Raw genomic sequence first — 72,089 nt, 5'->3', positions numbered from 1 at the left:
TGGAATAATTCTGCAATGCCAATGGCTCCCAAGAATCTGGCAGAAGCAAACTTAAATCCTTTCTGAAGAAAGACATTTTAGGCCTCAAATTGTTGCTATAAACAATTTTTTGTCTTATGTTTTGCAAAGACAATGGCTCATATACTCTCAATAGAGCATAAATTAAAACCAGCAAAAACAACAGACAATAGAAACAAATCCACAGGGACTCCAAATATTGGAATTATAAGACACAGACTTTAAAGTAACTATGTTTGCCATGTTGAAAGACAAGATTGAGAATTGCAGCAGAGGACTGGGAACAACAACAAAAACTAAATAGAAATTCAAGCACTAAAAATATAATAATCAATGAAAAGAAATCAGGGATAGGTTTACCAGACCATTTGACAAGGTAAAGAAAGAATTCATGAATTGGAAAATGTCATTAAAAAATAACCAGAAGTAAGTGCAGAGAGACAAAAGTATGGAAAATACAGAAAAGAGAAACAATTCACAAAGAGTGTGATGAAAAAATCTGACACGTGGGTAATTAAAATTCCAGAGAGACAGAAGAGACAGAGAAAAGGATAAAAGCAAATCTTGCAGGGTTAATGGCTGAAAACTTTTCAAAGTGGAAAAAAGACATCAAGCCAGAGATTCACGAAGTCCTGGAAATCTAAGTAGGATAAATAAAAGAAATTCACACCTAACCACATCATAGCAAAGCTGCTCAAAACCAGTGACAAAGAGAAAATCTTAAAAGCATCCAGAGGAAAAAAAGACATTATCTTAAAAAAAAAAAAAAACAACAATTAAACTGTAATAATACATGACTTCCTATGAGCAACAATGGAAGGCAGTAGACAATGGAATTTTTTTTTTAAATCCAGAAGATAATTTTTATTGATAGATTGATTGATTGGCTGGGTCTTCATTGCTGTGCATGGGCTTTCTCTAGTTGCAGAGAGCAGGGGCTGCTCTTCATTGTGGTGTGCAAGCTTCTCATTGCTGTGGCTTCTTTCGTTGTGGAGTGTGGGCTCTAGGTGCTCAGGCTTCAGTAGTTGCAGCACGAGGGCTCAGTAGTTGTGGCTCAAGGGCTATAGAGCACAGGCTCAGCAGTTGTGGCACACAGGCTTAGTTGCTCTGAGACATGTAGGATCTTCCCAGACCAGGAATTGAACCCATGTCCCCTGCACTGGCAGGCATATTCCTAACCACTGAGCCACCAGGGAAGTCCCTTGACAATGGAATTTTATTTTAAAAGCTGAAAGGGACTTCCCTGGTGGTCCAGTTGTTAAGAATCTGCCTTCCAATGCAGGGGACGCAAGTTCAATCCCTGGTGGGGGAACTAAGATCCCACATGCTGTGGGGTAACTAAACCCATGCACTGCAGCTACAGAGCCCTTGCACACTAGAGGCCAGACACCACAGCAAGAGAGCCCATGCGACACAACTAGACAGCCCATGTGCCACAACTACTGAGCCCACATGCCGCAATGAAAGATCCCACATCTCACGTGTGGCAACTAAAACCCGCAGCCCAAAAATAAACACCCTTCAGTAAGAAAGGTACGATTCTGATTCAAAAAAATTGTAAATAAGAACATACTAAACAATTGAAGGAATTTGAACACTGACAGAACATTTGATATTAAGGAATTATTAATTATATTTGGGTTTTTAAAAAATATCTTTTAGTGATAGACAATGAAATATTTACAGGTGAAATAATGTCACGTATTTTATTTAAAATAATCTCAGACTGGGTGGGGGTAGGTAGAGTGAAACAAGTTAAATAGGTGCTGATAATTGTTCAAGTTAAATGATGGGTACAGAGGTTCATTATATCAGTCTCTCTACTTTTACATTTGTTTAAAATTTTCCATTCTAAAAATTTTATCAAAAAAGAATGAAGGTGAAATAAAGACAAACAGAAAATGAGAAAAGTCTGTCACCAGTTGATCCGCACTAAAAGTGTTCAGACAAAAGGAAAATAATTCCAGATGGAAGCTTGAAAATGCAGAAAAGAATGAAGAGCAATGAAAATGGTAAATGTGTGGATAAACTCAAATTGATACAGACTGTGTAAAACAACAACAATAATAATAATGTCTTCTGAGGTTCCAAATTTTTGTGAAATTAAAATGCATGACAACAATAACAGAAGTCAAGGAGTAAATGAAATGAAACTGTTCCAAGGTTCTTGCATTGTCCTGGAAGAAGGTAGATTCCAATTAGACTTTAACATATCAAGGATAAACATGGTAATCCCTGCAATGACCACTCAAAGAATAGTAAAAGAATGCGTAATTTCTAAGCCAATTAAAAAATACATAATTCAAAAATAAGGCAAGGAGAAAAAAAAGGAATATAAAGCATATAAGACAAATAGAAACCACTTAATAAAATATAGATTTAGACTGAAATATGTCAATAATTATTTTCAGGCTTTCTAGGTGGTGCAGTGGTTAAGAATCTGCCTGCCAATGCAGAGGACATGGGTTCAATCCCTGCTCCAGGAAGATCCCACATGCCGCAGAGCAACTAAGCCCATGCGCCAGGTATATACGAGAATATCAACCTAAAATGACCAACTCCAAGACATGGTCTAGTAAAATTACTAGGATTTTAAGAAAAAGAAAAAAAAATCCTGTAAAAAAAATAATTATTTTGAATGTAACTGGAAAAAAATACTCCAATTAAAATACAAAGATCATTAGACTGGACTTAAAAAATAAACAACTGTATGTTGTTTACAAGAGACACAGGTAAAACATAAGGATACAGAAAAATTAAAAGGATGAAAACATGCAGAATGGGAAGACTCTAACCAAAAGAAAGCTGATGTAGCAAAAACTTTAAGTCAAGAAGGATTAACAATTCTAAATTTGTAAGCCCCTAATAACATATCCTCAAAACAAAAAAGGTAAGAATCAAAAGAACTACAAGAATAACCAGAAAAATGTACAATCATAATGCAAGATTTTTCACAAGTAAAGGGTTTAGAAGATTTTATTTAAGAATTCATTAAGGTTATAAAAGATTTGAATAATACAGTTAGCAAATTTGACCTAGTGGGCATACACAGAATGCTGTCCCCAAAACTCTTACTACATGGTCTTTTCATGCACATAAGGACACTTGCAAAAGTTGACCATGTGGTGGGCCGCAAAGCAAATCTCAACAAATTTCAAAGGATTGATATCCATACTGAGGATCCTTTCTGCTTACAGTGCAATTGAGCTTGAAAGCCAAAAACAATGATCAAAAACAACAATAATCTGAAAACCCACATATGATAGGACATTTTTAAAATATATTTCTATGTTATCCTTCAATGAAAGAAAAAAAATCAATTGAAATCAGAAAAAATTTCAAACTGGATTCTAGATAGTAATAAACATGACATAAAATTCTAGAATGCAGTTAAATAGGTGCTTAGAGGGAAATTTATAGCTTTAAATGAATATATTTAAATGTCTCAATAGTTCATCTTTAGTCTCAAAGCATTAGGAAAAAAGCAAACTAAAGTGAAATAAAGTAGAAGGAAGGAAATCTTTAAAATTTGATCATAAATTAATGAAATGGAAATAAAATACAATAGAAAAGGTCAAAACCGAAATGTTTTTCTTTGAATAGGCTTTTAAGATTGGGGAAAAAAAAGGAAAAATAACTCCTTCAAAGATACGAAAACCAGGTATATGGATATTACCTGCCAATTTCATTCATGAACATTAAGTGCAAAAATCCTAAACAACAAATTAGCCTACAAAATTTTACAGTACATAAAAAAGTTAATGACTAAATTTGTTCAATTCTAGGAATACAAGGTTGATTTAATATTTGAAAACCAATCCAAGCAATTTACCTCATTAAAAGAATAAAAAAAAAAATCACATGATCATTTTAATAGATGCCAAAAAAGCATTTAATAAAGTTTAACATCCATTCATGATTAAACAAAGAAAACAAAAACAAACAACATCACCTTTTAGCAAACAAGGGACAGAGGGAATTTTCTTAATATGACAAAGAATAGCTACATAAAACTACATCAAATATCATTGTTAATGGTGAAATAGTAAAGATTTTCCTTTACATATCTAGATTTAGAATAAATAAAAATGCCTGGACAGCATCTTAAGGCAAGAAATAAAAGCTAAGAGGACTGGAAAGGAAGAAACATCATCTGCAGGTGATAGGATAGTATACATAGAAAATCCAAAAGAATGTAGAAAAATTATTAGAATTAATTAGCAAGGTTACGGAAGACAAGGTCAATACACAAAAATCAATTGTGTTTCCATATACCAGCAACAACAGAAAAACAAATTTTAAAAGGCTGTTATTTATTACCATATAAATACATCAAATGCCTAGGGGGAGAAATGTGTAAGACCCCTAAGGATAAAAAAGACCTAAACCAGCCGTCCCTGGCAGTCCAGTGGTTAGGACTTGGCAAGTTCACTGCCTTGGCCCTGGGTTCAATCCCTGGTCAGGGAACTAAGATTCCACAAGCTGCATGGTGTGGCCAAAAAAAAAAAAGAAAAGAAAAAAGAAAAGGAAAAAAAGAAGACCTAAACCAAAAGAGGATTATAGCATGTGTATAGACTGAAGGCTCAGTGTTTAAAAGATATCAAGTCTCCTTATAGTGATCCACAAACTTATCATCATCTCAATCAGAATCTCAGCAAGTGGGATGATGGTGGTGGTTGTTTTCTGGCGGAACTTTTGGGAGAAAGCAGGAGCTAGGCCACCAGGGACCCTGGGGACAAGTTTTGGGTTTTACTTTGTAAGCTGAACTTTGTGTTCTTGCAGCTTCAGTCCCGGTAAGGCAAACGGAAGAAGGAAAAGCAATAGGGCCCTCCAGGAAGGCTTGCAGCAAAGGCTAGTTCCCTTTGGACTCTGGACCATGCCCCCAGGGGTGCCTCGGGACTTCCAGGAGCTGCCCTTCCTTCCTTCTGCCCTCCCCTTCCCTGGTTTCCTGGATTGACAAAGAGGACTTTTGTTTCTGGCCTTGAGTCCTGGCTTAAGTGTCCCAGCAGCAACCTCAAACAGACAGAGGGGGCTGGAGGAATAAAACACCCCAAAGAGTTTTCCTAGAACCAAAAGCTGGCAGCCCTAACAGGCTCTTACAGCCTCCCCACCCTGTTTCTGGATGGGGACCAGAGATGATCTGGCTTTGGTCTCCCAGTAAGTCAACCCTGGTCTTCCAGTCCAGGGCTTCCTCAGTTTCCTCTCCTATCTGCATCCTCCCAAAGCCAGGCACCCCCAGCAGTGTCCTAGGATATGTACCCACCTCAGGGTTGGTGGAGGGCCAGGGAAAGGCCTAGCAGGTCTTGTTTCCCATGAAGAAAAGCCCTGGAAAAGTCTTCTGGAGGGTGTGGGCAGTGAGCCTGCAAGACAGGGGAGGCCCAAAGTGGGGAGAGTGCCCACAGGCCCTGCGGAGCCACCAGGGCCAAGCCCACCAGCCACCAAGCCCAGGGCCCGCGAGAGACCCAGCACCCAAGTCAGAGACAGAGCGTTCCGAGCTGGCAGGCAGGGCCCAGGTTGGCAGTTGAGAGACATTGCCCAACAAACTGGTCATGGTGGAGATTTCTTCCGTCCTCAGCAGCAGGTCAGCTCTCCTCATTCCATGTCTCATTGCGGCCAGGTCAGCTTCCATCCAGAGCAAACCGCATGAAACATAAATCACTGAGGTCTGGAGTCTGATGAAGTTAAACCCAGCAGAGCTTTTTAGAACTCTTGATTCAGCCTGTTTAAAAACCATGAATCATCAGACACTGTCCCTGGCTTCATTTAAGAAAAGGCCATTGGCTAGAAAGGTCTGGGAGGATTGGGAATGGTGTGGCAGCAGCCCTCCACAGAGGAGGGAGAGGGTGTACAGCCGGGAGAAGAGGGGCCAAGAAGGAAGAGGCAGAAATGAGCAGGAGTCCAGACCTCAGCAGAACCACCCATCTCCCTGCCCTCCCCATGTCCCCGGCAGCCTTGGGACAACACTGTGCCAAACCCCCCAGACACCAAGTGTCAGCCCAGGGAAGGGACAAGGCTGAGCACTGGGATGAAGGAGCTGCACTGTCTGTGAAACAGGGCCTGCTTCTTGTCACCCAGGGCGATGCTTCCAGAGGCAAAAAGCAGCCCCACTTCTTCTTCAGGTCCACATGGGTCCTCAGCTCTCAGGGGTCTCCATTCCTTCCTGTACCCACGACCCAGGCCCCTGCATCCTCGTGGATGATTTCAGTGTTAGCCACTGCTGTGTGTCTCCGCAATGGAGGCTGCACTAATGTCCCTGGTACAGGGAGCTGTTGCCACAAAGTACACCAGATTCCCAAGTCCTCTAAAACTGTAAAAGGAAAACAACACCAAATCCAAATCACACAAAACAGAAACCAGGTCTTGGGTCCAGTTCCCTGTCTGCACTGCACTTCTCTTGGCAATGCTGCTGAGGCTGGGCTCGAAGCGAGGGCCGTGTCTTCTGGCTGAGGCCGGGCACCACTCAGCCTCTGGCCTGCAGCTCCCACGCTGGAGGCTGGAGGCAGAGCAGCTGAGCCGGGACGCGTAGCTGGGTCATGGTCCAGTGGCCAGAGCCCCGGGCTGGGATTCCTGGATCAGCCACTAACTCTGTGTGACCTTGTGCAAGTCACATGACCTCCTTGAGCCTGCATTTCTCATGGTGGGGATTATTGTAATGAGCAGCTCAGCGCAGGTGGGAGAGGGCCAGGTGTGCTCATAAGGGGAGAAGCCAGGTGAGTGTCCAGCAGTCCGCCAAGTCCTCCTGTTCCCCCCCCCCACTACAGATGTGCCTTTGGTGAAGTGGGGAACCAGAGAGGTGGGGCCTGGGAGCTGGCCTGTCTCCTATGCTGCTGTCATCAGGGGAAAAGCAAAGTCACCAAAGCCACAGCAACAGGACATTTCACAGGAAGGGAGCACTCTGAAGGCCCCACCAGTGGCCCAAGTCCCCGGCTAGGAAACCGCTGGCGGCCCACCCTGACCAAGGCTCTCAGTGTAGGAGGCTCCAGCTGCCTGGGCCCCCAAGGAGCTGAGCGGGGTGGGGTGGGGGGAGGACTGGGCACACAGCTCTTGTCACTCCACCAGATAGAGATTCCAAGACAGTGACATGCACTCTTACTGGTCACGACCTGGTCCCCATCCTCCCCTGGCACACCCCTCCCACGCAGGGACAAGGTCCAGGGGGACATGCCAATTGTCTGGCACTCGCATCTGGTCCGGAAATGAATCTACGATAACTCCGGGCGTGGGTCTGTGTCGGAATCCAGATGTCAGGGCCTCCCTCAGCAAAAGGACTCCTGGATTCTGGGGCCAGAGATCCACGGGCAGTGGGATCTCCCCGCCCCGTCCCTTGCCGGGTTCATGCTCCTCCCAGGGCCCTGGTCAGGTACCCCAGGCCAATCTTGCCCCTCCGGAGCCAGGGCACAGTGCCCCCTACGCCCACCATTTTTTCTGTTTGACATTTTTATTATCCAAGTAAAACAGGCATGAGTGTTTAATGGAGGTCAGGAAAGCATGACAAAACCGTCCAAACTTTATTTTTCTAAATCTGAGAGAATCGCTAGAAGCTCCCAAGGCCAAGCTCATCCTGTCCAGCCTCCATGGACATCCCCAGAGCGTGCCACGTCCCCCTCACGTGAACAGAGCTCGGCCTCCATCATTCCCCCCACAGGAGAAAGGCCCCATCTCCCTTCCACGTCTGGGCACTTTCTGGGAATGCAGCTCCCTGGGAGACAACCCAGCTCATTCTCTCAATGGGGCTTGTACTGTTAAAGGCCTCTGCCCTCAGGCGGCCCCCAAAACACTACAGGCTGTTACCCCAGGATGGAAGCCTGGCTACACGGTCTGTGCAGAGAAGGGAGATCATCTCTTCATTTTATCGCTCGTGCATCTGCTCCCACAAACAACTACAGAATAATTTCTGCACTAAATTATTCAGACATTTTCATGCCATATATGGAAATACCATTCTGTAGTTTACTTTTTTCCCTTAGACCTCTTTCTAGTAGGTAAGTATAGACCCACTTCATCATTCTCACTGGTCACCTAGTACTTATTTGGACGCACCTCATTTTACTTAGCACAGTCCCCCGCTGACAGCGGCTTCTAGGTTTTCAGCGTTATGAGCGATGGCAGGGTACACACTGCTGCACCTAACACACACGCCTGTGCTTCTCCCTTAGGGCCAATGGAGAATCAGGAAGCCTGAATTTGGAAAACCGAAGGGGGACCAGGTGAGAGGAGTCAGCCTGAGATTGGAGGGGCCTCAGGCAGAAGAGGGAGATGGCAACAGCCACAGCATCCCAGCCCGCTCCACCAGGTAGAGCTTTAGCAGTTTATCCTGTGATGCTCAAGGCCTTCCTGGGAGAGGAGGAGGAAGGCAGGGGATGATCCTGCTATTTTTACAAATGAAGACTCAGATAAAATGACTTCCTTCAAGGCAGTATGAAGGGTGAGTCTCAGGGACAAGGGGAAACCCAAGGCCACAGCACTTCCTACCAGGGGAGGCCAAAACTGGGGGGAGAGACCAGGGGTGAATCCACATTCATAAAACAGAAGAGGAAACTGAGGGTCAGAGAGGAGAATGGACTTGCCCAGAGTGACGCGGTGAGTGGAAAAGAAGGCCAGACATAATACCATTTTTTGTATGGCTTCTTCCTGGCCCTCTTCCCGGTGACCTGGCACACAACGTGCTCAAGTGCAGGTATCTTGGGGCTGCCACAGTCCTCTGATTTCTGGTCCACTGACCCTATCTATCACTTCGCATGACATCCATACGCTGCCAGTTCCTCTGCCTCCCGGCCCGGGTACAGGTCCTGGAGCCCAGATGAGGGCAGCAGCCACGTTCCCTGCCCGGGGACTGTGCCAGAGAAGGAAATGAGGCTTGTCGGGCACAACCGGCTCAGCCAGGCAACCTCATTTCCTTTCTGATAGGGTAAGAAGTTCCAGGTCTAAGAAGAAATAGGCCCCTAAGAATGTCCGAATTCCCACCTCCTGGAAGAAACAAGAAGAGGGGAGCCCAGGAGAAGGGGTGGAGACTTGGCAACACCAAGAACTTGGTCATCTTCTCATTTCCTCAACCTCTCCCCCATCCTCCTAACACACAGCTTCCCTCTGTCACCAACAGCCAACACTCCTGCCTGGGGAGGTTTTACTCATATACCTCCATGGGCACCCACCCACCTGGGCACCACAGCCCTGCCTCCAAAGGACATCTTTGGGTCCGTGATTAGGCATCCAGGTCACATTCTCCCATGGAAAAGAGGTCCTATGTTGGGGGAAAGGAGGAGAGGCGTGGGGCTGGTGCTCACCAAACCCACACCCATGGCTACTGACTGGGCTCTGCCTGGCTCAGACCAGGTTAAGCGGAAGATTAAGGGCACCTCTCAAGGAAATGGCAACCCCAAGAGCCTGGCCCTGGCCTTCCTCCCACCTTCCTGGGACCTTGGAGCCCACCAGGCAGAGTTCAACCCTCTTTCCTCACCAAGGTTGCCATCCCAAACACCTTCACGCAGGTGAGCCAGGAAGGTGGGGAAACAGCACGGGTGAGGTCCTGGGTGTCTCCAAAAGAGGAATGGTTAATTACCCTGAGATCCACTCACCCAAATGCCACACAGTTAAGCCCCAGACATGTGCCCTAGAAGAGGAAAAAAGGAAGATCCCCAGCGCACCTGGTGTGTGTGTGTGTGTGTGTGTGTGTGTGTGTGTGTGTGTGTGTGTGTGTATGTGGATAATGTGTGCACAGCAGTCTCTATGTACATGTCAGCTCGTGTGTCCACCTGCACTTTAAAAAATTTAACAGATATTTGTAACATGTGTAATGCTTATTATGAGCCAGATATGGTCTGAGTGCTTTATAAGATCAATTCACTTGATCTTCCTGACAATCTTCAGAGATTGAAGAGATGAACAAACTGAGGCACAGAGAGGCTAAGACATTCACTCAAGGTCATAGAACTAGGAAGAAGCAGCAACAGGATTTGAACCCAGGCATTCTGGCCTCTTCTAGGCGCATGTCAGTATATATGCATCTGGGTGGATATGCGCACCTTTGGGGATGGAAGGTGCTCCACTTAGCCCGGACCTTACAGCTCGCAGAGCCCTGTAAGGCAGCACTTTGTTCGAAGGTCAGAAAGTCAGATTTGAGTACCAGCCACCTCTGCTCAAACCTGAGGCCACTAGGGCTCCTTCCAGCAGTCACAGGGATGGGCAGAGACAGCCAGATGGCCCTGGTGGGGCTACCAGAGGCTGCCCTTACTGCTCTGTTTCCCAACTGGTCCCACAATCACAGCTCCATCCCAGCAGGGCCTGCAGCCCCCTCAGTCTGGACAGCGGGAGTGACCTCTCCTGCACACTGTTTCCTCTGGCCCGTTTCTTCCAGATGCCAATCCAATTGAAGCAGCATGTCAGAGGCTGCTGGTGCCTGACCCCAGGAGGAGGAAGAGGCGGCACCCAGGGTACTTATTGTCTCAAAATCCTTGGGTCACAGCTAAGACCCTTTTAGAGAGTCTGGTTAAATTTCCTGGGGCTGACAAGAAAGCTTATTTATCTAAGCTACACTGTGAACACCTTGCGTAAATGGCTCTGAGAACTATCTCAGAACCATGCTGGCATTTGTGGAAAACAGCCAAATGTGGCCAGAGAACTGCTGGGGAAACTTCTACTCTGAAGAGGTACCAGCTACTAGGTAGAGAGTACCTGTGAGGTGTCAGTCATGGCGTTTCAGACACATCATCTCTTTTAAGCCTCAAAAAGTCTCTACATGTTATTATTCCCATCTTACAGATATGAATATGAGGCTTAGACGGGGCCATGGCTGCTTCCAGTGCGGTGTGTGTACTCTGTGTGATCCCAGGCAGGTGTGTGGAGCGTAGCCAGGTGAGAGTACCACCTCCTCCCCCACCCAACCCCCCAGCCCCCCAAGTGAGGCAGGCACAGGAGGCAGACCTCTGCTTTCCTCGATCCTCCCAGCAAGCAGCCCCAGTCACTGCCCTCCAGATTTGGCAGAACCCAAACCCCTTACATTAGAAGAGAAACCACCTGCTGTTACAAAGATAGGGTCATTTATTAATGTTATATTACTGGATTTTAAAGGCAAAAATACAGTTCTGTTTTCAATACCAACGTCAGACATTCCCCCACTTACAATGGTAAATACATACATTTGCATATACAGGAAATCAAAATACACAGCACAACAGGTCTCTAGGACAAGGAAACTCCCCTCCCAGACGTGCAGGGCGCCCCCCACCCAGCCCTCAGGTCAGCAGAGACCCTGCCTGGGCTAAGAGTCAGCACCAGCATTTCCTTTACCCTCTTACACCACCTCTGCCCTCTGATCTTTCCCAAAGGCCACTTTACAGGGTCACCAAGCAACAGAAGGGACAGAAGCAGAGAAAGGCACAACACATGACAACTTCATGGTGACAACGTCCAGGTGAAGGAGATGCTCCCTGAACCCTCAGCCCTGAACTCCCCAGTAAGGGAACAGGACCTGCAGCATCTCATGAACCAGGCGAGGTCCAGGCCTAACCTCAGGACCAGGTGGACCCCATGAGCGCACCAGAAGATCAGCAAATGGGGAAGAGGTGAAGCAGGATTTCCCTCGGTCCTGAGAAAGAACCACTTGACTACTACAATGGAACATGAAAGAAAATGTAACAGGAAAACAAAGAAGAAGAAGAAAAAGGCAGAATTTTGTTTTAAGAGTAAAGTAAGTAACAAAGAGGTCATCAACCAGGATATTCGTCTCCTTCCTTTTAAGGCACTTTGGAAAAGTCAGGATCTGGGGACAAAAAGAGGCCTTCATTCTTTGCATTTCCGAAAACTCCCCTGTCAGTGCATTCCTGGCTTTATCAACATCACTATGAAGGACTGGGAACCAACAGAAGGAATACTCTTTGCATAGCCCAGGGGCTTTTGCAGTGGAAAATAATTTGTAACCAATACAAAGGCTTCTGGAAAAAGAACCAAGTTAGCATCTGAGATGCCCAAAGCGATAAAGGCACAGGTAAGATTGGGGCCAGGCACCAGCTCAGCCTCCACACTGAGAGCTGGTTTCCAGGCTGCCACCAGCTGAAAGGTCAACCTTGGGATTAGAAAGCTGAATTTTAAGCCCTCAGCCCAGGCTGGACCCAGCAAGGGCGCCCAGTGGCAGGAACTGCCTTGTGCATCTCACCCCAGGCAGGCTAAAACCTCCGACAGCAGAGGTGGGCTTGGGGGAGACACCTGCTGTGGGTCAGCCTTCCTGGAGTGGGAGCACCTGCTAAAAACCTGAGGCGGAATGGGAGGCTTTAGGCACCAGAGTGATCGTGGGGGAGTAAGGGTGGGTTCAGCTGAACTTCTTTCTAGATCTCTAATTAAAAGGCACATTCATGCTGGAGAATGAACAGTCTGTTTGCCCCTGAGTGCCACAGGCCAGTTTTAGGGAACAGGCAAGAGGCAAAGGAACAAAAAGGGGGAGGGAGGAAAGAGCAAGACTGCAGAAGGGAGGAAGGAGGAGGAGGAGGAGGAAGAAGAAACCGGTCCTGCAAGGTGGGCCAGGCAGCGTGGCCCTCAGACCCTGGAAGGCAGCCCCCCTAAGGGGCAAATGGAGGTTTCCTCCTCCTGGCCTGGCTAAGGGCCAGTAAACAACCTGATGGCTGTCATTTACAGCTCCACAGCCTAGGGCCCTAATGGGAGGTCCTGGGGTCAGTCTGAGGAGGTGGGGTATCCCTCAGCCCTGCCCACCCGGGGAGGGGAGGGAGGTGGCAAGGTGGGGAGCTCTGCCAGGCAGGCTGAGGCTTCTGCCTCCCCGCAGAGTCCAGCTCAATCGTGCTGATGGGGAGGCCTAGCTCTCATCAAAGGGCCCAAAGGGGATTTTGCCCTTCAGAAAATCTGGCCTGCCAGCTACATCAGAGGCCCGTGTGTGGCCACTGCAGCATACACTATTTTTTCCCCTAAAAAATGCTCCATCCCCTCCCCACATTTAAAACACAATAAAAATACATAGGAAATTCAAGTTTATATAGCATGCTCAGAAAAATCAATGGCCATGACTGAACACTATGCACTTCTGGATCAACACAAAATCAAGCTAGATCATAATTAGAACCTGATTTGTTCTTTCTTTAAAATACTATAAACTGCTATTTAAAAACAGGATTTACATTCAGAAATCAGACAACCTGGAGAAAGGCCACTGAATGTGAGAACACCCAAGGCTTTTGCTCTGGTGGCTAAAGTCACCTTGGAATTCACCCGTTAGCAGGGTGAAAGGCCCAAGGCTCAAGTTTTAAAATTCTTTTGCTAAGAAAAGACACACACGCAGTGATTGTAACAGTTGCATACCACGGAAAGAAGGTGGGGGGGGGGTAAAATGAGAATGGTTGAAATCGTGTGTATTTCTCTTAAGACAAAAAACATCACACCAACCCAATTTCAGCAGCACTTACCAATTTTTCACAAAGAAATAATACCACAATTTAAAGCAAAATTCTTACCTATATCACAACAAATTAACAGTTTTTCGCAGGGAGTGAGTCTTCGTCACCAGATTTAGGGCTGTGTATAGCTCTGATTCTTTGGGGTGACACTGTGAACATGCCAAGAACCCCCTCAAAGTCTGACAGTCTTTATGCTTACATACACCTCGTAGGGCTAAGAAGTCACACGCCGAGCCAAGTTGGGGGCAGACATCCCACTCGTCCTAGTCATCTGGAAAGGCGTCTGAATGATGAGCCGACAGGGCCTATCACTCTGATTGGTAAGAAGGAGAGGGACCAGCCCAGCAGATTGGCAGAGACACACAGCAGAGGTCCCTGGCCATTTTCAGGTCTCTCATCAGTGCACCAAAATGCTAGCTCGGTGTCCCGATGTCCACTGTGATTTTGGTATACAACGGGTATCTCTGCACGTCCAACACTTGGTAGGTGAGTGTGTTCAAACCATCAGAGAGCATCGTCTCCTTTGTGTGTGCAATTCGGTCAAACCTACAAGGAAACAACGGGCAAAGGGTTGAAGCCAAAACAAAAATCTTTAAAAAAACAAACAACACTGAAAACTTTAAACATGTGTACTTTTTGGCCCCTCCTCCCCCCTACTCCAACCCTGTCCAGTGGATTGAACCCTCGAAGCATGGAGCCCACTCCAGAGCCTAATCCCTGCAGCCTGCCCCACCTGAAAGGAAGCAGAAGGAAACACACACAAGGGAGAGAATAAAATACAGAACACACCTCTGAGGATTAGGTTCATTTTTCTTGTCTCTTGAGTGACGGATCATCCGACACTTCCCGATCACAGCATTTGGGCGAGATACAGACATGCCTTTAAAAGCTAATCTGTAAGGCGTAACGAGACAAGTCATCATTACAGAGATACCATAAGGCTCAGGTCCCACAGCCCCAGCTGCAAGACTCTTGTCCTGTCCACCATCCTGCCAGCTGTTCTCACCCAGCCCAGTGTACAGACATTGGCTAAAGCTCACACCCCTTCCCCATAACCTTTAACCACTGGTTCCAGATCTTGTTGGTGATATCCTGTGCCAGGCACTAGGCATGTCTGCCCTCATGGAATTTATAACGTGGATGCTCAGAACATAGGGCCGTCGGTGCCTGGATGGGGGGTGGGGCGGAGGAGAGACGGCTGGGGATGCAAGGCACAGAGGGAGAAGCAACTAACTCTACCTGAGCAAGACTAGGCAGAGCCAAGTCTTGAAGATGAATGGGTGTTTGCCAGAGCATTTCGGGCAGTCAGGACAGCACAGGCACAGGCAGGGAAGCCAGAGCAAGCACAGTGCCCTCAGGGAGTACCACGAGCTTCTGGGGACTGGTGAACAGGGTCTGGGGTGGGACGTGCCCCAAGGTGAAGCTGGAAGGAAGGGCAAAGTCTACATCATGGGGCCCTTCTCAGAGCATCCCCAAAAGCAGTGCCAGCATCTGAAAGGGATACAACACAGTCATCCCTCGGTATCTGCGGGGGACTGGTCCCAGGACAACCCCCCTGTTCCCGGTGGATGCTCAAGTCCCTTACATAAAGCAGTGTAGCATTTATATATAACCTATGCGCATGCTCATCCTCATTGTTCCATAGACTTTTTTTGAGCCTTATGTATTTATTTTTAAATTTATATTGGGATATAGCTCCCATATACTTTAAATCACCTCTAGGTTACTTACAATACCTAATACAAGGTAAATGATATGTAGATAGTTTTAAATACAATGTAAATGTTATGCGAATAGTCGCCTGTGCACAGCAAATTCAAGTTTTGCCTTTAGGAACTTTCTGGAATCTTTTTTCCCGAACATTTTCGATTGAAGTTTGGCTGAATCTGTGGATGTGAATCTGCAGGTACAGACAGCTGACTGTATACAGTATTTCCCAAAGGTTTTTGGCCAAAGGGAAGTCTCTCTGATGAGCAGTATAAGAATGGAGAGCCGAGGGACTTCCTAGGTGGTGCAGTGGTTAAGAATCCGCCTGCCAATGCAGGGAACCCAGGTTCAAGCCCTGCCCCAGGAAGATCCCACATGCCGCAGAGCAACTAAGCCCGTGCGCCACGACTATTGAGTCTGCGCTCTAGAGCCTGTGAGCCACAACTACTGAGCCCATGTGCTGCAACTACTGAAGCCCACTTGCCTAGAGCCTGTGCTCCACAACAAGAGAAGCCACGGCAATGAGGAGCCCGGCACACCACAATGAAGAGTAGCCCCCGCTCGCTGCAACTAGAGAAAGCCTGTGTGCAGCAACAAAGACCCAATGCAGCCAATAAACAAATAAAATAAATAAATTAATTAAAAAAAAAAAGAATGGAGAGCCAGGAACCAGACTAGGGACAGTCAGAACAGGGCGCAAGATTCTGTGTAGGTTCTGGGGGAGTAAGGGATGAGGACCACAGCCAAAGCTTTGACAGCAGGGATACACAAATAAGCTAAGAGGCGGGAATGGCCAGTCCTAGGTGACTTAAAGGTTCCCAGCCTGGCTTCGCCCAGTGCCAAACTAGTGCCTGGCACACAGCAAGTTGGCAGAATAAGAGTTAGGTTCCTTATTTCTCAGGAAAGCTGCTCCAGGAGGAGGAGCAAGATAGACAGGGGATTAAGAGGTACAAACTGCTATTATAAGATAAACTACAATAATGTATCATACAGCACAGGGACTGTAGCCAATATTTTATAACAACTATAAATGCAGTATAACCTTTACAAATTGTGCATCACTATGTTGTGCATCTGAAACATATACACTGTACATCAACTAACCTTAATTTAAAAAAAATTTTTTTTAATTTATAAAGAAAGAAAAGAAAGCTCCTCCACAAACCACTCATCCTTCTATTCCTCCACCCTTGGGAGCCCGTCCTCGGAGCTCCCTCCCGCCAACCTTTCTGATCACTCAGGTCTGTGCGTCATGTCAGCCCTGTACACCATCATACGGGCCCAGCTGCCCAGGTGTGGTGCTGTGGAAACACGGTTGTTTCTGCCTGGACTCCCTGTTCAATGTCCTCCTCCCCATTAGGCCTGCCTGGCCCAGTTGCTCTATACATACATATACATACATACATATAATTAATTAATTAATTAGGCTGTGTCGGGTCTTAGTTGTGGCATGTGGGATCTTTCGTTGCGGCGCATGGGCTTCTCTCTAGTTGTGGCGCGCAGGCTCCAGAGCAAAGGGGCTCAGTAGTTGCGGTACGCGAGCTTAGTTGTCCCCTGGCATGTGGGATTTTAGTTCCCTGACCAGGGATCGAACCCAAATCCCCTGCACTGGAAGGCAGATTTTCAACCACTGGACCACCTGGGAAGTCCCCAGTGCTATGCATATTGATAAACCAATTTGCACACTCTAAAACTCGAGTTTTCTTCAAGGCCTGTATTAAAGACTTGGGTCTACGCCAAATTATCACACAAAGCTAACTTTAAATGACTTTAGTCTGACTCTGACAGACATCTTTTGTTAATTATCAAATTAATGTACTCCAATTCAGGAAGGCACTAGAGTGTATTTTGATATCAAACTCTGTGACAGGTTCAGACTGGCTCCCAGAGGGAGAAGGTGCTTGTTGCCTACAGCCAGCAGGGTGGAGATTCTATTGCCAGGAAGAACTGAGTGGAATGTGGTTTCAAATGCCACTGACAGATGGTTTTTTACCATATGCAATGACAACTCACATGATAAAGGTTTACCAGCTTACAAAGAGCCCTGGGTGTGGATGGCCACATAGCATGAATCAAAGTAAACTCACCCCTTCACATGGTTCTCATTTTACATTTTCGAAAAGGCTAATGCAAAAATCACAGAAGCTACTCTTCCTAAAGACATTCTTTATCGCCTATAGCTCTTAAGCAGGGCACACTTAAGAATCTGGGCTTGGTGGGGACTGCATCCCTCCTGAGGGTCAATCCTTGCAGAATTACCAAGCACTGGCAGAAAAACCAGAAGTGAAGGGAGACAGGGAAGAAAGAGATCTACATTGTGACCATTACCTGTTAAAAATGTCATCATCTTCACCTCCCCAGCCCCAGTAGTTGTTAGGAAATCCATTGATGGTGAGAAACTGTTGTTTACTTAGAGCAGAGACACCTCCAAAATACTGCACATAAGGTAGGCTGGGGGAAAACACACATACACACACACACACACACAGAGGACCACTGGTTAGTAAGTTTTTACTTTTTTAAAATAAAGCTTGCTCAAAATATAAACACTTCTAAAGTTATGTTTATTCTCTGGAATTTTTAAATTAGGGATTTGTGAGGGTTTTGTTTTGTTTTCATATCAGACTCAGATTATCTTAGAGAAGACATAGATATCAAAAAATAGAATCTTGCTTTCTAAGAACACTGTGTTGCCTCTGTGGTTATCTAGAAAATCAGTCCGTGACAAGAACACAAGCCCAGTTCTTCTGCACTGCTCGGGAACCTACTTCCCGTGTATCTTGCTCCTGCACAGGAAATCCTTATCCAGAAGGTCCTAGAAACTGAGATTGCTTTAGAGTCTCTTGTGCCCACACCGTCATGCCCCCCATTTCTACCCCCAGCCTATCTGCAGTCTAGCTTTCATTTCTCCAGAGAATGAACTGGCTTGAACACTGACCCCAACAGTCAAGACAACATTTCTGAAAATTTGCTAAAATAAAATTTTCTTGGAAAATTCTACCACATCCTGACTAAGCAAAATGTATAATGGTGAATCTATTTTGACACATTTTCAAGCAGTAGGGCATCTGGGTTCTCATCCTTCCAAACCTTTCTGAATTTCAATATTTTAGTGGTTATGAATCATAGACTCCTGAGGGATACAGAGGAAGAGCTGACGAGAAATGTTAAGAATCTGGAGGTGCCCAGAGGCCAAGCAAAGGCTTTCCTGCGGGTCCTTTAAAGGTTGCGGCTTTGTGACGACCCTGTGTGCAGCTCCAAACCACACGCAGGCTTTTACTGGAATCCAAAGAGACCAAAACCCATCACACAAATTAAGGAAAACGCTTAACTCAGACTTTGAGGGGCAAGTCAGCCAAACCATATAGCACATATGAAAAAAAGATGCAATTATTATTTTCAAATACATTCCGGAATTCTGACTGCAAGCATCCACAAGCAAAGATCCCTGGGGGCCTGCTTTAATGAACCAAAGATAATCTACTTGTAATTAGGTGTCATCATTTAAGTGCCAAGTCATCCCCCTCTGGCATACCGCACACTACAGTCTGCATTTGTAATGTGAGGCTGTGAACCAGAGGGGGCCAGGCCGTTAAGGCTTTTCCTTAATCCGTGTTTTTATAGAAACAGACCCTTAGTCACTTCGGGTAGGATATGCTATCTTGACAAGATTTGGTTTTGTTGTCTCTGCTCCTATCTCTTACCTACCTACCCCGTCTCCCAAGACTAACTAGTTCTGGGTAAAAGAACGGTGGTGCTGTGGGAAAGAATTAGGTAAGCACCACCTAAAGCCTCAAGGCAGGAACTCAGAGGACACGGTGTACCTCAAAGAGAAGAAGATACACAAACAGGGAGGGAGAGGGGGAAGATGGGAGGGTACAGAGTGCCGCTTATAGTCAAATCTCCCCCCTTCAAGACAATAAGCTTATGGTCTGAATGCCTTTAATTTGGGAGAAGGACTTCAGAGCATCCCTACATTCATCTCACAGCCCTCATGCCCCCAGCAAGGGAGGACAGAAAGAAATGATGAGAATAAAATGAGCCTGAAAGAAAGCTGTTGCATCTAAACCAAGGGATTGCTGGTTGGCACAGGCCTGCCGTACTGTGGTAGTCAGCCTAGGCCAGGGCCGTCTAGCACTCAGGGTACCCACAGCACGGCTTCCCGGAGCTTCCGTGTTAACTGAGAACATGGAGGGACAGGTAAGGCTACTCAACTGATAGATGACTTACAACAATTTTATGTTGATACAAACGTGGATAAATTATAAAACAAAACACCAAGTTCTTTTTTCAGATTAAAAAAATGGACTACAAGGCTATTTTCCACCTACGACAATGTGCGTTCGATTACACTGCTGCACCCGGGGTCAGGCATCAGCCGGCTTCCTCACAAAAGGCAGTTTGGCGGAAAAGTTTGAGCTCCAGTGTTTAAGCAGAAGCCTGTGCTTTGCAGGGAAACAGAACCACGTTCCTTCTTAAAGTGCCAAGCAACATCTACTGAAGCATCCAAGCCTAAGAATTTACTGGGGGCAGGTGATTCCAATTTGTTTCCCAAACTGTGTGGGGAAGGGGAGAGAAGAAAGCGAGGTGATGCAGCTGCCGTTTGCAGCCTAAAGACGAGCACCGTTCCAAATATAAAAGCTCTCCTCGCCTAGGTGTGCAGAGGGAGAGGTGTTTCTGGACTCCACTTTACTCCTGAAATAATAACTGACTATGGGCTTAAGAGCACCCAGTTCTCAGAGGAGACATTCTCCTCCAGAGCCTGAGAGGCACTACTGGGCTGGAGGAATTACATTCCCTAGTTGTCATGTAAGAGACAAATATGTTGCCTGCAGATTCCGGGGAACAGCTCTTACCTAAATCCAAATTTGTCCATTGCTACAGAAATGTGCCGTGGCTGTGAAAAACACCTGTAGGTGTTATGGTCGTTCATTGGAATGAGGTCCACGTCACTAAACACAAAGCAGTTGTAGTCATAGTCCTTCAAGGCCTCTTTAAAGCCAACGTTGAGGAGCTTCGCGCGGTTGAACGTGGTTTCTCCGGCCTGGTGCAGAAACAAAAAAAAGGGATGTCAGATGCCGTACGGCCTCTGAGAAGAACACTCACGGGGACTGGTGACTTGCCCACTCCACGTGGTCATTAGACCACTCTTGCACCTCATTTTCTGCCCTCACTATATAACTCAATACCGAATGGCATGCCCTGAATCAGCAATCCTACTTCTAGGGTTATCTGTAGGACTTGCAAGTGTGCAAATGACACGTAAGCGTGTGTTCACTCTCCTCAGGACATGTTTACCAAAGCGAAAGATTGCAAAGAATGATGTAAGCATGACCAGGAAATTGCTTAAATAAACAATGTTACATTCATTTAATGGAATAGAGTTGTTTAAAAAAAACAAGGAAGCTCTAAAAGGAAATGATCACCAAGAGAGTATTGTTAGGTGAAAGGCATTTAAACGTATGTGTCATTTATTCTTATAGTGTATATAGGCTAATTGCAGGGAAGATACACAGGAAACTGGTGACCATGGGACTTTTTCACCTACTTTGTGTGGTTGACTATGGTTTGATTGCCGCATTGTGTGCCTTCCAGGTGTTGGTCACTAAACTAGGTACCAGAGAAATACGGCAAACCCAAGTCAGTCTCTGCCCTCACAGTGCTCACAGTGTAGGGTGGGGAGCAGTGTGACACACGGCACGACAGACACAGTGTGTATGAGAGAGGAGGACACCTGCTTTAGGATGCCATACACTGGGCCCCCAAGAATCAAGTGTGCTGGTGCAAAGGTATGTCACATGTTATTCACTTCTCTTGTTTATTTTCAGTCTCCCCCACTAGAACATAAGCTCAATGAAGGCTGGAATTTTTTACTCTTTCTTCACCCACTGCATAGAACACTGATTGGCATACATTAAGAGCTCAGTAAATAACCACTGGATGGATGGACGGATGGACAGATGGATGGGTGGATGAACAGACCGACGGATGGGCTTCAACATACAATGGCAGACGGCAATCCCTGCAATCCTTTCGGGAGACTCCAGCCTAAGGGGCCCCTCAGGGTCATCATCATGGGCCTCTGCTCTTACCAATCCCCAATTCCCATGACCCCAGGTCAGCAAGAACAGGAGCAGCAGTGATGGAGCCCCCTTTACACTTAGTTCACAAGCTCTTCCACACCCACATGCTCATCCTGGCCAGAATTCTCCCAACATCGCCATGAAGAAACCAAGGCCACGTAAATGACACAGCTGGTTCTGGAGCCCAACACTCTGGAATCCTCACTGAGTACTCGTTCCCAGTATCTCTTGGGATCCAAAAGATCACGGCCCTCTACTTCGGGGAAAAAATGTGCCCCATAAGGGCCTGCAGTAGCTATACAGTCTCGAAGGTAGAATGCCAAACACCCTCTCTCCAGGACTCTGGTGGATAGGACTTGGGAACTGGCACTCCACCAGGCTGCCTGTGTGAGTACGGACAGCACGGGTGGTGCCACAGCCCCCAGTCTCAGGAGGCTGACTCAGGGAAACAAACCACTTGAGAAAGGCAAGTACCAGGAAGTCTGAAAAAGCAGCCCAGAATAATAAATGAAACATCTTACACAAGAGCTCCTTTCTTCAGCCCGTGACAAAGCTTTCTAACCATGTGTGGTGAAGGGAGAAGGCGGTGCCCTATGGCACTCGGGGTGTTCTTTTCGGCTGCCCTACCAGTTAAGAATCATTTAGACTTTGCCTTCAGCTAATTCTGGGTAAGTCATGAGGCCAAACAAAACAAAACAAAATAAAAACCAAAAACCGGCCAAAGTTTAGGAAGCACATATGAAGAATATGAAGTTGTTGGAATTACTATGATTACAATAACACATTGCTAATATTCTCTGGAGGATATGACACACCAGGCGGCACAGGTAAGTATTTTACAAGCATGGTGTGACATTTAATTATCTCAACAATCTTGTAACAACCTCCAACCCAAATCAGATTTACGTCATTCCTCCCACACCCGTCTACCTTCTGGTGATGGGAGAGAGGCCTGCCGCTCCCTCCTCAGGCCCCATAAAGACCCAAAAAGAGTTAGCTTCCTCTGAACGTTGTGAGATAAAATTCAGCCCCATTGAACATTTTTCCAAGTGAAAAAGGCAATGTTCCAACCAAGCCTTTTCCCAGCTGTGTAGCAGACCCCCGAGGGTGGCTGCCCAATGTTCCCTTCTCCTGGTCCGCTCCCCAAGAACAGGAGCAGGATGCTGGTGGTCATGTCTGAACCACAGGACCTGGCCTGCTGGCCACGACTGTTTGATCTAAGCAGATGCCTGACTCAGACGACACTAAGCATTTTCCTCTCTCAAAACTGCAAATATGGAACCACGAGTGGGCACCTCTGGGGCCAAGCCCCAAGACCAATGGCAGCCTTGAGGAGAAACCCAAGGAGCAGACCTATTCTACCCCTTTCCCCATGTGTGGCATAACAACTCCCTCAACTCAATAAGGTGCTGCAGTATCTGGCTCACACTTACAACTAGCAAGGCAGTTTTCCAAAATAACCCCAATTAAACATCATTCCTCCCATGTTGCCTGTCAGCCTGGCCTCACCTCACCTGTGTGATCCTGGGAGCTAGAAAGGGCAGAGTGCAGTTTTGCAGGTGTACCTACCAGGGCCTCTAGGAACACCAGAGCAGCAGGATGGTAGATAAAGAAAGTGTGTGTGTGTGTGTGTGTGTGTGTGTGTGTGTGTGTGCATGTGTGTGTGTGTGTGTGTGTGTGTGTGTGTGTGTGTGTTGCTCTTCCTCCCCTGGGATTATAGAGAAGTCAGTTCTAGGCTTCTTTGGATGAAATAGTATAACACCTTGGGTAACTTTCTGGATGAGAAAGGCCCTGGCCAGTCTGCCAACCACTACCATTAACAGGAGGTGCTTCTTCCTCTTCAGGGAATGGGAAGACACCCAGGCCTCACTCCTACCCCTCTTCATCAGGCGCATTCATCCAGTGCATCTGCTACTCTATTCACTCAGGTAAACACTGATCAAGCACCTACTATCTGGCAAAGCCAAATACACAATTGAGACAGGCACATGAATTTTTATCCCAGGAATGCCAGCTTTTTCACTTATTAGCTATGTGACTTTGGGCAAACCACACTACTAGGCTTCAGTTTCCTCATCTGGTCACAGGGATGACAACAGACGGGTTGTGTTCAACAAGATAATGCATGAAAAGGCTTTGGCGCACTGCCTGGCAACCAATGAATGGCAGCTACTCTCATTATCACAGGAGTAGCTTTTCCCATCCATCTTAAACAGTCAGACCTTTCAAAACGTCTCCCAGAGATCCGACCTGGAGACTCCTTCTCTCATGTTTGTGTGTGTCCTTCCCAATCAGCTTCAAGATTCCTCCCAAATCCCGTTTCTCTGATGGAGGCGGGGACTTTTAAAAAGGATTAAGGCTCAAATGAGTTAGCGTGTGGTTCATACGATCAGGATCTCTATAGCCGCAGAAAAAAGTCAGAGAGACCTTGAGAGATGTGTGATAAGCTTGGGAAGCCACACTCGGCATAGAGAAGGTGGCGCACCAGGAGCAGATGTCCCTCTCAAGGCCGAGCATTTTAAGTGCAGGCTTCATCTCACATTGACAGACAAGAGTTATACTTATCCCTTCCTTCCAGGGCAACTGGCTCCTCTTAACAGAGGGAGAGGACAGGGAGAAAGAAGAAAGGCCAAAAAACAATATGAAATTCCCGCAGCTGGACAGGGCAGCTGTCTCACTGACCAAAGCTCACAGAAAAGGCTGTCAACCGTTTATGACGGGGCATACTATCTTGACAGTAGGTGTATCAGTCAAGCGAAGCCAGCAACGATCAATCCAGAGAGGACAGGAGCCTGGGCTGACCTGGGGTAGGGGGAGGACACGTCGGACACTTCACACAGCAAACCCAGTGCCCCTCTGGCAGGTCTGGGTGGCAGGGACAAATGTCTTCAAAAGCATCAGATGGCTCTCGAGGTTATTAAAACCTTCTTCTAGGGCCTCATTGACACTAAACATAAGGGAAGGCAAGTAGTATGTCCACTGAAAACACAATCCTCACCCACTGCTGCTGGGAAACAGTCTGGAGAACAGTCTGCAGTTCCTCAGATGGATACACCAAGAGTCACCCTATGACCCAGCAAGTCTACAGGTACATACCCAAGAGAAATGAAAACACGTCCACACAAAGACGTTCACACAAAGTCTACAGCAGCGTTATTCAAGATAGCTAAAGAGTGGAAACAACCCAAATGTCCTTTTAACTGATGAATGGATAATAAGATATAGTATATCCCGACAAGTCAATGTTATTCAGCAATAAAAGGAATGAAGTACTGATACATGCTATAAAGTAGGTGAACCTTGAAAACACCACGCTAAGTGGAAGAAATCAGTCACAAAGGATCACATATAAGAGTCTATTTATATGAAATGTCCAGAATAGGCAAATCCACAGAGACAAAATGTAGATTAGTGGCTACTAGGGCTGGAGGGAATGGAGGAATTGATAGCTAAGAAGTACAGGGTTTTGTTTTGGGTTTTTTTTTTTTTTTTTTGGCTTAATGAAAATGTTCTAAAATTGATTGTGGTGATAGATGCACAACTCCGAATATACTAAAAGCCACTGAATTATATACTTTAAATAGGTTAATTGTATGGTATGTGATTATATCTCAGTTAAGTGATTATCAAAAAAAGAAAAGAAAACCCAGCTCCAGAGATGGGATAGGAACAGTGGGTCCTATTTCTCCCTCTTTCTCATATTTAATTCTTGTCATTTATCGGGTGTTTACTCCATGCTTCGCAGTAGGGATACAGAAACAGAAAAGACACAAGCCCTGCCATTGATGAGTTCCAAGTTAAACAGGCAATTGTTGTGGGGCGATGAGCTCTTTAGGGTGGACAGTTACCCAGGAGGGAGGAGAAGGGAGCTCCGGAGCCCGGCACATATGGGGAAGTGGAGGTGGAAACACAAACCCGATCCTAGAAAATCAGAGAAGGCCTTGGCCAAGTTCAGTTGGGAGGCACGAGAAGAATATTCCTAGAAGAGTGAGCGGCATTTGTAAAAGCTGTGAGGAAAAGAGAGCATTCACGGAACTACAAGAAATACAGACTGGGGAAGCCAGAATAAGACAGGAAGGTGGATGTGAACCAGAACATGGAGGGAGAGGGAAGCTGGGAAATCTGCTAAAGTACCCAAGGCTTCAACTTTTACGCAGGAGCCCTTGAGGTTTTAAATAAGAATTACGTTTTGCATATCAAGAAGGGATGTGTGCCCTACTCCCCAACTGAGGGCAGCAAGACCAGTTTAGAAGCTGTTGGAGGATTCGAGTGAGAGACATTGGAGCCTAGACAATGATACTGGGCAAGTGGAGAATGCATCCCCGGCAGGTCTAAGGGAAGGATTCCACTTCCCCATTTCCTGCCCCACCTGCTCCCTGGGCCTGTGCACTGCACCTGCAGGCAGCCTTCGTGGGGCTTTCAGGATAGGTACCAGAATCTGGTCTAATCCTCAGGCAAATCCTTTGGTTAAGGCAAGTGCAGCCTTTCCCTGATTGCAACAGGAGACAGATAACCAACTACAGAAAGCCACAGCCCCAACTGCCCAAGTTCCAGCAGTCTCCAGAAGATCCGCCAAACCACCCTGGCTTCCCTGGATGTCAGGCCCAAGTGTGTACACCAGCACACACATATTCCCCGACCATGAAGGACTGGCGGCTGACTATACCTCGCCCCTCCCTCCACCAAAAGACACAGCAGCAATGAGGTTGGAAACATCAACCCGAAGCCCAGAGTTTCAAAGAATTGGAATTTCTATGTGATGGGAGACACAATTTTGCTCCTGTACACATGCCCTGCCCAACAGAAAGCCACCCACCTCTCCCCCCAGTACCTACAGTAACCCACAGGCTCTCAAGCCCACAGATCCAGAGGCAGGTCTGCAGGCAGTGCAAATGTTTGCAGAAATACCCTCGTGCATGTTTTTCTCTGCCCACCCAGACACCAAAAGGAAAGACCTAGGCCAAATCCGTGGTAGGAAAGCAGAGGAAGCTCTGGCTGGGCAGCCCTGCAGCAGGACTGACCTGCAGGCCTTGGGATGGCAGACAGGCTGGCTGAGAGATGATCTCCAGAGAGTTACTGGGATTATACAAATGCTGAGTTTGTGGAGGGCTAATATCCACTTACATATGATTTCAAAGAGGTTGGGTCTCTGGCTTTGAACAATAATAATATGCTAGCCCTGAGCTTGGACAGGGACCTCAGTAAAACCTGGATCTGAGACTTTAGCTCTTCTCCCAGCAAGTGAAGGAAACAGGCCCTTCAGGTTTGGGGTGCTGAGGGGGTGGTTCTCTGTTTGCCAAAGTAATTACTCATAAGAGTGAGCCATCCTCTTGGCCTCTACTGGGCTAGAACACAAGTCAGAGCCATACGGTGCCTTCAGAGAGAACTGCTCTAACAGAACAGCCTAGCAGGGATTCTGGGCAAGGTAAACTCAGAGAACAGTTTTAATACCCCAGGCCTACAGCAGCCACAGAAGGATGTCTGCCTCTCTCCCACGGCCTAAGGCACTGAGACAGTATTTTCCACAGAAAAACACTTAGAAAATAAAGGCTTCTTTTTCAAAAAGCAATTTGGCCACCTATATTACGAACCATAAAAATGTTTAAACCATTTCTGAACCCCAAATTTCGTATCTGAAAATCTAGCTTGGGGAAATGAATCTAAATGTGGAAGAAGCAAACACAGAATAAGCTGCAGACTCAAAGATGTTCATTACAGTATTATTTACACTAGTGAGAAAGTGGAAATTATCTAAATATCTTCTAATATAGGAATGTCTACATTAATTATGGTAGAACTACATGCTCAACTACTATGAAGGCATGGAAAGCGATGATTATGAAGACTATGAAATAACATGGGACAATGCTGATGATATACAATTTAAGAAAAAAGAGCAAGATAAAAAAGTATATACACATACAGTGTGAGCTCAACTGTGGCTTGATTTTAAGGCAAAGTCTCTTCAACCTCTGCACAACAGGCTGGCTCCCACCAACCTTGGCCTTTCCCGGTGAGCCCACAGAGGCCGTGGCCTTGCCTCGGAGACCGCAGGGCCCAGGACGGCACACTCTCAGGATTATTTGCACATCTTCCCCTTGACCAGCAGAGCCTGGGCTCTGTGTTGGATCTGGGGGCACGTGGACATTACCGGGGTGGCAGCAGTGGTGGCAGCAGCGGCAGCAGTGAAGCAGTAGTTAGGTCGGCATTCCTCTCTTTCTCTCTCTCTCTAGGAGGTGAAGGGCACAGAAGAGGAGGTAGGCGGAGAGCAAGAAGCAGATCACAGAGAGGAGGTCCTCCTTCAGCTTGCTTTGCTACAAACAGGATTAGCAAGTAAAAGCAAAAGGCCCCCACTAGAAGGAAAAAAAGAAAAAGAAAAAGAAAAAAGAGACAAGGATGGCTGCAAGGGAGAGACGTAAGGAAGAGAGGCAAATGTCTAGGCTGTGACCACCCTTGTTCCAGGGCAAAGGTAAATTCCTAATAAGCTGTCATTCCCTGTCACGACATCAATGGTGGACAGAGAAAATGACATTTCCCAGAACAATGCCCAGGGAGGCAATTCACCAGCTCTGCGGGTACCCGTAAGTGCTTTGACACATTCCCCAGGAGACTGGAGCGAGCCACAGACACAGAGAGGCAAAAACACACAGCAAAGGAAACGACCAATCACGGGGGCAGCACGTGAGCAGCGGTGGAGTACAGATACCCGCAGCCCTCCCACAAAAGGTCCCAGCGCCCAGAGGAAGGGGGTGCTGCAGAACAGGACTGGCCTCACCCCTCCTGAGCCCCATTCCTGCACACACCAATCTGGGCACTGACAGCTCCGGCAGCAAATGGAAGGCAGGGAGGAGGGACGGTAAACAGACACAATCAGAGGGAAACCAAACCAGGGGGACCTCAGGCCCAGGCAGCTGTCCTCAGCAGTGGGGAAGACTCACGAGCCTGCTTCACTCTAGCTCGTCTTGGCCTCATTTAGGAACCAGCTGCCTGGCCCAGTGAGAGAGGTAAGCTGCTAAGGGGTGGTGACAGATGATCTCACTCACTAAGGGTGCAAAGGGCTGTCTCCAAACCTGCCCACACGTGGTCTCAGACAAGCAGCCTAGAACCACCTCATGACTGTGCACAGATGAAAAGGAAAAGGGAAAGAACTCCAAAGCTAGACGAGGACTCCTCAGACAGGACCCGGGGCCACATTTCAGGCCAGGTTTCACCTATATAACCACGGCAACTGGGCAAGCCTCCGAGGGGGTTCTGAGGCTGTTACTCCAAAGCTGCTGCCCCCTTCTCGTGAGCCAGTGGGACTCATGGGAGACGCTGCCAAGTGAATATGGAGCTGTTCCCCAGTGAGGGGAGCACACACAGCAAGGCAGGCATTCCTTAGGCCTCGGGTGATTTCCGCCCAAATCTCAGCTCTGCCACCCAGCCATCGTGGAACCGCCAGCAAGCTGCTCACCCCCGGGAGCCTTCCTTCAGCAGGAACAATGGGAGTACCCTTTGGCCCACTGTGGGGCTGTTAGGGTCAAAATTCCAAGTGAGACCATGAGAGAGGTTCAGTCCCAAAGACTGTAAAGTTTTATGACCATCAACAACCACAGGGCTTAAAGGTTCTCTGCATTTTTCCTGGAAAGGGAGGTCCTCCCGGTCCACCAGGGGCAGGAAACGTTGGGGGCGGGGGAAGCTGTGCAGGTTCCCAAGGGTCATGACCTGGCCTGGAGGGGAAAGGAGGCTCCACTTCGAAGAGACACAGACCTCGCCAGAGCACCGAGAGCACGCACGCAGGGAATCATCCCTCTGCCCACTAGAAAGCACCGTGTGGCATGGGACAGCTTGGATGGAGAAGTCAGCTCCATTCCAGGCCTTCACAGAGCTAATGAGGCTGGGGAGGCCCTTCCATGGTGGCCAGAAAGAGAGCAACCAGGGAAAGCAGGGGAGGCATGAGGCGGGGAGGTGGACGGTGCAGGGGAAGCAAAGGTGCAGGAGGGCAGTTGAGCGTGTCTCGGGGATGGTGGCGAGTCCAGGGTGGCTGAGAGGAAGTGGCGGGAGGTCAGGCAGGGTGGGCTGCAGAGCGCCTCCCTCAGCGGCCAAGCTCAGGCCTTCAGGCCCTTTAGACCCTCACCTGCGGGCAGCAGGGTCATACTGAAGAGTTTAGAGAGGGCACGACATGGTCAGAACTAGAAAAACTGCAGCAGCTGCGTGAGAGCAGAGGCATCAGAGGACACACAAACAGGATCGGAGAGACGGATCCTGGGCACTGGTTCTGGGCAAAGGGCTGCCGTGGTTATTACAAACCCACCTGGCCAGCTGAGCCTGCATTCCTCACCCATTTGGTAATTCTTATGGTGGCTAATCCCACAAATATCCTGTTTCTTACTTCGGGCTAGTGCTGCCAGGTGACAACCTGCCTTCTCTTTACCTCTGGTGGTTTTATGGTTTCCTTTCCCAATCAGAGCATGAGAAAGCGTAGTGTGCAGCCCACCTCCCGTCTGTTAGGACATCTTGACGTTCTCCTCCACACCAAGGTCCCAGGGCTGGACCTCGGGCAGGACACCTGTGCCTCGGAGCAGCACCCTTGGCTCCAAGAGGCTGGATCTACAAGAATACCCTAATAGGGTATTCAGATGCAGGTGGGCTAGGGCAGGAGAAGGGTTGGACACTCACTGAGAACCAACAGCAACGCTGCAGTTTCCAGGTTCACTCAACTAGTAAAGCACACCCCCCCAGACTCCACTCTGCTTATCGTGAGATGTAAGTGAGTACGGCGACTGGAGGAGACTACACCAAAAGTGCTTAATAGCTTCGTATGGACAGGATAGGAGCCACAAAAGCCCATGAAAGCTCAGCCCTGTGTGTGGCGCTTGAGACATAACCCTTCTCTGAAGAAGCTGGGGGGCTTGCCATTGGTCCCTCAGTCCACTATCTGACACCACGGAGGCCACACAGATGGGGGGGAGGGTGTCAATGCTGGTACTGAGTGAGGGTGAAGCAGGAGGCAGGGAGACGGCAGTAAAGAGTTTATCACCACGATCCTGGGCGGAGAAAACGGGCAGGAAGAAGGGGACAGCAGGGGCAGCGGTGGGGAGCAGGAACTCAGATCAGCTAATGTTTACTGAGGGTTCACCCTGTGCCAGGTGCGCCCCGGCCCCGTGCGCTGAGGACTAAAACCTCCCCCTCCCACTACTGGGGAAACCACGGTGTGAAGGACTCAAGCCCAAGGTCACTGAGCTGGCAAGTGGCAGAGCCGGAACCCAGGCAGTCTGAGGCCCGGAGCTCACTCCCAGCCCTGGACAGCCAGCTTGGAGAAGGAGGGGCTAAATGACCCTCAGAAGGGAGTGAGTGAGGATGCACTGAGAGGGCACTGGGGACGGGGACTGCCCTCTGAGCTGCAGCCCTACTGTGGCTTATGTGGCTTCCTCCCAGTCACTTCCCCTCTCTGAGCCTCAGTTTCCTCACTTGCAAAAGAGAACAGTTTCCACTCTCTCCGGCCTCAGGTGTACATGTGAACCCCAGCAAAGACTGAAGGGGAGGCCAGGGGATAGAGGGGGTGACACGGCCCCCACTTCAAGTAGAATAGCATAACCGTGACCCACTGTGGATCGGGGGCTGTGTAGCATTTTGATATGGCAGGAGGAGGTTTTGTTCTTAAAAACCTGCCTTAGAACCCTTGGACTAGATGTCTCAGGGGCCTCTCCTACTTTAAGCACTATCTCATCTTAAATGGGTTGTGTGTGTGGAGGGAGTGGTGGTGAATGAAGCATCAAAATGACAGCACAGTGTCTGAGACAGAGAGACGCTGAGAGGCCCATTTGCTCAACAAATGGTACACAAAGCCCAAGCCGGATGCCATGACCTCGCTCTCCCCTACTATGACAGTAAAACAGAGCACACAGGAAGATCCTAATTTGCAGACGGGGCAAGCTCCAAATGTTTCCCCTCCCACCTCTTTCTTTTCAAGGCTTAGTTTTCCTATCATCACTTTATTATGGGTTCTTTATAGATAGCATACAGGATATTATTCCCTGGAAAGGTAGGGCAGACTTCAAGTTTCTTCATGACGTGGTTACCTGGAAGTCAGATTATATCTTTCCAATGAAATAATAAGGGTGGAGCTGGAGCAGAAGAAATAAGAGTAGCTGGGGGAGAGGGAGCTAAAGAGGAAATAATTCTGCTAAGGTGGAAAGTTAACCCTTGGGAGAGAAGGAAAAGATGGAGGAGCAAAAAGACACGGATTGGGAAGAGAGGGGCTGTACGTATATGAATAGCTGATTCACTTTGCTGTACAACAGAATCTAACACAACATTGTAAAGCAATTATACTCCAATAAAAATTAAAAAAAAAAAAGACATGGATTGGGGCAGGGGGTGGGGGATGGAGAGAGACGATGATACTGACAAGACTAGAGAAAAAAAAACGTAAATGTTTGTAAAACGAAAAATAAAATATTTCTGATGCTGAGATACAGGTGGCAAAAGACAGGAGCTGGGGGTATTTCTCACTATCCTAGGGAAAGTAAGGAGGGGCGAGGGGAGGAAGTGTTAATGTAGGCCTGCTTTCCCCGACATTCCCTTCACGGAATACGCATCGCTTGAGATGGTTCTTGGAACACAGTTCTCCAGTCAGATGAGCTCAGGAAACACTACGTGCTGAGTCCTCCTGGAGGCTGCAAGGTACACGAGTACACTGAAGGCTCTGCAGGAATGAAACCTGCTTTGTGTTGTTCTATCCAGCATTCCTCAAATGCATTTGGCCTCTGATCTCCACTTCGGAAAGCACCCTTTGGGAGAAGCCCCGTCTTAGGCAGTGTCCAGTGTTGGCCAGCATGGTGGGGCCACTGGTCCAAGCTGGATTGCTTAGTTGTTCTGCCAGCTTGGACTGGGGCGGGCAGGAGGAAATAGCTGGTATAGGACATTTGGAAATCTGTTGTTTGAAACTTGGAGAATATCTATATAAATCATGTCACAGGAATTTAAGATAGTGGCTAAATTTCATTGGTTCAATACTTGTTTTGACTTTATAATTGAACAGGGAAATCTCACATTCACCTAAAATACAAGCTTCCTATACATTAGCATTCTCCCCACCCCAACCCCGGCCCCCAAAAGTCTCCCTTGACCACAGTCACCTAAATTTAAAAACTTGGCATCATCGCTAACTATCTCTTACACTCTTTACCCAAGTATATATTTTAATCTAGCTAACATGCCATCCAGACCACAGCTGTCTATCTTCTGCTCAGGCAGATCTGTGGGAGGCCACCAGATGCCTTGATGAATAAGATCTGACATGGTGTCTACAGTGCATCACTCATCTGCGGGTATAATAACTGTCAAGAGGGAAAGGAGATGCAGCTGGCGTCGCTTGTCCCCAGGAATCCCTGCTGGCTCCTGGGGATGGCGGCTTCCTCTTCCAGGCGCTCACTGCCATTGCTTTAATAACGGGCTCCTGAATTTTGCCATGATCAGCATGTGCTCACTGGCATCAGACAAGTGTTCCTTGATGGCAGGCTTTCCTTAAACACATATTTGTTGGATTTGTAGTTTGGAATTTGCAGGGCATATATCTGTTCTCTCTTACATAATCCAAATATTCTTCTAAGATGACCTACAACTGTCTGGCTATCCTGCTAGCAGATTTTCTCGGGACCCTGGTCCATGCCTCCCTTGGCGCAGGCACTCAAACAGCCTTGAGGGGTTTTGCCTGCCACGTGCTCTCCCACCTTGAGCTTTGGTTCTTGAGATTATCAGCAAACTGTTCCTGGGAAGGGTCCCGCTTGTCATAAGTGAGGAAGGAAGCTTCAGGACATGTAGAACTGGGACCTCAACGTTTCTTTAGTATCTCTCTGCAGCACGTTGCCCTGGCAGTGCTCAGAAATGCTTGGTGGACACACTGCTGTTTCCAGCTTCTCTCCTGGTCCACGGAAGGCCCACAAAGTCCCTCGACTTTGATGGAAGCTGTCGAAGTGCCAACAATCTTACTAGTCAAACTAACTTACTACCAGCAGATTCAGAGTTTATCTTGAAATGAAATGGACACTGGGCCTTTTAGAAATGGAAATACATACTCTGTCTCTTCAGATGAATTTCAATGAAATTTGGTACATAGATAAGTTAGATGTGTTATTCCACTTGGGAGGTTATCGTCTAAAGATAGGAATTTAGGATTCAGGATAAACTTGAAATACCAAAGTTATACTCTTGGGGGCAAAAAACCAAACTGTGTGGCATTTAGCTCATTTGCACCAAGATGATGGGGGGTGGGGGTGGGGGTGGTGGAGTTGCAAAATGTCAGATGTCTAAAAAATTACTTCCATTCCTTTACTCCTCATGACTCACATATTTGAGTACACAAGCACACACACACACAAGAACACACACACACGCGTGCACACACAAGCGCGCACACACATGCACACACATACACTCCTTCCCTCCCTCCCTCCATCTTCCCAGACCTCACCTGGTTGATAACATAGATGCCATAATCCAACTGCTGACGCTGTAGGATTGGGTGCAAGTAATACAGCCAGTACTTGAGGTGTTCCTGCCGGTTGCGGAATGGAATGATGATGGCCACCTTGTGAGGAGAGATGCAGTCGTTGGGGGCGTAGCGACCACCCACCTTCACGTTTGGGTTCTGTTTCTCCACAAGCTTCAGGTCCACAGGTATGTTAAACTCAATCAGCATGGGCCCGACTAGAGAGGTGGAGGGAAGAAGATATTAGGCCACAGGACTCTGCAGGTGGCCAGGCCTACGCTGCAGGAAGCATCTCCTCCTGGGAGGCAGTGTGGCTGTGGAAAAGGCACTCAGGCTCAGCACTGAGGACCATATCCAGCACTAACATGACTGACCATCCCAGGAAACCCTTCACTACCAGGCAAGTCCAGACAGCTGGTCACCCTCTGAAGCACTCACCTTCCTAGGACCCACTCCCTTCAGACTCTGTGGTGCTCAAGTGAAAAATGGAAATGGAGTAATTCCTGCTCAGACTTCCTGACAAGCTGTTGTAACGATCAGAGAGCATGGTTGAGAAAGCACTTTCTCAAAAATCCTGAAGTTGAAACTCTGCCACCTCCTAGCTGTGTGGCCTGGGACAAACGACTTACATCATCTCTCTGAACCTAACCTAGCTGGGGGAAAGTGTGCATGTGTGCCGGGAAGGCCAGTGTCGAGGAAATCAGCCTGAAATCAGAAGGCAGCGGGAAGTGGCATGAGTAACCCATGTCTCAGGAAGGGATGCAATGCACAGATGAAACAAACTCGACGGGGAGGGACTAGAGGACCCGAAGGGAAGCAGAGGGAAGAAACAGCCGGAAAGAACGTCCAAGAAGAACACTTAGAATAAGTAGGGGATGAAGAAGGGAGGAAGATTTAGGGGCAACTCCAGAGTTTCTGGCCTGGAATAACATGGCTTCAAACGAGAGAGCTAAGTTAGTAAGAGAGCTCTGGGCTTAGAAGAAAAGTTGGTGAGACGTGGAGGGTGGATTTTGAGGTAGTGGCAGTTAGGAGCAGAGGGAAAGGCAAAGATCCAGACACAGGCATGAAATTCCCTCTCTCCTAAGTAGAAACAGGTGGAGCTGAGAGAGGACCTCACCCCTCCAAGGGAGGGCACAGCACACATGGAGAAGGCAGGAGAAAGATGACTAGCCCAGGGACACACAGGGAATTGAGAACAGAGTCAACACTTGAACCCAGGTCCCCAGTATTCCCTGTAGGCCAGACTTTCCCAAAGTGGGTTCCAGGAAACGCTAGTCCCAGTAAGATGCTCAATGGAAGAACATGTCCCCTGGTAAAATAAGTTTGGGAACCCTGCATACTAAATCTTGCTTCTGGAAAGTCATAATGCACACCAAAAGCTCTGAGAAGCTGTGCAGTCAAGAAACCCCATTCACTTTATCTAACCCACCACTTCCTAAACTTATTTGGCCACAGAACCATTTTGTCAGGGAACATACTTTGGAAACCGTTACTCCAGCATAACCAGCTTTACCTGTGGAGCAGACTATCCACAGGAACAAAGGAAGGAACCTACACACCACAGAACAGAGGCCAGACCCTGACCACAAACGCAGAGCAAGTACACCCGCAACATGCTGGTGAGAACCACCCACGGTCCAGCGTGCAGCCCTCCGTTGCCCTGTTTGTTTGTCAATAGCACGTGGCTCTCCAAGCACCTCCTGTCTTCAGGGATCACTCACCCTCCCGAAAGGAGGCCGCTCAAGAAAAGGGAGCTGTGACTCCTGCTCCTCTTGCCTGTCAGCAGGTGTGGACTTGCCTTCCCCTCCTCCTCCTCCCCGCTCTCCTGGATCGCCAGGACTCCTCACACCTTCCCACCCTCTGACGCTGACCCCGTTCCATCATCACAGCACTTGCTCCCATTAGTTCATTTTCTTCTGAGACACAGCTCTGATCCTATCACCTTCCTGCTAAAACCCTCTGACGGCTCTAAGGCTATGGCCTTGGACCAGGTAGGGCTAAGCCTCTTCGCGTGGCAACAAGGCCCTTCAGTCTCAGCGGTATCTCCCTCCCTTCCCATTCCTATAAACTGTGCCCATGCCCACACTTTTCCCTTTGCCAGAAATACCCTCCCCTCTTTCCTCGAATGGCACGGAGAGACCAGAATCTTAAAACCGAAGCCCCAGTCTGGCCTTGTCCTTTTGCCCTCCTCATTCCTACAGAGCTCGGACGGCAGACCCCCTGGGGCAGGAAGGGGATCTTCAGGGATCAAAATCCCTAGCCTCCCCCTGGCCACACGCCTCGGTCTCTGGAGGGACAGAGGCCTCACAGATCAGTCCCTCACGTGCCTGCCTGCCCCAGCTCCAACCTCCCAGGGGGCCCTCAGGTGAGTAGGTACCATGCCCCAGAACTAAGTAAGGGGTCAGCCTGGTTCTTTTCTCCACACCTATCATCAGAATCATGTGAGGCCATCAGTAAAAATATGGACTCTCAGGCCTCTCCCCTAGAGAATTTGACTCAGTAGATCCTGGGAAAGACCCACGTAAATAACAAGGAGCCCGAGTGACTCTTATTGGAAAAGTTGGGCAGTGGGCAGCCGGACCGCCCATCTTCACACGCCGTGGGGCTTTCGTGGAGGCAGCCCTTTCCCACAGGGTCCAGCAGGCCTGGGTTGCTCGACTCAACAACACTGGGCAGAGCCTTCTGAGAGGCCCTGGTGCACAGGGCTCTTGTGGAAAACATGAAAAGAGGATCCGTCACTGGGCTCTTCTCACTTCACAAGGCCCCACAACATCTGCACCCCATCCCCAGCTCACCCACTTTTGATGCTAAAGATGCTGCTAAACATAACTCTGTTCTCAGGAACCCAAGAGGCATCTGGACTGTCACCTTACCAACTTTCTCACAACTTCTGAAACCAACCCAGAAAACAGGAATTCACACTTGTTCTGCCCAGCCTCCCTGGAGCGGACACCTGCAGGCTAGAAGTGTCTTAATTTTGCCCCTCGAGTGGTTCCAGAAATACGGTCCGGAGGTAGAAGTTCCTGGTCAGGAGAAAGGCTGCCTGGGGCCTAGTTCAGCTCTACCAGTGACCTGCCAGATGACGTCTGGGAGAACCATCTCCTCTCAGGATACTGGTTTCCATTTGTAAATTGCAGGGATTGGAACTCAAATGAACACTTACTTAACTTCACCACCACCACCACCTATGGCCAACCTGCTTCTGCTCCAGAGTTCCTTCAGCAACTGATAACACCATCCACCCAATTAAAGAAGCTAATAACCTAGGTGGTCCAACTTCTATCCCTCGCCCCTTCCTCTAACCCCCGAGTGTGTATGTGCACGGACACACACGAGGCATTAATAGCATGTAACCGTCCATCCATGGGAACCTACTCAACCATCAAGCCAGAGTCTTTTCTGAAGTGTTTGTTTAATGTAAATGTTTCCTGTGGTGTGTCAAGGCCACTTTCAATCTGTTTCAATCAATACTTTCTGGATACCTACTGTGTGCCAGGTGGTGTGCCAGGTCAGGGAGGTGGAGAGGTGATGGGATGGACAGGACAGTTCCTGACTTCGAGGAGCTCCCTGCTGGGCGTGGCAGGACCCACGCGACAACTACCCTGGTTCAAGGCTGTCCAAGGGACTTGCTGCCCCAGAGGGTCCATGCAGAGCTTGACACTGAACAGCCTCTTCTCTTTCCCCTGCTCCTCCCTGTGCCGCTCTCGCAACCCTGCCGTGTCTCCCACTCACCTAGAGCACCCTGACCCCCATCCTGCCCTTCTTGCCCAGCCTGGCAACTCTTTTCCCCACCTTCTCTCCTTGAAGCTTGCCACCACTCTGAGAACTCTCCAGCTCACACCCCTGAGACGGGTCAATGCTCAGCGGCTGTGACAGCTCCAAACCTGGAGCTGAATGCCTTCCTGGGTCCAGGGCCAGCCAGGAAGCCTCCCCGCGCGCCCTGCACACCACCTGCCACGCCGTAGGGGCCGTCCTCCTCAGCACACCCAATTCCGTCCTAATGAGAAAGTCCAAAGAGCTTAGACTCCAGGAGAGCAGTGACCAGCCCTGCCCAGAACCACACAGACCCGCCAGCAGGTCTCAGAGCCGCCACAGGGGCCCTGGGGAGAGAGGCGGGGAGGAAGCAGAGGGCTGAGGCTTCATGACAGTCCTCGGGCCGAGCTAAGGCCCCCTTGCTGTGCAGCGCGCGGCGTGTGCTACCACAAGCCCTCAGCCCCGCTGGGTCAGCTTGTGTGTTTTCTTGGCTCTAAGAGCTGGGAAGCAGGGTTACGTAAGCAGATGAGCAGATGTGAGCCTGTCCTCGGTTCCCCCCACTAAAGCCCTGCCACGTGGGCCTCTCGGCTGGGAGTCTAGGTCACGGCCCTGCGTGTAAGTCGCTCAATAACTTCAATGTGTGAGCTCAACTCGGACAAATTCCACTGCTCCCTTGCCTGGCACGGCAAACCCAAACACACACATGCCCCTCCATCGAAAGCCCTGAGAAGCTAAAGCCAGCCCAGCACAGGCTCCCGCCTCACTTTCAAGCTGGCTGAGCCACTCATTCATTCCTCTAGCCTCAGCAAAAGAGGCTGGAATGTCTAGGCACTGCTTCCCAACTAACCAGCCAATGGGTCAAGACGGTCCTTGGCCTGATGTGGGGTGGTGACAATGTTCCACCAGCCTGAGACAAAATGGTCAAAGTAAAGCTTAATGTTGGTGGTCCTTCTTAAAGCTCAATGTAATCAATATATCAGAATGCCCATTCTTCCAAGATGAAGTGCTTCTTATTCTTTAAATATTAAAATCCCCTCTTTTTTATGAAATAATCACAGTGGATTTTGATGCTGGATTGATTTAATTTAATTTTTTAAAAAACCCTTACTTGGCAGCCATGGGTAAAGCCTCCAAGTTGTAAAAAAATTTTTCTTGAGCGATGAAATTCACATATTTGGCAACTAGACAACACTCAGGGCTTTGCACTTCAACAAGATGAGATGTTGGAATCTCTTCCTCGGCCAAACCTCAGACCTAACACTATGTACAGCCCCTCTTCAAACCAGCCCTGCCACCACCCACCCCTCAGCTGCACTACGGCGTTGCTCCCCAGGCTCTGTGGGTGAGCCATCTTCCTCTGCACCAATCTTCTGAAGGCCACGTGCACACTGGAAGCTGAGCCAGGCACCACCAAATCCCCAGGCCTGAGGGCTTCCCTGTGGCACAGTGGTTAAGACTCTGCGCTCCCAATGCAGGGTGCCTGGGTTCAATCCCTGGTCAGGGAGCTAGAGCCCACATGTATGTCACAACTAAGAGTGCACATGCCACAACGAAGGAGCACACGTGCCGCAACTAAGGAGCCCGCCTGCCACAACTAAGGAGCCCACCTGCCGCAACTAAGACCTGGCACAATCAAATTAATAAATAAAATAAATATTTTCTTAAAAAATCCCCAGGCTTGGGAATGACCATTGTCTGCAATGGTCCCACCAACTCATGATGCCCCTTGTAACCCCTCACACCAAAAATGAGAAGTACCATCTACTGCACAGGGCTCATCCCAAATCTTCTCTCCAGTCCTTCAGGGAAGGGAAGTTCTCCAGAAGTCTCCAAGAACTTCCTAATCACCAATCCAACAGCTGCCTGGCCTCAGCGCAAACATCACCTCCCCTAGGAAGCCTCAGACCACTCAAGGTTGGCTCTTACTCTTCCTCCGCCTTCATTAAATACTCATAGACCACATCCACTCAACCATGCACCTGGTTAGCACACACCACATGCCAGTTGGCACCAGGCATGCAGCAGGGGGGCTGGGTTAAGAAGAGGTCTTTGCCCTTGGCAGCAGCAGAGACCAGCAAAGCAAACAACAATGGAGAGGGTGACAGTCGTGAGAACAGATGAAATGGCACAAAGGAAGGGGAGTCAACTCCAGGGCCAGGGAACAGAGGCAAGGAAGGCTTTGCAGAGAAGCAGCTGACTCCACCGGGCCCCTCAGCTCCTCTCCGGGAGAAGAGTTGTGAGTGTCCACTTGGTTGCCATGGACACGGAGCATATGCCAACAAAGCTGAGCTGAGTGGATGGTGCGCAGCTATTCTCTCGGCCTCCCTGCCACCCATGCAAGCCACCAAAAGGACTTCCATAAACCTTGAGAAAATGTGATGGAGGAGCACAGGACAGAGAGCCACCAGATAGGGCTGCTCAAGGCCCATGTTAACCATGTCTCATTTGGTTTTAAAATCTAAATCACGAAGGCTTCAAAAGTACTGGAAATGATTTATTTTTCAAGATGTTCAGGATATTTTTCTTTATACCTTTCGGTGTATCTTTAAAATTGAACACTAAATATTTAAAAATGTAAGCTAAGGACAAGAACTGTGACCCCTCCTTCATCCCTTTCCCATAAAGAAGTGTCTTCCAAAATAAAGACTTCAAAACACACAACTCCATGACCAGACAACAGGCATAATCTATTGCAAAGCCTGACTTGGTACGTCTCAGGCACACTGCACGCGGAACACAATTTCAACACCCCACTGTTCTTTCTGCCATCTCACCATCCAAGCCACTTTGGACCCTGGAGGGAAAAGCACTGTTTCAACAGGAAGCAGAGCACATTTGTGGTCTCAGAGCCCTGCATTTGGGGGCACAGAGGAAAACAAAGTATTTGCTCAAAAAATATAAGAGCCTGCCAGAGGAGGTCTGCAGAGCAGAGCCCAGGTGGCCAAGGGGAGGCTGGACCAATCGGTCACAGTGGGGCCAGCTCCTCCTCCATCCATCTCTGTGCTGAGGCGCGGTCCTGCCACGTGCCTGAACTGCCACACTGTGTAGGGCTTCCAAAATATGACCTGAAAGTGACCTGGAGATGAATGCACCTCAGTGGAACTGCCTTTTCTTATGCCCTGCCCTCTCTCCCATTAAATTCCCACCCAGCCTTCAGACAAAAGCCAAGCACTCTCATTTGCTTTACTGCATTTGCTTTCAAGATATTGTTGAGATTCCCATCAATTGCTGAGGTTCTCAAATGATGGAGTACACAAAGAATCATCTGGGGAAGCACGTAAAACTGCAGATTCCTGGACCCTCCTCTCCAGAGCTTTTCACGTGCTAAGTCTGGGGCTGGGGCCCGGGACTCAGCCTTTTTACAAGTACTCTAAGTAGCTTTACTGCAGGTCCCTAGAGTAAGTTTTGAGAAATGCTGGTTTACAGGCTCACCTGCTAAGCATCCCCTCCCTGCCACCCCCACAAAGTTCTTTAAGAGTGAGACACCAAGAAAAACCACTGACACTCGGGAACTACTGTGTGTTGCTGCTCTCCAACAACGTTTCCCTTTTGGCTTTTGCAAAGGGGCAGGTGTACTAGCTATTCTGGGCCGCAGCACCTAAGTATCTACATTTTAACTCTTCCTGAATCTTAACTTTTTAAGCCACATTTCCTCTTTCTCTTGTTTTAATTTACTTATGTTGATTCTTTTTATGGTGTGTATTCTTACAAGTTACCTCAAAAACCTTTATGAAATAGGTAAGGGAACAGTCCTTCAAAGTTCAAACTGTGAACTTCAAAGCTTTCCCCAAGTCCCTCAGGCCACTTGGTCCCCGCTGCAGATGCCTACAGACACCCTTTACACACCAACATTTCAACCTTTACAAGCCCACGTCCAAGCCCCCCCGGGGGAGGGTGCCATCTGCTTAGCTGCTTCTTCCAGCAGAGCCTCATCTCCTTGATGACAAGGGTTGTACACCATTCCTTTTTTGTACTTTGGACAGTTTCTGGCATAACAGGCTGCACGAATGTGTGGTGACCCCCACAGCACGACTTGTTCAGCTACGAGTTAAGAAGCTGAACCAGCAGAGTAGGGAACCATCTTCCTATTTGATGCTTGAGAATCTAGATTGTTGTCCTAATTACACACCTATATCCAAGGTGACCAAGGACAAGAACACTCTCCTTTCTGGGCTCTAAAGATGCCTTTGGTTTCCAGGTATAGCACCTGATTCGTGACCTACAGCCACATCCCCCGCCCTCAATTTTAAATGAGTTTCCTCCAGATTCTAGGCCTATAATTTGAGACTCTGTGGTGGTGGACAGCCTAACCTCCTAATGAAAATGTTGCTATTTCCTCATCTAAACCTCACACTGCCACATCAAACAGGCACTTCACCAAATAGCACTTATTCCTTGAGAGAATAACCCCAAAGCTCAAAGTCTAGTATGGGTGGTAAGAGGACCAGAAAAGCCTTGGGTAGTCACTCAGTCCAGCATCCTGAGTGAAGGGTACCAAGGCCTAAACCTAAGCAAGCAAAGTCAAGGTCAGATTCCATCACCTCAAAGGGTCAGGATACAGGCCCATGGATAATCGAAACAGGCCCATGGATAATCCTGGCAGACCAGGGCTGGAGGGGCCTTGAGAATGATATTTCAGCCCCTGGGTTACACATAGGGAAACTGAAAGCCAGAGAGACTGACAGACTTCCTCAAGGACACTCTTGGATTTGCAAAAAAGCCAATCCTTATTAATCCTCCTTATTAATTCTTCAGGGTTCTGATGTTCATGGATGCGTCTACACAGCAGACAACAGATTACAGCTCACATGCCCCCTCTACTCTCCCTCCACTGTGCCCATGGGAATTCTGTCTCCGAATCCTAGGGTTCAGAATCCGTGGGGATTTCAGCAAGCCACCAACTGATCCAAGGAACCCAAAAGTGAATCTGATGTGACATTATTGATCTAAACCCTTCTCAAGTGTATTTCTATACATACATGGTCACGGCTCAGAATTCAAGGAGGCAGCAGAAACAAGGACAAAGCACTGGGAAACCCTGCGAGGCCCCAGAACTGGGGGCATAACACTACACGTCTGTCGTGGGGTGACTCAAGGAGGTTTCCACCAGCACTGAAACCACAGAGATGCAAGGCCTGAGGTCAGGAAGCCCAGGGATCAAGGCTTTTAAAGCACAGTAAACAGGCTTCCCAGCATTTGTCTTCTGGGGAAAAACTGTCCCAGGAGGAATTTCGGCTTTGTTTGGTTCCGGCCCAAACGCAGATTTCCTCCTCACCCAGCCCTTCTCCAGACTGGCTGCCCTCCCTCCCCTGGAATCTGCGGAAACTGCGCCTGCTCACAGTTATCACTACCAGGAGAGGCTCGGGAGGCCAACCTGCCCAGGAATTCTATGTAAGCCCCAGGATGATCTTGCTGTCTCTCTCGCCTCTTAGAACTAGAGCTCTTCTGCAAGGGATGATTGAAGCTTCTCAGAAAGGATAAGATGATGCAGGCCTGGGTGTTACTTTAAGACCTGGGTGTTACTTTAAGACCCTTCCCTGTGGGCTGAGGCAGCCTTCCAGTCTCCTCCGGGTCCTAAACTCTCAGCCTGGAGCCAGTCACCAGCACGTAGCCCCGAGCCTGCCAGGCCCAGGATGGCAGGAGCCACACTTACCTCCATTCTTCTGATTACCTTCCCCTTCTCAGGATGCTGGGGGAGAACACTTTGCTCTGCACCTTCTTAGGCCATTTGTTAGAAAAGATGTAGAACTTTGACACACAGCTCTACAGGAACCAAATGCAATTTCCAAGGGAAGCGGCATGGTAGGAAAGCTCACAGACCAAGGTTCAAATCCCTGCTCCACCTCTGCAAAGCTACAGGCGCATTTTATAACTTCCGAACCTTGTCTGTGCTATAGCACAGTCCCTAACAAACAGTAGGTCTACAAAATGCATTTGCTGAATAAATACATGAATAATACTTGCATGCAGGCCTTACACTCTTCAAGAGGCAAAGTCATTCTTAATAGAATTCAATAGCGGCTAAGAAGTCATAAGACAGACCGCTAAGGAGAATCAGCGGAGCTCAGTTACACCAGCACATCTAAAATGCGGAGGGACTAAGGGTGTTAATACAGTTACAGAAAAACTGGTGAGAGAATGCACAAAACAAAGGGGAAAAAAGTCTTAGGTTCAAACAAAACACAGCGTGGGCAAAGTGAAAGACAGATGACAGACTGAGAGAAGACATCTGCAGTGTCTGAGACCAGCAAAGGATTCGTATCCAGGATGTATAAGGAAACCTTGCATGTCATCAAGAAAAATATGAGACCCTGTGCAAAACAGCCAAAGAATGATTATGAATAAGCAATTTGCCAAAGAAGAATCCCAAAGGCCATCAACCATACGAAAAGATGTTCCGGTTCATTTATAACCAGAGAAAAGCAAGTTAAGACAAGAGCTCGCCCAGTGTTATCTACTCATTTGGCAAAAATTAGGAAGTTGGTTAATGCCAAGTATTTGTAGAGGTACAGAGATGCTCTTGCTTCGCTGGTAGAAACGTAAACAGGGATAGTCATTCTGGAGCCATATCTGGCACTCTTGAAGCAGCATAAATATACACATAGGTCCATAAAGGACACGTAGAAAGCTGTTCTTTACAGCAGTTACGTGAGAAGGCAGTGCTGGAGGCAGTGTGGGAGTCTACCATTAATGGAGAGAGAAAAGTGGGATGAACACCATGGACACTAGATTACACACGGCAATGTGGATGGACCTTAAAATCAAGGGTGAGCATCTGGAGTCCAGCTCTTGGTTTCTAAATACCATTCTCTACTAAAAAGAATTAGTGCTCAGACTTCCCTGGTGGCGCAGTGGTTAAGAATCCTCCTGCTAATGCAGGGGACACGGGTTTGAGCCCTGGTCGGGGAAGATCCCACATGCTGCAAAGCAACTAAGCCCGTGTGGCACAACTACTGAGCCCGTGTGCCACAACTGCTGAAGCCCGTGCTTCACAACAAGAGAAGCCACCACAATGAAAAGCCTGTGCACCTTAAAGTAGAGTAGCCCCTACTCACCACAACTAGAGAAAGCCTGTGTGCAGCAACAAAGACTCAATGCAGCCAAAAATAAAATTAATTAATTAAAAAAAAGAATTAGTGCTCATCGAAGAAGTGGCTGATTCCAGGGCTGAGTCAGAGAATTAACAAGAAGAGCCTGGAACATCTTGATTTGCCTAAAGGAAAGGAAATGCTCAAAGAATGAAGGGATATGCCAAAATGACACAGAAGCCAGCTTGAAGGGGATCTCATTGCCCAAATCTGGGACAGTCTGAGCATCAAAATAAATAATGCTAGTAAAGGATTATGAACTATTGAATAAAGTAAGAATCCATAACTCTGTACTAATATAAGAAAATAGGGGATGGACTTCCCTGGTGGCACTGTGGTTAAGAATCCACTTGCCAATGCAGGCCACACAGGTTTGAGCCCTGGTCCAGGAAGATTCCACATGCTGCGGAACAACTAAGCCCGTGTGCCACAACTACTGAAGCCTGAGCGCCTAGGAGCCCATGCTTCACAAGAGAAGCCACCGCAATGAGAAGCCCGTGCACTGCAAGGACGAGTAGACCCCACTTGCTGCAACTAGAGAAAAGCCTGCGCACAGCAATGAAGACCCAATGCAGCCAATAAATAAATAAATGAACTTATTTTAAAAAAAAGAAAGAAAATAGGGGAGAAGGGAAAGCTCTTCCTGACAGGAAAATGCCAACTAATAAATGTAAGATGTAATAATAGAATTAGATCACCAACCAGCATAATAATAATAATTCAGGTAAGAATCTTCAATAGGTGCTAAAAACCAGTGGATGAAAGTTTGAGGAATAACAAGATAGTTACATAATCTTAAAGTAAATGCCCACAGGACACATTTTAATTAAAAGGGATAAAATACGGACTTCCCTGGTGGTGCAGTGGTTAAGAATTCGCCTGCCAATGCTGGGGACAGGGGTTCGATCCCTGCTCCAGGAAGATCCCACATGCCGCGGAGCAACTAAGCCCGTGTGTTGCAACTACTGAGCCTGTGCTCTAGAGCCCGCAAACCACTACTCAGCCTATGTGCCACAACTACTGAAGCCCACGTACCTATAGCCCATTCTCTGCAACAAGAGAAGACACCACAATGAAGAAGCCTGTGCATCACAAGGAAGAGTAGCTCCTGCTCTCCGTAACTAGAAAAGCCCACGCACAGCAACAGACCCAACACAGCCAAAAAATAAACTAATTAATTTTTTTAAAAAGGGGAGTAAAATAGCAAACTTGATCATGGAGAAACAGCAGGCACCATCATAATGAAATGATCAAAGTTCACATGGCCAGTAAGGAGCAAATTAACAGCACGTGCCTCCAGATACTGTGTACTGAGAAGAACTCAGCAACATTCACTGGCACTCCTGTTGAGAGCATAACCTGAACCTCATCACAAGGAAACAACAGACAGACTCAAATTGAGGGGTCTTTACAAAACAACTGGCCTGTATGCTTCAACACGGTCAGTGTCCTGTAACACAAAGAAGTGTCAGGCATTGTTCCAGATTAAGAGACTAAAGAGACATGATGACTGAATAAAATGCATGCTCTTCAATCTTCTCTTACTACAAGGACTTTGGAACAACGGACAAAATCTTCAAAAGGTCTGTAGATGAGATAATAGAAAATTTTCAATGCTGATTTCCTGATTTGATCATTATACTATGATTATCTAAAAAATTCTCGTTTTTAGGAAATTGATGCTGAATATTTAGGGGATAAAGGGGCATGATTTGGAATATCACATACGCATATACATGGAGAGAGAGAAGAAAAAAGAAAATATAGTAAAATGTTAACATTTGGAGAATTTAGGGGGATCCAGAGGCTATCCAGAAATTCTTTGTATAATTCTAGCAACTTTTCTATAAGTTTGAAGTTATGTCATACTTTTTAAAAATTGAAAAAAAAGGAAAAAAAAAAAGCAGATCTGGGTAAAAAAAATTAGAATCAAAATGAGCTATAAAAATATCATTTACATAAGTTAAAAATACATATATACAAATACTATATGATCCATTTATATGGCATTCTCAAAAAGATAAAACAACAGTAATGATCAGTGGTTAACAGGGGTGATGAGTGAGAGGAAAACGTGACTACAGGGGGATTTTGGGGGGTGATAGTACAATTTTGTATCTGGATTGTGGTGGTAGTTTTATGTATATGTATACACACACACACATATATATATAAATTCATAGAACTGTAAACCCAAAAAAAAGGCCAATTTTACAATATGTTAATCTAAAAAAATTAACTTTAAATTAAATACTGCATATATATGAAGCAGTGGCTCCCATCTGGCAAGAGCAAAAACAGGTACACATTAAACACTTTAGAATGGCTGTCCATGGTGGGGTTGGGAAATGGAAATAGGAATGAGGATAAAATAGAACAAATAAATAAGGCAAGAGAGTCCTTCATGATAACAGGCTATGAAATAAAAAGTTGGCTGGATGGAAAGGAAGAAACGAAAGAAAGAAAGCACACGAGGAAATTAATAGGGGAATGGTGGAGGATGGAGCTGGCAGTGTCCTTCCAGGGCTGTACTGGGGAGAAAGGGGCCCTGACCTCTGGACCAGACCAAGATCCCTGAAGGAGTTCTGCGACACTGTGGGGACGGGTTCATCAGCCTGACATCATCCAACACAGAGTACAACTCACCTCCCTGCTGTGACTTCTGACTTACCAGCTGCCTGACTATACTGTGGCTTCCCTTATAGCGCTGCCAGCAGCCAGAGAATTCTAAGCCACTTGACAACAGTTCCAATCTTCCAGTAGCACAGCAACTTAGCATTCCAGCATGTAAATAAGTCTCGTGGGAGTTTTATTACTAAATCGGCCAACCACCTGATCAGTTTTGGAGCCCTGACTGCATTTCTGGATGTGCAATGCTGGTTACAAGTACATCCTTCTCTCTCCAACTAGAACCAGACCTTGAACTGTGGAAAGCCTGCTGCCCTAACAGGCCACTTGGGCCGTCAGCCAGCCATGCACTCCTGGCAATACCTCTCCAGCATCAAGACCTCTTTAAATGCATCCAGTTCCAATCTCTTCCTCTAAAGAGTGCAGATAATACTGTGTTCTCTTCACATGGTAAATGAGATAGCCCATATACATTCTTATCACAGTGCTTAGCACTAACAGATGATCAATAAATATTACTTTACCTTCTCCCCTGACTCCCTAGAACTTCAAAGCCTACAGATTAATACAACTCTATAATCACAAGTGGCTAAAATTTCACATTTCTCTTCTAATCCACCAGCAACAGTAACAGATTTGAAAAAAGAGTCTGGGACCTCAAAGGGTCCTGTGGGTATGACATAAGGGTTCTTACAACATATGAGGGTTGAACAGTGATTCTGTTCATCTTTTATTGTCAGGGACAAGTACTAAAATGTTAAAGAACCAGCTTAGAAAAGAATACAAAAGAAAATTTTTACAGTCTTGGGATGATGAAGACCTTCCTAAGTGTAAAAACAACCTGAAGTCATAAAGGAAAAGACAGACTTAAACACATAAAATTTTTGTATGCTCAAAGATAACAGAGGTAAAATTAAAAGACACATGACACATGGAGAGATCATACAATATAAAGGAGTAACATCCATAGTAATAAAAACTCCTATAAACTTATTTTAAAGACTAATAGAAAAATAGGTAAAAATATTAACAAGTAGGGACTTCCTAGGTGGTGCAGTGGTTAAGAATTTGCCTGCCAATGCAGGGGACATGGGTTCAAGCCCTGCTCCGGGAAGATCCCACATGTCAAGGAGCAACTAAGCCCATGCACCACAACTATTGAGCCCATGTGCCGCAACTACTGAAGCCCACGCACCTAGAGCCTGTGCTCCGCAACAAGAGAAGCCACAGCAATGAGGTTCCCACGCACCACAATGAAGAGTAGCCCCCGCTCATCGCAACTAGAGAAAGCCTGTGTGCAGCAATGAAGACCCAACGCAGCCAATAAACAAACAAAAATAAATAAATTTATTTTAAAAAAATTAACAAGTAATTTACAGAAGAAATACGAAGGGCCAACTAACACATGAAATTTGCTTAACACCATCAGTAATCAGAGTAACAAACTAAAACAAGATACCACATTTGACCATCATACAGACAAATGTAAAAAGATTGATAATATCTAGTGTAGGAAACAGGTACTTCTCATACACTGCTGATGAGTGTAAAGTGGAGGGCAATTTGAAAGTATCTATTAAAATGTTAAAAGTACGTGATCTTGGGACTTTCCTGGTGGTCCAGTGGGTATGACTCCCAATGCAGGGGGCCCGGGTTCAATCCCTAGTCAAGGAACTAGATCCCGCATGCATGCTGAAACTAAAAGCTTCTGAGTGCTGCAACTAAGACCCAGCACAGCCTGAATAAATAAATATATAAATAAATAATTTTTTTTTAAATGTACATGATCTTTAGATCTCAAATCAATAACCTAACCTTCCACCTTAAAAAGGTTTTTAAGAAAAAGAAAAACAAACTAAACCCAAAGCTAAAGCAAAGCAGAAGGAAGAAAATAATAAAGATTAGAGCAGAAATTATGAAATAGAGAACAGAAAAATAATAGAGAAAATCGATCAACCCTTTGAAAAGATCAACAAAAATGCCATAGTTTTGGCCAGACTGACTGGGTTTTCAAGCTGACCAATTTACTTGTGATGCGGGCCCTAGAAATTGGAATTGCTGGAAGGATCAGGGCTTGGCATCTTGGCTTCCAACACCAGCCCCTGGGTAAAGACAGGCTATCTACAGGCCCAAATCTTAGTTTTTCTAACAACACAGTGGTATAGGCCACTGGGCAACCCAGCCTGAGCCCACCTATGTCCAGCCCTTGTTTTGTCGCTGTGGTTTTTTTCTCTTCAGATCTTTATTGGAGTATAATTGCCTTACAATGTCGTGCCAGTTTCCGCTGTACAACAAAGTGAATCAGATGTATTCATACATATATCCCCATATCCCCTTCCTCTTGAGCCTCCCTCCCACCCTCCCTATCCCACCCCTCTAGGTCATCACCAAACATCAAGTTGATCTTCCCGTGCTTTTTGTGTTTTTGTTTTTTAACATAGCCCTTTTCTTACCTCCTGAGACTCCACCAAATATCCAATGCTCCCTCCAGCTCCTCCCCCAACCACTAAGCTACATGTAGTCTGTGATGGCCTCTCCCCAGGACACTAACAATGTCCACCTGGAGAAGGGAAGGCTATGAATGACCACAGAATCCTGGCATGCCTGACACATGGCAACGCACACTCCAAGTTCCCAGTGTTGTGGATTCAACAAGGTGGAGGCTTCTCCTTGTGGCCTGGGGTAGGTCTGTTCAGAGAAGCCAGGCCATCATCTCCACCAAACTCTGGCTCCAGGCTAAACCCTGCCCCTAAACTGTAGTTACAGCCTCACACCTCTTTCTGCTCCTCTTCACTGCCCCAGGGCAGAGGGAAAAAACTTCACTTGAAAAAAATTTTACTCTGCAGCCTACTGTGTTGAATGTATGCCTTTGCTGCCCAAGGGGATGCACTGATCGAAAGACAAAGCACTGCCACTACCAAGTACCTCATCTCGTTCAATCCTCTCATCAACCCTCTGAGGTAAGAATTATCGCTCCACTTTACACAGGAAGGAATTCTTGCCCTGGGTCCCCGGGGAACAAGATACTCACAGCAGCTCTGGCCTAGTTCCAGATGGACCCCCGAGAGCACCCTGCTAAGTCACAGCTGACTGCTGAGGAATGCAGCAGTAGAGAGGACGCGTGGAGGGGCTACAAGATGAAGGGAGCAGCTGTCACAGGTTGAATGTACCCTGTCTACTGGGTCTATAAACCTTTGGTCACTGAAATCACTAGCTCTAAAGCCATTCCAACATTTATGCAAGTAGCAGGCTTCTGGTTGTCTACAAAAGAGGTATGTGCATGGCGGGGTGGCTACAGGGACAGAAATGGCAATTCACGTTTGCAGACCTTGGGCTACCGATCAACTTATTTACACCCAATATAATTTAAAGGCCTTTCTTCATTTGAGCCCCTTGTCTGGGTCCCATAAACAAAGGCTGTCAGATCAGAGTTCGACCACATGGTCAGATGCCCAGGCTAGCCCATTAGAGCCTAACATGGGTTCTGCATGCAGTGTTTCCAGCAACTTTAGATCAACATTTTAAAGCCTTTTAAAGCTAGGATCTGCCCCCAATCTACAGGTTTGACACCACAAATCAAGGAAGAAGGAAGGGTCCTTACATTATGTAAGTCAACTCTTTGGCAAAGGTGTGTGAAGTGCAGAAAGAGCCACTAATAAGGCTCCTTTGTGGATACCCAGTAATCTCAGCAAGAATTGCCCAGAAGCAATGGCTTCTAGGAAAAGCCTCATGTCCAGAGCAGCTGCAGTGTCCTACACAGGAAACTTCACACACACACACACACACACACACACACACACACACACACACACACACACACACACACACACACATACCCCCACTGAGCTGACAGCGTAAGTATGAGACTCCAGATAAAGCTGACTCTCCCTCGGAATCCACTCTTTAAAAGCCAATATTCCTAGCCCAGGAATTTACAACTTAGGGCCTGTGGATTATTCCAACCCTCCTGGAAAGCGAAGTGGTAGTGTGAACCATCATCCTAAAGATGACCATATTCTTTGGCCTAGAAATTCCCCTCTAGGAATTTATCCCCCGGAAATAATTCAACTGAAGTAAGGAGCTACAGGCAGCAAAGATGTTCAAGATGATCTTTGATGGTGAAACAGGGAATGCTGAACGTTAAGGGACCAGCCACAAGGATTTTGGACAGCAGCAGCTACAAAAGAGAATTCGGATAATTATAAGCAGCATAACAGTCATCAGATAATGCTGAACAAATAGAGCAGAAGGCAAAATAGTTCACACTATGGATGCAACAGTGTAAAATATGTATGCATTTGGAAAGTAATGGCAAGTTTTGTACAGTGGTAGATACATGTTTTGTTACAATGGTAGGGAGTAGAATTATATATTTTTAAACAACATGGTGACATTGCATTTTCAGTCAAAAACAAAAGAAGAAATCCTATAAAGCAAAAGGCAAAATCTTCACAAGTAAGAACTATTAGTACTACCAATAAGAGAGAACATATACAGAGCTTATTCTGTGTTAGGCACCGTTTCAGGCCCTTTTGAAAATGCGTACTAGCTTCACAACATCTATAAGGCAGATACTTTTATTATCCCCATTTTATAGGTGAGAGCAGTGGGGCACAGAGAGGATAACAACTTTCCCAAGTCACACAGCTAGCCAGCGTGATAGAATGAAACACTACTGTGCCATTTCAAAGGTCACACACCTAAAATCTTTATGCCTGCTTAGACAGAGGTGACAAAATCCTCAGCAGAAGCCTCACAAGACCCCTGAGACGGGTAATGAGCCTCACAGGAACTCTCAGAGGGCTTTCATGCTGCAGGTGTAACCAGGATTTCCCCCCACACCAACCTAGACTCCAGGGGGAAGAGGAGAAAGGGCACTAAAGACCAACAGGCTGAGCAGCACTCAAACTTCAGAGAGGGGAGGAGGGACCAAGGCAGTCGGGGTTTGCCCCAAATGATATGAGCTAGAAGAACCAGAACTGAGAATCCTCACTCCAGAGGCCCCTGAGGCTTGTCCCCACACTCCGCAGACCACAAGCACCTCTTTCTGACCTCTCCCGTTCTCCTTCCTCCCTTTGGTCCCTCAGTCTAGCTATCCTCGGCCTTTCCCTGTCCAGCACGGTCCCAGCTACACTATCTTCTCTCTCTCTTATCATCTTCCCTTCACCCTGCCTCCATTTCCTGTCCTCTCCTGCCCTGCTGGTGACTGCATGCAACAGCTGGGATCTTGATTATGGCAGTCTACCCATGTGACAAAAACTGGAGGAAATGACGGCAGTAGACCCCTGTCCTTCCCAACCAGGGAGACTGTTCAAACATGCTGAGAGACAAGGATACTAAAATCAGTGCTTAAAAGAAAGGCTCTTCATTTTGACTCCCGCCCTGACCCAGACCATCCATCCCACCCCCTGCACCTCCTCAGTGTCCTGGGAGCACCCACGCTTCCTCCTGTCTTTGCCAGGGTCTGTCCACTGCTGAGGGGCTCCCTGAGAGCAGGGGCCAGCCCTTGCTCATGTCTGTCTCCTGTGCTTCATATAGTGTAGTTACCAAGAAAAGTTTGCTGAATGAGTGAAAGAGTCCCCATTCAACCTCTTCCTGGGGCAGAAGGAGGGTCTCCCTGACTGGGGTGAAGAGTCCAGTCTACCCACTCTCAGCCCGCCCAGGCTGCCTCAAGTGCTCACCTGGATGCCAGGAGCTACCTAACACCTCCACACCAAGCTCCTATGATGCAAATACCAGTTTCCCTAAGTCCACCCTAACTGGGAGTTCTTTCCTGTTTTTTCAAGCTGGTGGTGTCCTGAAACACGAGGACAGCTCTGTAGTTTCAGGATGTCAAAGGCAAAAGGGCATTATGCAAAACAGGAAGAAACTTTTAAAGAAATGTTTAAAGGCATTTCCAGAATGCAACCTGTCATGAGGCCAGTTACTGAACCCCCTGCCAGGGGCCCTCCCCGTGACCTTGACACCCATGTGCTGGGGCAGGACTGAACCTGACCTCACACCCTACTGGTCATGCTGGTCTGACATAACCCTGCCCCTTCCTTCAGCGCCGCCTCCCCCCCGCCACCCCCGATCCCCAGGGCCCTGTGCCAAATCACCATTGGCAGAGTCCCGAATTCAAAGTGTCCCTCAAAAGAGGAGAACTTAGCTCCAGTGAGAGCATTCGAAGTGGCATTACTTCAAGATAGACACCTTGTGAAGAGCCTGACTGCGAACTCTGCTGGTCTCTGAGGCTTCTCCTGAAAGGAATTCCTAGGAACCTACCAGTTCTCACTTCCTGGCCCTTCTCCAGATCTCAGGACCCTCTGGAGGTGGGAGAGCTGCGCTGTAAGTTTCAGAACCTGGTTTGCTATCTTGTTCCCACACCTCCTGCGGACACAGTTACATCTTAGTCACGTCACCAGCACTGGGTTAGCTAACTGGTGCTCATCCAGCGTCACAGCCCCAGGGCCACAGTGCATGTAAGCCTGGTCCAGGGACTTGGCTGCTAAGGTGACAAATGGAGAAATCACTGAGGAAGCTGACTCCTAGGGCATCACACCCACTGCACAGTCTGTCCTGCAGCTTGGTCCTCTGCCCCGCCTCAAGCACTTCCTGCACCTAGTTTTTAATCGGAATTCCAGACACATCCTTTTCTCAGCAATAAATGATATTCATCTGCCACCACTAAGCAAACCTGAAATTTTCAATGAGTCTATCCTTTAGTAAGACTGGTTTTAAAACCAAGCCCTTCCCTTTTCTTCGTTTTTAAAAAACTCTACTATGGAAATAATCCAAAAAGTACATAAAGCTTTATGCACGATCCTCACTGGACCACCAAGAGAAAAACAAAAACTATCTGTATGTGTGTTCAGCAACAGCTGAATAATAAAAGTCATACCTTTCGTTGTTTCTAAAGGTGTAGGACCAAGCCTGTGATAGAATCTTAAGTGAAAAATCCTGGACACCAGGCTATCTCTATGTCTATCTGTACCAATCTATCTGCCCATTTATAAAGATATCAAATAAATTCTTAAACATGTATGAGAAAAAAGACGAGCAGGAAATTTGCCAACATGCTTCCACTAGGTGACAGGAATATAGATGTGCTTTTCAACCTCTTTTAACTTCTCAAATGGTTTTCAATGAGCCTGTGTTGCTTTTTACAAAAAGGAGGAAGAGATTATCCACTCCTCAAAAAAACAGGCAAAAGCAAAGACTCACAGCCTGGCCTCCAGCATCCCAGTGAGACATATCCTTCTCCTCCTCTCTCTCCGGGCTGTGTGAGGGGCTTGGAGAGGCGGCAGGGGGAAAGAGAAGCGGCTACATTACACACCCAGACCAGACATTAAAATCACTGCCAAAGAATTCAGCAACAGCCAATAATACAGCCCCTGGCCTTCATTTGTGCAGGGAAGGGGCGGGCTGAACCAGGCTGAAAAGTGGAACCTGAAACACTGAGCGTGTGACTCAGCCCTTCTGCTCCTAAGGACGAATCCCTTTAGGCCACGTTCACCCAGAACCAGCTCCCCGCCAGACTCTGTCCCCTACCCCCCAAGGTTGTGGTCCCCTACACCACAACCTTCCAACCTGGAGGTCTCTGACCTTCAGAACAGGATCCAACAAGCCAGCGACCTGCGTGGGCCCAGGTAAACACAAAGGCCCCCACAACAGAGGCTTCTGTGATCACAGCCACAGTGTGGCTTTCAGGATCCCTCGCCAAGTTAAGGGACAGGAGGGACCTTGTCGGTGGAGGTCACCGAATCCAATCTCATGCCTTGTTTACTCCAGGAGGCAGGGTCTGGCTTACAGTGACCTCATCACCAGGACCACATGAGCAGTACTGGAGGCACAGGTAAAATGGTCACGGTGGAGGCCCTCAAGGGAGTTAGCTGCAAGGGAGGACCATTTGTCCTAAAACTAAACTGCCGCTTAACCAGATAAGGATAACTGGAATTTCCAGGTGGACATGGATTCAAGTAGAATTTCGGTCTCTGTTTCTTATCAGGAACAAACAGCGAACACTGAGCAGGGAATAAGGCATAGGAGGCACTGGGTAAGTGTTCAGTGAAGAAATCACCAGGTTTGACTTGACCACAGGATGCCTGGGCCCCTTTCACACACACCCAGAGCCCAGTTGAGCCTGAAGGGGATGAGCCTCCTGGCCCTGCCCCCAAAGTCTGGAAGGTCCCCAGGGTGGAATCCATGGAAGGGCTGAGACTGGGCATTAATTGTCCTGTCTTTCCCAAACCATAAATTAGTCTAGCCCCAGCCTGGAAACCCCTACTCTGCTCCTACCCAAAGACCGTAATACCCAACCATATGGCTGCTGATGTATCATTATAGTGATTATAAAGCAGCAAGTTAAAGATTACCCAGCAGAGCTAATGCAAGGCTTCAGAAATTAGAGGAACATTTTCACACAATGAGATAAAACCAGGACTGGAGAACTTTGATACCAACTCTGGGTTTCTGAATAAGAGAAAGAAAGAAGGAAGAAAGGAAGGAAAGGGAATGGATAGGGAGGCAGAGAGACTAAACACACAAGCACACACTCTGGCTCCCCGAAATGACATCAGCATGGCTTCATTATGCCTCCTCTGACTAAACTGTGAGTTCCAAAAGAGGAGGCATTCTGTCGTCTCCCTCTCTGTAGCTGTAGCGCCCAGCCTAGGACAGGCACATTGTCGAATCCAGGCAAGCTGTCACCATATCAGACCTCTCAGGTGGACCCACAGACATACCTATCAGGGAGCCTCCCAAACCTAAGGCCACATTAGGCCACCCTGAGCCTCTGCACTAAGTGTCTACTGTGCAATAACTTTAAGGAAAAGCATTAGTCTGGGAAGCAGGATACCAGGTTTTTCCAGCCCCAGCTCGCCACTGCCTGGCTGTGTGGCCTGAGGCAAGACCCTCCCCCTCTAGCACAACGCGGGATGAGGGCCAGGGAACTGGAAAGACCCATCCCAGGATGCTGTGGTTCCAAGATGCTGCAGTTTGAGTCCAATCTCACATATGGCTCTTGCATCCTGTGACCCAAGGAACTTTCACTTGGTATCAGGCGGAGGGGGAAAGTGGGAAGAATGTGCTGGTGGAGAACACCTGAGAGCCCAGGGCCCGGCAGACATCCGGCAAGTGCTCTGTCTTGCCAAGGGGACAAACCACGGCAGAGGCGCGGCTGACATCCCTCATGAAACCTGGGGAAAACAGCTCATGGATAAGCGCTCTCCCAGGGCCCTGGCTACCTGTGGCTGTTTGCTAGCCCAGGTGTCCATGACTCTCTGGTGCCCACCTCTAGATCAGATCCTTTTCTGAACAAATGAAGAGGATCTCTTCCAAGCACAGCTGGGCAAGAGGGGCCTTGGGTTTAGGCAGCCCTATACTCACCGCACCCATGGACTACAGCAACTGCAGCTAGCCTCCCCCAATCAGTCCTACCGGAGGTGCTGCCCTCCCTCCAGTAGCCCCCCTCCGGGTGGGCAGTGCCAGTGCTGGCCAAGTCATGTTGAGCTGCCTCCACATCTAAGCAGAGAGAAACATTCCGAGAAAAGTAACTCAACCCAAGGCCGCTGCTCCTCCCAGGCTGACTACATCTCAGGCAAACACCCAGGCGGCCAGAAAAGAGAGCCTCACTGCCATGGTCAGTGAGATGTTGCACAGCCCAAGGGCCAAGACGACAGAGCCTACAGGCCTGGACTCCCTGGGAGAACTCCCTGGGAATTGGCAGGAATCCTCAGGAAAGACCCACCTATCCCCCTGCAGCCCTAACTCCTGAAAGCCTCACATCAGCCCAGTGGGGGTCCCGGGGCAGGGCTTACTATGGCTCAAACACTGCCTCCTGCACGAATGCACAGTGTAGACAGAGGCAGGATTCAAACCCAAGTCTATCGGAAGTCTATCCCGAGGCTCTGATCAAACAGTGACCTGTCAGCAGCCCAGTCTGCTGCCTGGCTCCTGCAGGAAAGGGCATCCCTGTTACCCACCACTACCAGCCAGGAGGGATCATAGCATCTGGCACAGACCCTTGGACACCAGACAGTAGAGCCAAGTTGTGGAAAGGAACTGCAAGTAGTGAAAAGGCTACAGCTTTAAACCCCACGGATGCTTTCTCCCACCAACCTCAAAACCACCACACAATGGCTTTGGCCCACACCTGTCCAGCTGAACAGATGGGCTTGACTCCCCCAACCTACACACTCCCTGGGAGACTTTCAGCTTTCTCAAGTCTCTCTCCTAACCAGGAGCCTCTACTTTGAGAGCAACCAACCCTCAAACTTAAGGGCTCAATAAACGTGAAGAAAAACCCTCCGCCCTCACCTTCCGGGGCTGCCTCAGCAGCAACCAAAACGTCACAGTCCCATGCATGTCACACAAAGGCAGATAAGCTAGAGAAAGCCCAGGGCCTCTTCCCTTGCCCTCCAAAACTTTATCTCTCAGGAAGTCTGCTCGAGCCATCAGTTCAGCGTTAACTCAGAAACAGCAGAAACTGGTCACCCCTCACTAGCGACACCATTACAAAACAAAACAAAGCGGAGGTGGGCCACCGCGGCCTCTCATGCTTCATTGAGAAGATCCTATACCTCAAATACCAATCTAATGAATTTTGGGGTACTTTCTTCTAATTCGCTACTTAGTTTCTCTTTCTTGCTACATAATATCTAGGCAACGATTAAAAACAAAAGATCAAAACCTGGCCTCTCTGGGGTCTGGAGACTACCAACGCTCTTCCTCCTTCTCCGCTGTTCAGAGCCATCTCCAGAGTCTGAGCAAATGGAACTTCAAGTCTCAGGTCCTATTTGCCATGTACTTAACATACACAATCTCATCTAGTCCTAAAAATAACCCTGTGAGTTAGGCATGGAAAACCCCATTTTACAGATGAGAAAGAGACTCTGTGGAACTCTGTAACATGCCTGAGGTCAGACACTTAGCAGCATGGCAAAGATTCCATTTCATTTTACAGGACCAATCTGCTTTCCAGACTAACCATCGAGTCCAAAGGAATTCAAGTTTCTGCTTTAAGAAAAAAAAAAAATTCCCCTTTATTACCACAATTTATGTCTGACCAACTCCAAGAGCATCCTTCCAAACTTGATATGAAAATATTGAAGTAATTATTGGAGAAATTGAACAAGAGTGTGTAGGAGGTCTGCTCTGCCAGGGCTTGGCGAAAAAGTGATAGAGCTCCTACTGGCAGGATGCCTGCCCTGCCGCCAGGGACCCTCACTCAGAACGACATTCTCTACACCCTGGCATTGAAACTGGGCAGCCACCTGTCTGGTAATCTTGGGAGCAACCTGTGGCTGTCTTGGGCCTGACTGCCTGTGGATTACAGGTCAAGGGGAGGTCCCGGTGGGCATGGGATCAGCCTCCTCTTTACATAAGGAATGCAAACCCACTGACACAAGCTCTCTGCTTGTGCTGAAACAGAGGCTGGAGTCCCCACTTTGGATCATCTGGGCATGATAGCTGAGACTCCAGTCTGCTGCTATGAGGAAGGGACAACTTGGTGCTAACTGGTTATATTTTAGCCCTCCAGGCCCCAGGGTACACACATTATACGGGTACAAATACCCTCAGCCCCTGGGAGGGCTCTGCTCACTTACATTTTGGGAACCTACAGCGGCAGGAAGCAGGGTAGAAGGGCCCCAAGACAGGGATCTACACTGGCAAGGAACTGAACACAATAGTGACAATTTACTCAGGGCTTACCCTCATTAATGTAAACTCTTGTTTACACTGTTTTCATCTAATCTTCCAAAACACCCCCCTGAAACAGGTACCACTTATTATTCCCATTTAAGAGATGAAAAACCAGAGGTTTAGGGACAAGTTACGTGCCCAAAAGCTTAGGAAAAAAGTTAACCCACACTCAGGAGACAGTGGTTCTATGGGAAGACAGGAGGTGTGACCTGGGAAGTCGGCTCCCTTCCCTAGTGGAGGCCTCATCATCACTGTTCCAAACTAGGGAGAGCCGGTTATTCTGAGCTGCCTTGTAGTCCCTACCAGAGTTAGCAGGGCGAAGGCTGCTCCGAGCTCTAAGCAGACTCAAACTCCCAAAACTTCTTGAGGCTTGGGCCAGAGCAGGGAAGTCTCCAAGGCCTTCTCCGGTTCTGGGGTCGGAGGGGCCTACGTCTTTCCTCAACCGTCCGGGACCCAGCCTCCAACATGAATCCGAAGGGACTCACCTCCCAACCTCTCACCCTCATCCAGCCCAGCACCTCTGGGGTCAGGGGCTCTGACCCGGAATCAGGAGACTGGCTGTCGTGGAAGTGGGCACGGGCGAACGTCCGTGGGACCTTACCGAGCAGCGGGGACTCCTCAGGGCAGGCGGGCAGCGACAGTGTTGCGGTGGGGGGCACTGGGGCCGAAGTCAAGTTGCTCCCGGGGCCGGGGCCGGGGCGAGAGTCCGCGTCTGGGTTGGAGTCGCCACCCGAGCGCGGCTTGGAAGAGGAGCGCAAAGGCGGTGGCGGTGCGGCCCCTCGGGACCGGAGCTCCCCGGAGGGCTGCCCGAGGGCGGCGGCGCCGTTAGAGCTGCCCTGCAGCGGTGTGGAGACTCCTACCAGCTGAGGCAGGCGGCTTAGGTCGCGGCCGGACAGGTAGTAGACGAGGGTGACGCCAAGATGCAGCGCGCAGACAGCCACGAGCAGGCGGCAGGCCCGCTGCAGGGACGCGCCCGGCATCGCGGCGCTGCCGCCCAGGAGCGGCTCCCGAAACCTCATCTTCGCGCCGCCGCTTTAAGAGGGGGGTGGGCTACCGCGGGGAGGGCGGCCCGCCCGCGGGCCGCCGGCCAGGCACCGCCAGACCACTGCAACTGGGGGAGGGACGGGGGAAGGGGGGCAGGCGAGGGAGCGGCACAGGCGGGGAGGCGGCGGAACTGGGAGACTCGGGCCAGCTCGCCAGCGCAGCCAGCAGAAGTGCGCCCCGGGCGCGGGCGGGGCCGGGGCCGGGGCCGCCAGCGGGGCGGGGGCAGCGCCGCGGGTGGGAGCCGGGTTCTCGGGGCTGGGGTTGGAGGGCGGGGCCGCCGGGGGCGGGGCCGGGTCGCGGGGCGGGGCCCGTGGGGGGCGCGCTGCCGCGGCGGGGGCGTTCCGGGCGGCGGTTGGCTGCCCGCAGCCTCGGAGCCGAGCCCTCCGGCTCCCGCGCCGCCCCCCTTCCCAGCCTGCACAGTGGGGCTTCGGTCCCTCCTAAGCCGCGCTTCCTCCTCCTCCTCCTCTTCCTCTGAGCTGCGCTCGAGAGGCGCCGCCGCTTCCTGCGATGCTGAAGGGCTGGGGTGTGCGCCTGGGGCTGCCGCGCGGCGTCAGGGAGGAGGGAGAAGCGAGCAGGCTGGCTGCTGTCCTGGGGGGTTGGGGGTCGTGGCGGCTTTCCAGGCAGTGGACCCCGGTAGACCTGGGGGGTCAGGAGGAGGGTCGGAGAAAGGTTGCCCGGGAAACGGCTTCGACGCCCAGAGGGAGGTAGGACAGCGGAAGAGGGATTCTCCGGGACGTTCGGAGACCCCTTCCTTGGCCGAGCTAGGCCCCTCTGCCAAGGTGGGGGCCCAGCAACGAGGCGCTGCTCCCCCGGCGCCCTGCGGGAAAGCAAGTGGACGAGTCTCCGCTTCTCTGAGCTCACTGTCCTACAGCCCAGGCTAGGGTATCTCAGAGACCCGCCCCGCTCGGTTTGCGGGTGTGTGGGTGCTTCTTCTAGCGCATCCCACACCATGCATTGCGTGGGAGGGTTTTGAGAAGCCTCAGTAACTACCACGCCGCCGTGCGGGAGGAGAGCAGCCGGCTTTACTTACAGTCTGCACGGGCCTGGGCACAATGGCATGCAGTAGGAATTGTTCCCACTTTACAGATAGAATTCAAGGCTCAGGAAGATTAAGAAGCTTGCTTAACATCCCGCAGCTGGTGAGAGGCAGAGAGAGAATTCTGGCTCTAAAATCTGTATTTACCACTTGTTGATTTGCAAGGAAGGGCTGGAAGCTGTGTGGGTGAGAGGTTTAGGCACTGAAGTCACTTGGTTCAAATTTGACCCAGAGGGACTTCTTTGGCGGTCCCAGTGGTTAAGTCTCCTTGCTTCCATTGCAGAGGACGTGGGTTCAGTCCCTGGTAGAGGAACTAAGATCTTGCATGCTGCCCAGCCCAGCCAAAAAAAGAAATTGACCCAGAGGCCAATGCTCAGGCCCACCTGGTTGCCTGAGTGAGCAGGGACACCTCATTGCTGAGACTTACGGAGGTGCTGTCACTTATGTGTATGGGGAAGCTGAGGGCTGTGGCAGCCTACTCTGAAGTGGAGCAAATAATAGCAATGTACCATAGACTGAGAGTTTCCTATGTGCCAGTCAGACACAAGTGTAACTGCTTTACATACATTGCCTCAACCCTAACAACACCATGAGGTGGGCAGTTGTTACTCTCACAATTTCACAGATGAGAATACCGAGGCTCAGGAGTTGACACGTGGTTGTGATCACACAGAATCTACTTTCTTCACTTGGCTTCCTGGACACCAGATTTTCCTGATCTTCCTCACTTCATTGGCCACTCCTCTGGCTCTTTTGTGGGCTTCTCTCTTTCCTGGTTGCTGAAGGCCCCAGGCCATAGTCCATGATGCTCTTTTCTGTGATTTATATTCAATAATATCTGTATGCTGATGACTGCAAAATTTTCTCTCTCGAGCCCTGACCAACCAACTCATATTCAACTGCCTCTCTTAATGGCATCTCAAACTCAACACATCCCGCCCCCAACAACCTACTCCCTACACTCCACTCCCATTCTTATTTAACTTGGAGAATGGCACTGTTGGTCATCCATTTCCCCCAAGCCCCAAACTTAAAGGTGTCCTCGATGTGCTTTTCTTATTCTTAAATGCCATTTCCAATCCCTCAGCAAGTCTTGTCAGCGCTACCTTCAAATTATCAGAGTTAACTACTTGCTAATTCTGCTGTAACTATCCTGGACCAAGCCACCATCATGTTGGCCTAGGTCATAAGGTAGCCTCCTGATTGGTCACCCTGATTCTACCTCTGCCATGCCACCTCCCCGGTCTGTTCTCCAAACAGCATCTAGGGAGATCTTTGTAAGCATCAATCAGTCCATGCCATTTTATTTAGAATGAACTCCATGTCTGCAGAAGCCCTGTCTAATCTGGTCTCTATCTCTATTTCCCACCCTCTTCTTCTGTCACCCTCTACCAAGCTCTACCTGCTTTAGCCACACTAACCTAATTGCTGCTGTTCCTTGAACTTGCCCTGTTTCTTCCTGCCTCAAGACCTTTGTTTTTGCTGTTCACTTAGCCTGAAATATTTAGCCCCGTATTTCATTCAGGTCTCTTAAATGTCACCTTATGAGAGAGGTCTTCTCAGACTACCCTATGTAGAATAGTCTCCCACCCAAAGCTGCTTAACCGGCTTGATTTTTTTTTTTTAGAGTAGGTATCACTACCCAAAATGATACATTTAATTTATTGTTGTCTGTCTCTCTCATGAGAAGATCAGCTGCATGAGTGCAGGAACTTTCTCTCTTGTTCACGACTACATGCTCAGCTTCTAGAAATCAACCAGACACATAGTTGACACTGAATAGATGTTTGTTAACATACCTGTTAATGAATGCTTACGATCATCTCTCTAATGTGGGGAGGGGAGAGGAGAAGAACTATTGTATTTAGAACACAGAAGTCAAGAGTTGCTCACCAGGGAACTGGTGAGGGTGAAGCTGGTCCCAACAGTCTGTTCCTAGAGAAAAGTACCTGGCTAATGAGTGAAGATGGGTCAGAATAGTCGCCTACCTGAAAAATGTGAGGAGTGGAAAATGGAGGTGCATCTTCCATATGTCTGGATAATGACCAGGGGACAGACTTGAGGGGTGGTTAGGGGTCACAGATCTACCCCAAGACCCTCTCTGTGGCCAGAAAGCACGAAAAGGAACAACACTTGCAGTCTACCTCTTGGAAACATGCAGAGTCTTAGAGGTACCTAGAATTGGTAAATTTCTGCTTCAGAAAGGCCCAGAAGGTCAGAAACTCTCAGGACAACATTGTCTAGCTGTCTAAACCTGTCTAACTGGAGTTAGAGACAGACCCAAAATAACCTTCTCCAGCTCTTTTCACTGTTGACTTTGTCAGGTAAAAAATTAATACTAGGGGGAGATACCTGGAGGAAGAAGTAGCAGTGCTAACTGGACAAAAGCTGGGATCTGGGTTTAAGAGTTTGCCCTTCCAGTGCTGATCTGCCCAGAATCACCCAGCTGTCTGCTTCTCCCTGCAGGCTGCCTTCAACTGGTCAGTGGCATTTCCTCTGCCCTCTCATGGTACCCTCATTGCACCTGTCAGTTTATATTTGTTTCACCCTAGTAGATCAGAAAGGCATATAATAGTGCCTGGCGCATGGTAGACAGTTATTCGTTTCTGTATAACACACCACCCCAAAGCTTAGTATCTTAAAATTATTTCTTTCTTACAATTTTGTGGGTTGACTGGCAGCTCTGCTTCACATGGTGTCAGCTGGAGCACTGGCACAGTTGGAAGTTCCAAAACAGCATCACTCTCATGGCTGGCAGTTGGCGCTGGCTGGGGGCTGGGTTCGAATGGATCATAGATCAGGAGCCTTGGTTCTTATCCATGTGGATTTCTCCACAATGGCCTCTCACATGGCTGCTTAGGTTTCCTCACAAATTGGAGAGTGTGTTCCTAGAATGAGCATTTCAAGAACAAGGTAAGAAGGTGCACATCCTATGTTCTTTCTGTTTTCCTCTGAGTTTTATAGTGTCCAGTTCTACATTTAGGTCTTTAATCCATTTTGTGTTTATTTTTGTGTGTGGTGTTAGGGAGTGTTCTAATTTCATTCTTTTACATGTAGCTGTCTAGTTTTCCCAGCACCACTTATTGAAGAGGCTGTTTTTTTCCTCCATTGTATATTCTTGCCTCCTTTGTCATAGATTAGGTGACTGTATGTGCATGGGTTTACTGTCATCTCATCTTTAGTCCCCAGTCAGGTTTCACTGGTTGTTCCCAAAATATTCTTTATGGCAGAAGGATCCACTTCAGAATCATAGTGATGCATTTGTATTCATTTCTCTTTAGTCTCCTTCAGTGGGGAACAGTTCCTCAGTCTTTCCTTGACTATCATGATCTTGACATTTTTTAGGATTTCAGGATGCTTGTTTTGTAGAATGTTTAATAATCTGGATTTCTCTAATGTTTCCCATTGAAATCACAAGTGTTTTATGGGGAGATACTTTGAAGTTATGTAAATATCTCATTACTCATTAAAGTTTCTTTATCCTAATTAAACTCAAAAGCTCCACAGCAAAGGAAACCATAAACAAAATGAAAAGACAAACCACAGAATGGGAGAAAATATTTGCAAATGAATCAACAGACAAAAGATTAACCTCCAAAATATAAAAATAGCTCATGCAGCTCAATATATTAAAAAAACAAAAATCAAAAAATGAGTGGAAGACCTAAATAGACATTTCCCCAAAAAAAGACATACAGATGGCCAACAAATACATGAAACGATGCTCAACATCGCTAATTATTAGAGAAATGCAAATCAAAACTACAATGAGGTATCACCTCACACCGGTTGGAATGGGCATCATCAGAAAATCTACAAACAATAAATGCTGGAGAGGGTGTGGAGAAAAGGGACCCCTCTTGCCCTGTTGGTGGGAATGTAAATTTATATAGCTGGTGTGGAGAACAGTATGGAGGTTCCTTTAAAAACTAAAAATAGAGTTATCATGTGATCCAGAAATCCCACTCCTGGGCATATATCCAGAGAAAAACAGAAATCAAAAAGACACATCCACCCCAGTGTTCATTGCAACACTATTTACAGTAGCCAAATCATGGAAGCAACCTCAAAGTCCATCAACAGATGATTGGATAAAGAAGATGTGGTACATATATACCATGGAATATTACTCATCCATAAAAAGGAACAAAATTGGGTCATTTGTAGAGACGTGGATGAAACTAGAGGCTGTCATACAGGGTGAAGTAAGTCAGAAAGAGGAAAAACAAGTATCATATATTAACCCATATATGTGGAATCTAGAAAAATGGTATAGATGACCTTATTTGCAAAACAGAAATAGAGACACAGACGTATAGAACAAAATGTATGGACACCAAGGGGGGAAGTTGGGGGGGATAGGATGAATTGGGAGATTGGGGTTGACATATATACACTATTGATACTATGTATAAAATAAATAACTAATGAGAACCTACTGTATAACTCAGGGAACTCAGTGTTCTGTGGTGACCTAAATGGAAAGAAAATCCAAAAGAGAGGAGATATGTGCATATGTATAGCTGATATACTTTGCCATACTAGTAGAAACTAACACAGCATTGTAAAGCAACTATACTCCAATAAAAGTTAATAAAAAATAAAAAGATAAAAGTATTTGCCCTGTTGGGCCATCACACACACACAAAAAAAGATGATAGTAATGTATAATGTTAATTTCTTGATTTTGATGATTGCGGTTATGTTGGAAATGTACACACAAGATTTTGGGGTAATGTGGCATCATGTTATAAATTTACTCTCAAATAGTCCAGAAAAGTATTTTGTACTAAATTTGCAACTTTTCTGTAAGTTATCTTTTCCCCTACATATCTAACATACAATGGGAAGACAGGAATAGGAAAATCATAACAGAAGCTCCCACTTAAAAAGGGGTAATAAAAGGCACATAGCGGTCCCTCGGTCTTTAGGAAATCTGATATCAAATAGCACAAATGTCACCATTTCCCCTGCTCCAGGGTCAGGGAATGTGACACCCTCTGGGTTCTTGGCTCCATCCTCTGGGCTCTGGATCATGCCTCCTTTTCCCTTGTTTGCAGTAGAGTAATTTGTTCAGGCGGCTTCCCTGGGTGCCCTGTAACCTCATTTCATTTTGAACTGTCTGTCTATTTTAGTCCAAGGTAATGGTACTTACGCTGGTGCAATTCTCTTACAGGGGAAGAAAATAAAAATTTTGCGCATTTCCCATGGACCTTTTTGAGTTTCATTCCATTAGACAAAAACTATATCCCCAAATCTCAAGATAAGTTCCTTCCTTCTTTAGACTGTGAGTCGGGGTACTGTGGGATAAACCCTTAAGATTCTTAGAAGCACTTTTGTCTAGCTGAGAGGTCTATAAGACACTGCTTGAAATCTTTATGAGATCGTAAAGAGTTGTACAGTCACATCCTTGACCTTTAGTCCAAAATTTACCGGGAGTGTCTGAGAATTAATCTTTTCCTCTAGGTTTTAGTTTACTTTGAGTAAACTGTTTTTGGAGTCAAATCCCTGATTGGGGTTTCTTAGAAAAACTAGGTGGTTTTCTGCTTCATATAGTGTTGGCTGGGGTAATAGAATGGCTGGAAGATATAAATGGCCTCATTCACATGGCTAAAAGTTCGTGCTGATTGCTGTCTGGGTGTTTAACTGAAACTATTAGCCAAAGGTCTCAGTTTTCCTCCATGTGGGCCTCTCCACATGACTGCTTGGGCTTCCTTACAGCATGACAGCTAGCCTCTAAGAAGGAATATTCCAAATGCATAGCAGGGAGTGGAAGATCTCTTAAGGCCAAATCTTGGAAGTTATTCAGTGCCACATATGCCACATTCTATTGGTCAGAACAAGTCACAGAGCCAGCCCCGATTCAAGAGGAGGAGAAATAGACTTCACCTCTTGGTGAGAGATATGGTAAAGAATTTGTCCATCATAACACAAATAAACTTTCTCAGGATGGTACTCCCACCCATACTTTCTCTTGAGTGCCCAGCTGGACTTCCCATGACCTGAAGTGAGGTAGGCTTCCCCCTCTCACTCTTTACCCCAAATCCACAAAGTGCCTCTAGTGTTGGGTCTCTGCCCCACAAAGTGACCTTGGCTATCCATTCCCAGCAACATCTATACCCAGGACAGGATATACCCACAATCTGTTGGGATGTGTTCTTTCCCTCAAGTGCTACTTTCTCAGGTCCTAGAAAGGCCAGCAGAAGCCTGGGAATTGCCTTCAGTGCTACATCTGAAAGTCTGTTGGAATATCCCCCCTGTATTATTGCCATAATAATGCTACATAGCAAATAACCACCAAATCTAAGTGCTATACAAAAATAAAGCATTTATTTCTCTTTCGTATGTCCATGGGTTAGCTGGGGCAGCTCTGCTTAAGGCTGTAGATCTGTAGGTTGGCTAGGTGAGTCTACTCCATGTGTCTCTATCTTGTGATACCTACCAAGGGCATGTTTTTCACATGGTAATGGCAAAGGCACAAGATGGGTGAGCAAAAAAGTCCAATGCCTCTTAGAGGCCATGCTTGAAATGATCATTTCTACTCACACTCTGTGAGCCAAAGCAAATCACTTGGCCAACCCAACATTGGCAGGACAGGAAAATGTTTTCTGTCTCTAATGGGAAGGACCTCAACAGAGTCACATGGCAAAGGGATTGGTATAGGGAAAGGTGAAGAATTGAGAATAATGCAATCTTCTATTCCTTTTTTTCTTTTTTTTAACAACTCACAATTGCAATTTCTTTGGTCTCCCCACCTCCAGTTTCCTGCCCTTCCCAGCCTGCCCTGTGGACTTGATCAGGTTTCAGAATTGGAGAGAAGTTGGAAGGACATCAATTATTCATCCACACACAGTAGGATCCCCCACATCATATACTCTCTGAGAGTTCATCCAGTTTTGTGTGCACACCTCCAATGAGGCAGCCTGCTTCATGGATATTACAGACCCAACAATTAAATGCTTCTCATATTAAGCTGAAACTCGCCAGTGGCAGTGATGCCAGGTATGTTCCATGGAGCCACAGAGAGTATACTGAATCCTCTTTCACTTGATGGTCTTTAACTTATTTAAAAAGACCAGACATATGCCTTTTCCTAACCGGAAGACAATTCTTCTCTAGGCTGACTAATACCTATCATTTCTACTGTTCTTCATGCTTCATGGTTGAGTTCCTTCCCTGTCCTGATCATTCTTCTTTGACCAGGGTCCAGCCTGTCACTGTCCTCCATAAAAGAGCAGTGCCCGGGACTGAATTCAACATTCCAGCTGGGGTCTCAGCAACAGAAGAGAGCAGCACCATCACTCACCTCCATAGTCCCAAATATCATACTTTCACCCATGCCTTCTAACTTTCACTTTCTGATAGTCATGTTAAAATAAAAGACAGGGCTGAAGACAGAATCCTGTAACAGTGGAAACACCCCTGCAAGTGGATTTGAATCCTTTTGAATACAGTCTTTGTACCAGTCAGGGTTTTTGACTGCATATACAGTCAATTACACCGCTGCTGTGCCACGGCCACCACTGCCAGTGAACACTCAACATCACCACTTCAGGACTGCTCACACTGCTGCTGCTGTTGCCATGAATACTTCCTACACTACATCTGTCTCTTAAATTCACCTCCTAAAAATTAAAAGTCCTTGGTTGGAGTGGCTGAGTCCAATTCACATGATTGAGCCCTGGCTACAAGGAATTGAAAAGGAAAATCTTCCCCTTTCTGCTTCCATGGTGCAAGCCAGGGCACATCTACACACCTCCAATACTAAATTGTTTTTTTTGGTTGTTGCTGTTTTTTCTTTGTTTATTTATTTTGTTTTTGGCTGCTTTAGATCTTTATTGGCACGTGTGGGCTTTTTCTAGTTGTGGCAAGCAGTGGGTGGGGGGCTACTTTTGTTGCGGTGCTCGGGCTTCTCAGTGCGGTGGCTTCTCTTGTTCTAAATTGTTATTACCAGAAAATTCTTCCAAAATAAAATAGGGCTTTGCATGCTGAGTGGACAATTTAATGACATAGGTTCACTCCAGTCATTTAGCAGGTTACTTTTTCTCTTAATCATATTATCATGTAACTCATATTTCCCATTTTATCCACACAAGGATATCATGGCAGAGATTGTTAAAAGCCTTGCTGAAGACCCAGTTTACCAACAGACAGACTATCAAATGCAGCTCTGTGATCTGTCAGTTCAGGGACCTGTCAAAAAAGAAATTTGATTGTCCTTGCCCCGAATTGTTCTAAGTCTCTACTTCCTTTATATATTTTTTTTAATTTTATTTATTTATTTATTATTTTTTGGGGGGTACACCAAGTTCAATCATCTGTTTTTATACACATATCCCCATATTCCCTCCCTTCCTTGACTCCCCTCACCTCGAGTCCCCCCCACCCTCCCCGCCCCAGTCCTCTAAGGCATCTTCCATCCTCGAGTTGGACTCCCTTTGTTATACAGCAACTTCCCACTGGCTATCTATTTTACAGTTGGTAGTATATATATGTCTGTGCTACTCTCTCGCTTTGTCTCAGCTTCCCCTTCACCCCCCGCCCCCTCCCAAACCTCGTTCCTTTATATTTTAAAAAATCTATTCTTGGATGACAGCATAGTTTGCAGAATCAACTTTTATCCCTGTAATGAACAGGTATTTATTTTGCCTTCAGTGTATTCATTCCTCATTTGGGTAAAAGATGTCCACTCTTCCCCACATGGTTGGTATAGTCTAACCTCACCACAGTCCCCTTAATGGACGTGGGACTCATATCTGACCAATCAGAGCGCTGTTTCCCTCCAGCCACAGTGATTCGTTCAGGAAGCAAAGGTCCCCTCCTCCCAAAATTTCTGTAAATGTTGAGAAAAAGCCTGTTCCTTTCCTCTAGGGTGGCCCGCCTCGAGTTGCTGAGGGTATTGTATTAGTTTTCTAGGACTCCTGTGACAAATTGCCACACGCTTCGTGGCTTAAAACAACAGAAATATACTCTGTCACAGGTCTGAAAGCTAGAAGTCCAGACACAAGATGTCAGCGGGGCCGTGTTCCTTCTTAAAGCTCCAGGGAAAAAAAATCCTTCCTCGCCTCTTCTATCTTTGGTGGCTCCCAGCAGCCTTGACATTCCTTGGCTTCTAGCTGCGTCACTCCATTCCGCCTCTGTCTTCACATGGCCTTCTCTGTGTGTATCTTTTTCTTCTGTTGATGCGTCCTCTCCTTATTAGGGCACGCATCACTGGAAATAGGGCCCATCTTAACTGACAAGTATGACCCCTTAACAAGTATGACCTCATCTTGCCTTAGCTAATTACATCTGCAAAGACTCTATTTCCAAATAAGATCTATTCTGAGGTTTTGGGTAGACATGAATTTGGGGGTACACTATTCAACCCCCTACAGCTACCGCGTGGAAAGAGCCTGCCTCAGAAGCCAAAAAGGAGGCAGGGGGGTGTGCCCTGCCATGGCCATACCAGGCTCCCCCTGGACTGATCGGCTGTGTGAACTGGCAAATCCCCCTTCCCTTCTTCCCCTTAAGTGTGTTTGAAGAAACAGAAGGAGACAGACTACCACCCCTCCTTTCTCAAAATTGGAAAATCATTTGCACATGACCAGTGTTCCAAACTTCTCCCTACTGCACTCATCCTCCAAAAGTCTGACAGGGGTTGAGCAATCTCACTTGGAAGTTCTCTTAGTGCCTTGGATTGACTTCATTTGTCCAGGAAACAAATTTATTTTGAGCAGCTGGGTGATCTCTTGTGACGTCTTCCACCATTATACAGACCACAAAGAGAAGTGGGCCCCCCAGCGAAGGGTGAGCACTGCCTAAATTCCTGAGGCTTCTTGCCCCATTCTTGTCCCTCCTGAGACCTAATAGCATTTCTGCCCATGGATTCTGTGCCCCAGGATCCATTCTCCTCCTATGGGACTCTTCCAGGTATTGCACGAGTGGATTTCAGATCTTTATAATCAAAGAGACTGACAAATAGCTGTGGTCATATAACAAGCGGGGACAAAATCAGAGAGGATGAAGGGTGAGGGCTGCTGAGCCTTGGAATGCAGGTCCATGTGGGTCACAGAGCAAGTGGGGAGATGAGAGGTCCTTCCTGGCAGGAATGAAGTTTCAAGAACCAGAATAGAAACTTGCGCCCTGCAGGCAGAGTTGGCTGGGCCCTGCCCAGACTTCCTGGGAAGCCACCTGGCCTGCCTGCCAGTCCTCACCTGGGAATTACCCAGTCTCGCTAATTGTGTAAGACTGGCCACTCCAGAAGTGTTCCCACAAGCGCTGAGGGCTGTGGTGTCCCTGCTTTATTGCCACCTAATGTTATGGTCCACCCCTCCTAAGTGTCTTCTCTCCAAGTGGGAAGAGCTGCTGCCAGCTGGTTGATGGTCTGCTTATCTTGCCAATCAGCACGTCAGTCCGTTAGTCCCTAGCCTGGGAGTGTGAGGAGGAAGTTGGCCTGCAGGTCGGTCCTAAAGTCGATGGCAGTGATCTAAGCCCAGTCCTTTTGTTACAGGAAAAATGATCAGCTTATCCCTGTTTGCCCACAATGGTCCCAGTTTTAAAACTGAAAATCCACATCCCAGGACCCCCTTGAGTTCTGGGAAAACCAGGAGGGTTAATCAGCCTAATTATAGAGCCCCCAGGTCCTCAGTGGAAACCTGCCTTAGCATTGTGCCTCAAAGCCACCAGTCCAGGTCTGGGGACTCCAGCCTCCAAGCCCTACTCTCCTAAGGATTTCCACACAACTGGCATTTCTGAAACTGACCTGTGAAACCACAGCATCTCTCCATAGGCCTGTAGGCAGTATGGCAAGTTAGGAGCACAGATTCTGCAGCCTCCTGTTCACTCCTTAGGTGAGCCCTGGCAAGCTATCTAACCTCTCAGTGCCTTACTGGAAAAGTGGTACCAATAATAGTACATCTACCTCATCATGTTGTGAGAATAGTGCCTGACTATCTAAATGTTGGCAACTATTTCCACGCCCTCACCCTGATCTACTCAGTGCCTCCTCCCTCCAGTGGGCACACCCCCACCTCTCCACTGGGCACACGTCAGAGTCCCAGTGGTGTGGCACAGACCCCGGCACAGTCAATGGAAGGACCCAGCCTGACTCTAGAGTCTCACATGGTCCTCCTCTCCCTGGGCTCCGAGGTGCAGCCTCAGAGGAGAGCCTGATTTCTTTCCTTTCTGGGCAGAATCCCT

At 47.6% G+C, this 72,089-nt stretch overlaps 1 protein-coding gene across 1 annotated transcript; it reads right to left on the bottom strand.

Moving 5' to 3' along the window:
- Positions 1-13,408: 13,408 nt before the first annotated feature.
- B4GALT1 (beta-1,4-galactosyltransferase 1) lies at positions 13,409-60,040 on the bottom strand. Its single transcript, XM_057722450.1, has 6 exons — positions 59,430-60,040; positions 33,660-33,895; positions 19,979-20,166; positions 17,451-17,573; positions 14,205-14,309; positions 13,409-13,961 (listed from the first exon to the last, which is right to left on the bottom strand). Exons 1-6 carry the CDS (start codon positions 59,845-59,847, stop codon positions 13,829-13,831), a joined length of 1,203 nt encoding a protein of 400 aa, XP_057578433.1. The 5' UTR covers positions 59,848-60,040; the 3' UTR covers positions 13,409-13,828.
- Positions 60,041-72,089: the final 12,049 nt, after the last annotated feature.

Source organism: Hippopotamus amphibius, chromosome 2 (genome assembly GCF_030028045.1).
Source record: "Hippopotamus amphibius kiboko isolate mHipAmp2 chromosome 2, mHipAmp2.hap2, whole genome shotgun sequence".
Taxonomy (NCBI): domain Eukaryota; kingdom Metazoa; phylum Chordata; class Mammalia; order Artiodactyla; family Hippopotamidae; genus Hippopotamus; species Hippopotamus amphibius.
The sequence above is the reverse complement of the archived record's forward strand: the minus strand, read 5'-3'. Positions and strand labels throughout refer to the sequence as shown.

Excerpts from the sequence above, each read along its gene's own strand:
- B4GALT1 (XM_057722450.1), bottom strand. The coding sequence starts at position 59,847 with ATGAGGTTTCGGGAGCCGCTCCTGGGCGGCAGCGCCGCGATGCCGGGC. Across the intron at positions 20,167-33,659 it reads GCATCTATGTTATCAACCAG|GCCGGAGAAACCACGTTCAA; the intron begins GTGAGGTCTGGG and ends TTTCTGCACCAG. Across the intron at positions 13,962-14,204 it reads AATGAACCTAATCCTCAGAG|GTTTGACCGAATTGCACACA; the intron begins GTGTGTTCTGTA and ends GTTTCCTTGTAG.